The sequence below is a fragment of the Strix uralensis genome, chromosome Z (assembly GCF_047716275.1).
Source record: "Strix uralensis isolate ZFMK-TIS-50842 chromosome Z, bStrUra1, whole genome shotgun sequence".
In the NCBI taxonomy this organism is placed as follows: domain Eukaryota; kingdom Metazoa; phylum Chordata; class Aves; order Strigiformes; family Strigidae; genus Strix; species Strix uralensis.
The window spans coordinates 787985-859927 of record NC_134012.1 but is presented as its reverse complement, the minus strand read 5'-3'; the positions used below and the strand labels follow the sequence as shown (position 1 = coordinate 859927).

The following is a 71943-nucleotide window of genomic DNA, read 5'->3' as shown; positions in this document are numbered from 1 at the left end:
GCCACCTTCCACTAGCCCAGGTTGCCCAAAGCCCCGTTCAACCTGGCCTTGAACCCTTCCAGGGAGGGGGCAGCCACAGCTTCTCTGGGCAACCTGTGCCAGGGCCTCACCACCCTCACAGGGAATGATTTCTGCCTCAGATCTCATCTAAATCTCCCTTCTCTGTTTAAAACCATTCTCCCTCATCCTATCCCCACACCCCTGATCAAGAGTTCCCCCCCCCTTTCCTGTAGCCCCTTTCAGTCCTGGGAGGCTGCTCTAAGGTCTCCCCGGAGCCTTCTCTTCTCCAGCTGAACCCCCCAACTCTCTCAGCCTGTCCTCACAGGGGGGTGCTCCAGCCCCCCGACCATCTTCGTAGCCTCCTCTGGCCCCGCTCGAGCAGGTCCGTGTCCTTCTGCTGTTGGTGCCCCCAGAGCTGGACCCAGCACTGCAGGGGGGTCTCCCAGAGCGGAGCAGAGGGGGAGAATCCCCCCCTCGCCCTGCTGCCCACACTGCTCTGGGTGCAGCCCAGCACACGGGTGGCTTTCTGGGCTGCCAGCGCACGTTGCTGGCTCACAGGCAGTTTTCCACCCCCCAACCCCCCCAAGTCCTTCTCCTGGGGGCTGCTCTCTATCCACTCCTCGCCCAGCCTGGGTTTGTGCTGGGGATTGCCCCGACCCACGGGCAGGACCTTGCCCTTGGCCTTGTTGAACTCCATGAGGTTTGCACGTCCCCCCTCTCCAGCCTGTCCAGGTCCCTCTGGATGGCACATCCCTTCCCTCAGCGTGTCCCCGCACCACACAGCTCAGTGTCAGTGGGGAACTTGCTGAGGCTGCCTTGACCCCACTGTCCATGTCCCCAACAAAGATGTTAAACAGCTCCAGTCCCAGCACCGACCCCTAAGGACACCACTCGTCACTGCTCAACACTTGGACATGGAGCCATTGACCACAACTCTTTGGGTGCGACCACCCAGCCAGTTCCTGATCCCCTGAGGGGTCCATCCATCAAACCCACCTCTCTCAATTTAGAGACGAGGATGCCATGTGGGACAGTGTCAGATGCTTTGCACAAGTCCAGACAGATGACGTCAGTGGCTCTTCCCTTACCCACCAGCGCTGTAACCCCGTTGTAGGTCACCAAATCCATCAGGCACGATTTGCCATCAGTGAAACCATGTTCCTCAGCAAGGAATCTTGCAAGGAAACTAATACATTTCTGTGCAGTTTCATTTCCATCACTCGCAGTACACACACTGAAGCTGCATGTCTGGGAAAGACATCACTGGAGTCCAGAGCTTTTCAATTTGCATAAACAGTTTTAGTGTTCTAGAACCGTTACATTTCCAGTTCATTTCCACCTGTAGTGATTTAATCTGCCAGCAGTGGCAGTGCAGGATACTCATCTATCCCTGAGGCCAGGTCTGAATTAATTCTAATGTCTCACATGCCTGTTTATGTCCTTCTGCCATACAGATAACATGTGTTTCTTTTCCGGAAGCGTAAGGGTACAAGACAAAAATGATCTCTCTGAAAATGACACATACTGCACTAAAACATATTGTGACATTTCCGTTTCATAGGTTAGAGACAGGTTATGCTAACCTACCACCTTTTTTAATCCCCTCCTAAATCCTGTTGAGTCTACCTGGGACTGCGTTGGCAGCCCCAGCAGTAAGCATGTTCCCGCAAGCCGACCTGTTCATGCCTGAAGCAGATGTTGCTGCCTGGAAAACATTCTCAGCTTTGTTTCTTAAGGAACCAGATCACTCTGCTTGCAAAGAAATTTCCAAGAGATAATTCATGGGATAATGGGGGTAATTGATGACTGTTCTGGGACCATTAAACCCTTTTCATTTACTACACTACAGGCAAGATTTTATCTCCTCTTCAGATGTACAAAGCCGGTTCACTGACACACTGAGTCACTAATTGCCTTCAAAGTTTCATTAAAAACAGATGCCTTGCTAAAGAGCAAATATTAGTCACACTCTGATCAAGGTGCAGCTAGACGTTTTGAGCAGAAACTGATAGCACAGCTAATGATGTGAAAAACAGCTGCTAATGCCAGGACTGCATTCTCCTCTGTGCAGTTACAATTAATATTGATAAACATAAAGTGCCTCGTGGAAATGCATCCTCTTGGCTGGGTAATCAGAATACTGATGGGGAGGAAAGGAAGGAGGGGTCCAAACATGAACCTTTGCCACTGAGCTCATTCTCTTCTTTCCTGTTTCTAACATGCAGTGATGATTTGTGTGTGCATGCTATTTGAGATTTGCAAAATATTTTAGGCTGAGCAATATTCTACACAAACCAATAAAGAAATGTAGCAGGATGGAAGACCTGGCATAGTCAACGCTTCTGTTGTTACACTCTCATGTGTTTTGCTTTATCCAACTGAGTTTGTGCAATTAAGTACTTCAAGCAATACATTTCCAGTAGTCTAATTGCTTCCACTGGACACAGGCTTTCTAGAACGATTTTATGCAAGAATGCTTATGCCCTTAACCCCTTTGTCACAGCCTTATTTCAGACTAGTATGTTTTGGTGCAGCTAGTTAATTCATCTGGTAATCACAAATTATGTGATTACGGATGAGAAGAGCATCACATCAGACACCACAGAGGATGAGCAAGGTACCGGTCCTCCAGAGGTCGGGAGCAGGGCCCAGGAAACACAACCTGGGGTAGGTGAGGTCTAAGGATGCGTCTATCCTTGAAAAAAGACACAACTGCTGTTCCTGGATAATTTCTTCTTAATCTTCTGCCTTCTTCCCATTTTATTCAATCTGCTTTGCAATGGGTTTAAGTTAAACTGGAATAATCCAAAGTCAAGACCAGCTGATTGCTGATGGGTAGTGTGAAACATAACTCCTTCCCAGGATATCCGCTGCCCCGCAGTAACTGCCTGTGCTCTTCACCTCTGAGAAGCTTCAGGAAACTTTCCTCATTATATTCCATTTACTGAGTAATAAAAGGATGTGCACAGCTGGAGAAGGGAAGATACGTTGGAAAGTGTCGCTCCGTTTTTCCGAGAATGGCTTGTGGGCAGGCGTGTCTGAAGATAACTTACGGCCAGAATAATTCAGGAGTGATTCATGTATAGACACCATAGACAAGCTGCTAGAGAAAGACTATGCACGTGTGGGCCTCTTCTCTGTCTCCTCAATTATTTAATTTTAATTTTTTCGGGTAGTATAGAGAGTAAACTGTGGTTTCTAAAGTTGCTTGGTGAACCTCAGAGGCAGAACCTGTGAAGCATTACTGGTGTCCACTTACCAGAGTGTCCCTCTAACTGGGTGTGATCCGCCCAAAAGGTAATGTCATGTCAAGTGTTGTGCAATGTGTGGCCCTGCAGACAAGCTCTAATTTGGTTTCAAAAGACAAACTGCTTTAGTGTGAATACTAGGCCTGTGGAAACTCATAGATTTCTCAAAGGTTTTTCCTAACTCTTAGATGACATTCTAGAAATAGGACTCGGGAGAGCATATTCGGAGATGCTCTTAGAGGAAAACTCTCCAATGGGAGCTCTCTAGATTTCAAAGGAATTACTGGTAACCCACCAGCTTCTTCAGATCTCTTCTCCTTGACTTATCGTGTTGGAAATACTCTACACAAGGTCGTTGGTCAATGGCCCACGCTGAGCTTGTCTTCAGATTGCTTTCTATTCAGATACGGATTTCAGTGCAGCTGAGGAAGCCCCGGCCTCTCCACTTGTCCCTGCCAACACCAGCACAGAGTCACCTGTCTGATGGGACTTGCATCTTTCTAATTCGATATATAGATAACAGGGAAGGAAAACTGAGATGTCAGTAACACCGTTTCAACAAAAATTACCTTTATTTTTTCATAGACAAAAACCTTATGTTCGGCTGACCCATGAACATTTACGAACATACAAAGTTTGGGTAAATTACTTCCAATGCAAAAGTTTTTATTGAAAATATCGATTTATTTAAGCAATGCTTTGACTAGCATTGAGAAGGCAAACTAGACCACTGCTTTATTCTGCAGCCGTTACTTGAACAGAACCAAGGGAGGCTTCATCCTCAGAGACACAGGGGACACAGCACTACCTGTATCAGTCATTTTAGTGTCTTGACTTAGGAGGTGCAGCGGACAGGACCATTGCTTTGATCCATTACCAGCACTCCTGTGAGTGACAATGAGAGGAACAAGGCCTTTGTGAAGGTCTTGGCTCCTGCAGCAGCAGTGGCCACGGCCACCTACGTCCTTTGCGTGGTTTGGTGGCTCTCTGTTTCACACTCAGGGAACTGGATGGTACAAGAAACATCCCAGCTCATCCGAACCCTAAGCAGAACCAGAGTTCATCACCAGCCTTCCCATGGGCTCTGAGAAGTTATCGGTGGAGTGGGAGACCAAGCAGCTTCCGCATGGTCCAGATGGCAGAGGGCATCCCCCCATCAGCTTGACGCCCAGCACAAAGCTCTTCTGATTTCCACCTCTCCAGGGCTGCATCTGGCTCTCTGCTCTCTTTTCACATTCTTAACCCAAATTTCCCCTGTTTTGTCAATGTATAGGTAACACCTTTGAACTTCATGGTGCAATACACATCATCTTTATATCTTGGTGTCAGAACATGGGCAGCAGCAGGTAAGTTCTTTTGATCAATATTTATTAACTGACCACCTCTGTTGCTCCATGGACACTCACCAAAAAACCTGCCAGATGGTAAATACTATTTATCATCGTGAACATAAACCCCCCCATTTCCCCAAGAAGTCAATCTTCCTAAGAGTCTCTGAAAATACAAAGCTAACTCAATATCTACATCTACTGCCTCATGGCTCTCTACTTTGTTGCACTAAGTGGCTTGTACAAGAATGTGCACAGAAATGAAGTTTCATGGCTACAGGCATGATTTCTGTTGAATGATGTAGGTCTGGGGCAAAAGAATAACGTGTTCCTAGTCTTGGGCATTTCTACTGAAGCATACCTCAAAACCAGGACACAGCTGGATGAGAAATTTGTGCTCTGGGAGGAAACTGCTCTAAAATGACTATTTTGATGGAGAAATTTATCCAACTTTGTACTTAGATTTATCTTTAAAAATACGTGCATCTCTTTGTTTGGTGAGGTTTCTACATCACTGTTCCACACCTCTCCATGTCCAAATGCTGTAATTCAGTGCAAAATTCAGTACAATTTAGATCTGAAAATGTCAAGGCATTTCAAATTTGGAATTTGAAAATGCCGTAGTGCTTTCTGAGAGGCACAGCTGGTGGAGTCTCTGCTTCACCTCTTCTTGCACCTTGACCAGCCAGACGCCCACAGCTCCTCTGGGTGCTGTGGGAGAAATAATTAACCTGGGAATTAGTTTGGTAGGAAGAAATGATGGTGGTGCTGATACAAATGCTGCAACTCTTGAGAAGGAGGCAGAGGGAAAAGCAGTCTAATAGTGAATTGGTAGAAACGAAGAATCTCAGTGCGGTTGAGTATCCTATTAAATGGAAGTCAAAATTATTATTTCTTTATTATATTATACCTTTTCATTGAAGTCAAGAGGGATGTAAAAGTTAAAATACAGAATCTCCGTAGAGTGGTAATGTCAACTGCCATTCAGCAACTTTCAATACTCAGTCACCTATATCTGGAGTAAAGAGCAGATTGCAGTTTTTCTCAGAATTAACATTAGGTAGGTGCAGGAGATCAGCAAAAAGTACTTCAAGAAAACACGCTTATCTTTTAGGCCTGTGTGACAAAGAATTATCTGAAACCAGTAATTTTCTCCGTAAAAACAAAAATATTGCGTTGTATGTTCACTTCACTGCTCATATCTTGACAGAATCTCGGAGGCATTGTACTGAGCATATATTTAAGAATTTGAGACTTTTGATTTAACAGTTATTTAAAGATATCCTTCCTTCATCATGCTCAGTGATCACTGGAGCTAAATAGAGGCTGGCAACATTTCCACACAAGAAACGGAGTTAAAAGATTTATTATTTTGCTTTTTTTTTTTTTACAATTTCCCAGCTTTCAGCCTCTTAGTTCTAATTATTGTCATTGCTCACTGCTCTTCAAGACAGAAAATCTGAACATCCAAACGTACACAGGAAAAACAATCTCCACTTACTCCATATTTATGCCTTAAGCCCCACGTTGCTCAACTCAGCTTTAAAAAACATCTGAAGAGACTATTCTTGGAAGATGTCCTTGAAAGTCTCTTCCAGAAAAATGACCCTTCTCAGATTTTCTATGGTTTTTTCTTTACACCTTTAGATAAGAACAGTATGGGGAGAAGAGGGAGAAGGACAGGAAAACATCTGCAGAGCACATGAGTCTATTGCCAAAACATGCACATAATTTGCTAGCAAAAGAAAACCACAAAGAAAAAATCCATCTCATTTAATTATAAGCTATTTCCTAGTCTTGCTGGAGAGACCCTGAATGCCCACAAAAATAAAACTTATTACAATCTCTTTTTCTCATGTTGATTATTCAAGCTAGTGGATGGATACTGTAGCTCACAATACTTAATAAATCTTTTAACAATGCAATGAATCAAGCAGACCAAAAGAAAAGGTTTGACATTGAGTAGCACTATTTTAGTTGCTCTAGCAATGAGGATGCTGCTTTTCGTCAAGACCTCAGAGAACCACCCCAAGCTCCAGCTTTCCTGAAGGAAAATGTAGGAAATGAAGGAAAATTTCTCTGATTATAAAACAAAACCAACAAAAAAACCCTACCCCAAAGAATTTGTCAGAACTCCTTGATACAAGCACACCATCCGGGCATTCACTCAGAGGCATAATTTTTTCTGAATAATGAGATCTCAGTGGAGGCTCTGCTGAGAGACGGGGAGGGCTGCGCTGTCACTGTGTACCCTCCAGTTCTGGAAACACAAATGTCCCCATTTCCTGGTGTCTGGAAAAAAATATTGCACCAGTAAGGCAGCATGTCCAAATTACAAAGACCAGAAAAATCTTCTGGAAGAAGCCCTGCCGGTCCCGTGCCCTCACAGACGTGGCTTCCACGGAGATGGCATCGGGGCTGAACCTGCGTCCATCAGGAGGTCAAGGCTCAAGGGGACGAGTGACTTCGCGGTGGGGGTGTGTCCTGGTTTAACCAGGATAGGGTTAAGTTTCCCCAGCAGTGGGGGGGAGCTCTAGCCGGGTTATTCAGATACCATGCGGACGTCACATCCTGGCAGGTCACATTTTTCTGGCGCGGAGCGCGGTGCACTCGTGGTTTTGTACATCGTGCTTCCCACTGCTGTATTTGGTAGCTATTTTGCTCTGTTCATTGCTATCACTATTACTGTTATTGTTATTGTTGTTGTTGGTTGTGTTGCTATTGCACTGTTGTATTAAACCTTTCCTTATTTCAGTCTTGGGGCTTTGTATTTCACTCCCTTTGTGGGGGAGGGGTAGCGGCCGCATGGTCTCAGACCCCGGCAGGGGCTAAACCACCACAGGGTGAGGGAAAGGGAAGCTCTGTGGTCAGAGCAGAGACACGCACCACGTGCTCAGGACCCTCATCTTACTTGTTCAATTGATGATTCAGCTTTCCTGTCTATTCATCAAGATATTTCTTATTGCCTCCTGCATATCTGCAGTTGGGCTAGATGATTCCTGTAGGCCCCTTCCAACTGAAATATTTTATTCTGTTTTGTTCTGTTCTGTTCTTTTCTACTCTGTATTGCCGCATCGAGGTGAAATTGGTATTTCTCAAGATTTCGGGTACTTTGATGAGACACATCATTTGGAACATGTATGGGTCGGGATGACCAAGTTCTGCATGGCTACTATCTGTTGTTTATCGCTGGTTTGATTTATATTCCAATGAGAAGAGGCAGAGGAAGCTTCCTCCATCACAGGACCCTTTAAGAGAAAGGGCCACCACCGCAGCCTGGCTCCTTTCCCTGGGATGTAGTCAGCTTCCTTTTGTATCCTACAGCAGTAAAAAGCACGTGCTTTTACATTTTTTTTAATATGAAGAGGTGCAAGATGTTTCTTTGGGCTATTTGCACAATAAACAATTTAATAACACTTGAAGGACTTATTAGTGCACAAAGGGAGAGTGAAAGTGAGACCCACCCAGAAGCGACGTGTCTAATTTAACGTGTTTCTGCTCACTTCGTGCACGGGCGACAGGCACCGTGTCGACAAAACGCGGCGCATCACCAAGGAGCCAAAACCTTCCCTGCCACTTCGAAAGGCACACGCTGTGGGCTGCAAGGTCTGCGGATGCTTCTCAGAAAGCCCTGCCAGAAGCACATGGAGCTATTTTTGTAAACCCCAAAGGAATTTAACCAAGCTGGATTTAAATGTAGAGCGTGTACCTTGTTTCCCTGGGCTGTGCAGGGAGGCGCGAGTGACCGGCAGCGGCTGAGAGGTTTCTGGGTCTCTGCCTGCGCCGTTCTTGGAGCAGAGCTATGGCCGGGTGCGGGCAGAGCCCCGGGGTGTTCAGGGAGCCGACATCGTCCTCTGCACCGAGCTCCCAAGCTCTTGCCCTTGCTTTCTTCCAGTGGCGGGTTTGACCCACAACTCAAAGTTTTAATTACAACAAAGCATGCTGGCAGAGACCCCCCACATTTGAAGCAATGAACCTCCACAGGGGGAACTGGTCTCTCCTCGCCCCCCACCATCCCGCTTCCAGTGGCACTTCAGAAATGAAAAAATCTGGGAAGATCATAACCAGATCAAGCTGACTGGCAGCTGCATGGATAGGTTCCTCGGGCATAAGTAGTATTAAAAAAGCATTTTTTGGTGGGGTTAAGAGCGAGCCAGCACAAGCACCTGTCCGACAACCACGACCAGCAGAACTACATTTGCATGAGCGCAGCCTTTCAGGGGATGGCTTTGCCTGTTGGGAACAGCCCCATTAAACCCTGTAGATGCTCTTGCACATGAAAGGCCAGCAGAGCTACAGAGCATGTCACTGGCAGACAAGTAGCTGAAGACTCATTTGTAGAATTAAATATTTCCCCTCTTTGCTCCTCTGTGGAGCCTTTCATTATAAACAGTAATTATAGTAATGAACATTTGCAAGCCGAGAGAGAGAGTAATTCTTCATCCACTTGGGGAAACTGAGGCACTGAGGGTCAAACAGACTTTTTATTTTGTGGGACTAGATCATAAATAAGCTCAGCATGTGGTCACAATTAGGCCAGCGTGGTGTGCAAGCCACGGGGAAAGCAAGAAGCAGCAACTGGAGGTCACCTCCGTGCCTCATGGTTCAGCGCTGGCCTGGTCAAGAACGGCCCCGGGTTTGCAGAGGAAACCCTCTTCCCAAGGGCCTTTCAGGAAGAGCCTCAAAACCTTAGAGCTGGTCCTGCCTGACTCATCTCATACCTCGATGCAGGAACTCAGACCCAAAAACACACTATCTGAAGAGAAAGCGATACACGGACTATTTCACGTTTAGAGAGAGATGCTGGTGAACAAATGACATCACTTGTTAGAGGTACTTTACAAAAATTCAGTGGCGCCAATGGCTGCTGTAAGATGTTGGCATAAGCAAAATGCATTAATCTGGGATGTGGCTCACGTTCCTAAACTTGATCTAAAGCTTAAATGAACCCAGAGTTTTGAGGGTTTGGAAGCTCAGCCAAAACTTTTTTATTAATTCATATGATATTGTCTTTACTCCATCTACCTCCACGCTGGGAAGAACACTAAAGCTATCAAGAGAACTTCACCTGCTACAAGTCTAATGCAGCTGAGCCAAAGCCTGCCCAGCATCTCCATAAGGTCAGGTGTTTACACCACAGAAAGAAATCTGGGTAGGCACATGCGTTGATCATTATCAGTGCTATCTCCTCTCCTGTGGCAACAGCAGGTTATGACAGTACAGAACAGAACACGCAGAGCAACTCACGGGGAAGATGAAGGGTGTATACATTACCCTATAGATCCAGCTGAACCCTCCAGGTGAGGTGACACCTGGGAGGAGAAGAAACTGTCCCTTTTAGCACTACTCACTGCATCTCTGCGCAGCATGGTGCTCACCATTTCATCCCTTTACACGGCCAAGTACATTCCACGTACCCTGTGCTGGGCAGTGGTGAAAATCGTGGGTTGTCCTGCTGGAATAGTCCTTAAGTGCACAGTCTGGCTTCTATTTGTTTGGGAAAGTCTGGGCCTGTCGTCTTGATACAGGGAGGTGACCAAGTCTCTTGCATGACTGCTGAGGAATTAATGCTGATGAAGTTAATTAGTAAATATGATAACCTGTACTTTTTTTGTGCACGCTCTTTGATTTTACCTTTTTTGTATTTCTATACAGTTTGCTGGGCAAACCTATTGAAAAACTGGCAAATACCTTTGGAGTTATACACAACCGAGGGAAGAGCTTTGGGGTCATCCACTGCATAAATCAAACGGTGAATTACTATATGCAACCAAAAAGTGCTCTAATTGCCCGGAATTAGATATAAAGTTCCTGTTGTTAGAAATCAAAGTTAAGGAAGGAGAAACTGAGGCTGAAAGTTAAGCTTTTAACGAGCAGCAGTACTCATTAACTAACACACAAAAAGAAACCTTTGTTGCCTGGCACTTACAAGATGTCTCTAAACTAAATTTCGCCTTTGGTGACAGCCTATACATTCTGTATTGACCTACAAATGTTGACGAACATCAGCTGAGCATTAAAAGGCACTCTCGTTTTCTTACAGATGGTGAAAACTGAGGCACGGCAGTTTCCAGTTTGCTAAAGGCCATCAAAGAAATCTCTGTCTGAGGTGGGGAGGGGATCCACTCGTGTCTCCAGCTAAGGGCCCTGAACATCTGAGCTTTGCCTATGTCTGGTGGGCATGACCTGCACTGGGCCGTGACAGGACAAGACATCCTGCTTTGAGGAGTACCAAGATTTGGGGCTTTTTGGACATTCTGGGACCATAATGGTATCTGACCTTACACCCAAGGGTCCAGCACCATTTCTTCTCCCGTCATGCATCCAGTTTTATCCCCCACTCCATGGTGAGCTATGGCTGAACTGAAGTTCTGGGTTTGTTCAGTCTTTGCATTTAGGAGGCTGAATTTTGGAACTGCAGCGGCTCCTCTGCAGGTGAAGGGACCTTGCCCCTTGAAGCCCAGGCTCAGATCAACTGTAGCCTCGTGTTTCTGCACAACACATGTGTTTACACACAGATTTTCAACTGGTCTAGCAGCAAATTTTGGATCCCATGAATTGCTATACATATACATATATATATTTATACATATTAATATATTTTTTATCTATATATATTCCCCAGACCACCTGGGTGGGGGGAAGCAATGTAGTTACTCTGTAGTTTTGAAATGACTGAAAATTACTTTGGAAGGAGTTATTCAAAGCTGGGTTGACTTTCCAATCCTCTGCCTGGGGACATGAGAATATTTCTGTACTTTTTTTTTCTTTTTTTGACCGCCTCTGAGGAACTTCATTTTTAAACAGACCAATGAAGAGGATTCCTGCTGACAGCTCTTTTTTTTAAGTAGACTTAATTTCCTGCTCTTCTCTCCCTTTGCTGCCATGGGGGAGGGCTGATGGGGCTCTATAGGAGTCACCAGTAACAAAGAGAGACATGAATGCTAATTTTGCCCGTTCTCAGAGTTGGTCAAAGAAGGTGTTTTAAATAGGCTGGATGTCACTCTCATGCTGCTACTCAAAGCAGCTAATGGTTGGATTAGGTTTGCGAATATAAATTACAGGATTTCTAGCTTCCCTTCCTCACCATCCCTATCAAATTGCTTTAGGTGCGGACTCAATGCCAGATGGCTCCTCACATGTGTCAGATGTCCATGCAGAAAATTCATTTCAGGGTCACTTCTTTGTTTTGTTTCCCTGAAGACCCTATTGATTCCTGCTCCCCATGGAGAAGGATTTTATTGAGCTCTTGGGAAAGGGAATGCTGTTTAGATGAAGCTGCTGAAAGATCAAATCCCTGAAGAGCAATCAGCAAACTCGGCTAAACCAGACATGCAACATGCAAGAGGGGGGGGGGGGGGGGGATAAAAAAAAGTATTCCAATTTACATTCCTTTAAATTGGTTTAATGTTAATGAAACTCAGTCAGGACCTAAGAACTTGATCCTAATTTGCACTAAAGTTCTTTTGCCCTTGCCAGAAATGTTTAGAAGGGTCACGAGGTTTTATTGTGGTGTTAAGTTGAAGTTGATTTACTTAAACCAGGGTAAACTTCTGTGTGAATATTTACATGTTCTGGCTGAAATTGGCCATGGAAGTTTGGCATGTGCTTGTGAAAAGATAGTGATGATGTAAACTAAACTGTTTTAAGAGGTTTAAACTGCAAAAAGGGTGTTCACTCAGGGATTTCTATGCTTCAACTACATAATTCAAAATTAACAAGCTGTGTTTACAGGTCAAATGCCAGCACAGAGGAAAACCCGGCTATGAAAGTCGTCCCGTTGACCTCTCTGATGATGGGGCCACCCTCTAGAAGCAAACAGAAAAGGCACTTTCTGAAATCATCCGATGCAGCGACCCGCAAATGTTGGCCGTGTAACCCTGAGCGAAAAACATGGGCACGGACGTGGCACTTCTCCGTCCCACGCTGTGGTGGCTTCCGCATTTTGTCATCACAGCAGCATCTTCCCCTGCCTGCCAGAGAGTGTTCACACGCAAGGGCCTGCCAAGACACACGCCTGGCTGCAGGATCCTTAGATCAAGAACCCAGAACTGGGAAGCTGCCTGCAGCAGGCAGATTCAAATACAGCTGCAGAAGGTGAAAGGATCCTGGAGTCATCCCATGCAGTAAATCCTTTCTCTCTGCACGTCCTGCAGCAACTTCGGTGTTGTCTGGGGCGCGCTGCAGGTCGATGCACCCGCTCTGGTGTTAGAGCATGGGGTTAGAGTTGGGTGGCAGGCGGGAAACAATCCTTTGGGATTTGCTTTCGTACCAAATGGGATTTACACCTACTAAGTCCACTGAAATCAGAAGGGTCTCCAGACAATCAGCATTGCTGCTGGTTTTGAAAGGTGCAGTCCAATAAGTTATAATGCCTCCTGCTTTATTTTAAAACTTTTTTTTCTTCCTAAAAAAGGAGATGCAGACTAACTCATGAAAACAAATTGTATTTATATTTGCCGTGGGATATGGTTGTTACTAAAGAATGTGGCATGAAAGATTATTTCAGAAAAAACACACCTGTATCTATATATCTACATGCCTATATGCCTGTATACCTACATATCTATATATCTCTGTATCTATCTATCTATTAATTGATCAGCTGACCAACTGATCAATCTATCTAGCTATCTACCTAGAGTCGACATAGCGCTGAGGGATCTGGTATAGTTGGAAACTGTCAGTGCTGGGTTAATGGTTGGACTGGATGATCTTCAAGGTCTTTTCCAACCTAGATGATTCTGTGATTCTGTATCTATCTATCTATCTATCTATCTATCTATCTATCTATCTATCTATCTATCTATCCATCCATCCCTATACCTGTATCTATATAGCTATCTACATACAGATATATAGATATATTTAGATATACATATATGCATGTAAACAATAGAAAGAATTTACCAGTTTACTACTTGTATTAGTCTCGAATTAACTGCGTCAACAACTGCCTTGGCATTGCATTAAACCTCACTTTTGGTCTGAGAAGAATGAAGGGCAGCACTGAAATTTCTCCACCAATTACCTAGTTATCTGCTACCGCCTTTTAAAAACTAGAACTTTTGCTTAAAAAAGAAACTTTAAAAGAAGTTGTTGGTGGCATCATTTCTAACAGGTGAAATGATTTATCCCGATGAGCCGATGCAGTACGTGTGCCACATTAGGACTAATAGTGCCTCAAGGATGCGGAGGCCATGTCTACAGAAGGGATATTAAAAACCAAAATCCTGCTGTCAGCAACTTCAGGAGCCCTGATACAGGCAGGGTGCTGTGACACCTTTTTAAGCACTGTGTAATTAGGCTTGTCCTCAGCAGGATTCAATCAGCCCGACGCTTCCAGTCTGCCAGCTGTTGCTCTGCCTTCTAATGTTAACACTAAAAGAGCTGAACTGGTTCGAGCCCGGGGCGGCTGGCACGGGGATGAAGTCAGATCTCTCCCTGAGCTCCTCTCCCTCTCAAAGCGCCTTTGCTCTGACCAACAGACGCATGAAAATACCCTGCGAAATAATGGAAATTCATTCATTGTAATTAGGAACTATTACACATACATGCAGAGCTTTGTGGATATTTGTGCAGTGGCTGCGTCCTCCTCGCAGGCAGCACACCGCCTAATGCCTCTTCTGGGACCAGGGGTTTGTGCTGTGAAAGCAGGCGAGCAGTAACGCCGACTGCGCTGCAGACCTATAAAACCGATTGCGAAGCAAAAATCCTGCAGAAAAGTAACCAGAGAGCACACGGTTAATGCAATTAATCACAGCTGCTTGTCATACAGGCTTTTTAGTTATGAAAGTGCAGTCCTTAAAAACAGCAGTGTCAAGGCCATTAACTTTTAAATTTCTCTTTATTTTCTTTCTCTTTCTCCCTTAAACCCTTTTATACAATTTTAGCCGAAGACTGAGGTATATGTGATGAGGCGCTGGGCACCAGTGAAGTCACCATATATTTGGATTTCTATCTGTAGGTGGAAGGGGGTGTTCTCCTTGCACAGCAGCTCCTAAAAGGGATGCCGTCTGGATTTGAACCAAATGGGGCATGGCGTGCTCTCAGCGCAGCGTGTGAAGCTGGATAGAGTCCAGCTTCTTGAGGGTTTGGGTTTGGTTTTCTGCGTAGCTACTTTCAGGAAAGCTGCTGGCACGCTCTGGAACTGAAGCAATCAAGTTAGGTAAATTAAAGTGGAGTGGGAAACCTGAAATAAAAGATCCAGCGCGCGGCGCAGATGTCACAGCTCAGCAGCCTCATTTTGCCAGCACCCAGTCACCCCTGAACCCAACGCCGAAATCTTCTGAGAGCCTGAGCAAGCCGGGCGTCGGGAATCCCACGTGGTGGGAGGGATGCGGGGTGATGCCAGGTGGGACGCAGGTGGGGAGGTCCCTTGGCTGAGCCACGCCGGCCGGGCTGGCGTCACCCAGGATGTTGCGTGTAATGTCGCAGGGCACAACCTGGCCAATTCTGCGAGCTCCTCACGGAGACCTCCAACCTCCTCCTCCTCCTCCTCTTCCTCGCTGCCCATGGCTGCTCCTGCTCCTCTGCCCCGTCATCGCAGCCTTTATGGGAAGGCTGCCTGCATCCCCACTCCCCTCCTCACACGGCTGCCAGCCCAGGGAGGAGGAGGAGGAGGAGAGGAGCGGGAGTATGAGGAGATAAGGAGAAGGGTCCTGCCTGCCCCAGCCTCCAGGCTGCTGCCAGGGAGAGCGGCGGCAGATCCCTCCCAGCACTTTCTCTTTTCCTGGTAGAAGTTATTGCTCTGCTTCTGAAGACTCACCGAGATCAGACAGTCTTAAGAAGTAAGGATTTGCGTGTCTCTTATGCCACAGTCTGTAAAGTGGCTGTAAAAAAAAACCCTCAAATATTCACGGACGACAAAACCATCACGGTGCTCTGCATGTTTTTCCCCTCTCCTCAGGAAACGAGTCATGCATTGCCTCGCCATCTATAGCGGAGGAGCACTTCAGTGAAGGACTTTTCTCCTGAATCAGTCCAGATAAGGGGAAGATGAGGCCATCTGAAAGCTCCTTAAGAGCAGAGCGGAGTGCTGGCTGCTCTCTGAACATGTCCTCCAGTGGCTGAGCATACAGCTCTCCTCTGCCCACTGCCACCCCTCCATACAAATGTCCTCAAAATGGAGATTTTTTTTACTGCCCACAGCAAACCAGCCTTTGTCCCTGCGGAATGCAGTTAGTTCAGATCAAATGAAGGCAGGACAGGGGCCCCAGACGGTTCCCTGAAAAAAATCAAGGAGAAAGCTAGAAGGTCTGTGGCCAGCTCTAGCTGTGTCTAGTTGTTTTCCCACTCACCTTTAAAAGTATCCACAGTGAGGATAAACGAAAAAACACTGCCACCAAAGCTTGCACAGCTCTGTCTGGAAGAAGTGGCATTCTGGAAAGCTTTTGGACAACAAGATGACTTCTTGGAAAAAGGCACACACAAAAGCAGGCACAATTCCAATGAAAGAGCCCGAATACAGTGAAGGAGGCTTTCTGCTGGTACTCAGTTAGAAGAGGATAGCTCCAAAGAAAAAGGCGTGGGCTTCACACTGCACTGGTGTTCTTGTGAACAGTTTGCTCTTGGGCTGGTGACAGGGAGGATGGTCTCAGGCATCAGGCACAAGCATCAGAGTCAGCAGACAGGATTCATCCCATAAAACACCCATCTAACCTTGCTCGGGATGAACCAGACCTCAGTTCTGCAGTCGTAAAATGAGGAAAACACTTCCCAAATGGGTTAATGACTCCATGAGATGCAGTGACGGTGGGCACACTGCTCTGAAATAGCAGGAAGTCGGACTCCAGTGGTATACAACTGAATTCAGAGCCAAAAGAGTTATTGCTGGTTCTAAGGGGGAGGTAGGAACTGAGATTAAACATGGAAATGAACTGATGGAGATGATAGGCTGGGCTGCCAAAAAGTGCCCAAATCACCAAATCACTTTTGAAATATAACCTGAAGGTCCTGGAAATGTTCACCTCAGGCTCTGGCATGTTGGAGGTTTCCTTGTCCACAAAACTCTCAGAAACCTCCTCTCAGTCACCGTAAGAGCCCAGGCAGCCCTCTTGGCCTGGACCCTGGCCATGGCCTTTACCAAACCCATACAAATCTATGTCAGTTCTGCACCCTGATTACTAATTTTACTCATGTACTCTGAGTACCTGTCGAGCCAGGGCTTCTGTTGGGCAGTTCTGTGTTAGGAAGAAGCATCTGCTCATAGGTGGCCGTAGACAACTGCTCATGCAGCAGGATGGATCTACCAAAGCAGATGCCTCACACAAACCTACCTGTGTTAAAACCCTGTATTAAAAACCCAGTGGAAAGGCTCAGCTCAAATTATTTTTTCTTACTGGATAAGTGTTTTGCTGTAAGGTATCCCTAAACACAGAATACATTGCATAGTCCATGAAGCTGCTCCATTTAAAGAAAAAGAGGGGTTTCATAAGTACCAGAAATAACAAGGCCACTTTCTCTGCAGATTTGCATCTCTTGTGTGATTGACTTTGATGTCAAAAGGAAGCAAGAGCTCCGTGTGAAATTGTCCTGCCATTAGAGAATTTTAGAGAGTGTCTTTTTTGCATGAATTCTCCAGTATATTAGAAAATACCACCTGATGTTACATCTTCTGCAGTAACAGCAGCTCTGAAAGGCTTTTCAGCTTTGCTGTCTCTTTCATGCACCCTGTAGGAACTTTTTGGCATCTACACTTCTGTAACTGAAGCTGCCGAAGGGACCTGAACGTTGTGTTGGGGCCCTGACACGTATGACCACGCTGTGTCCGTGCATAAGCTTTTGCTCCTGTTGGACAGTTCAGCACCTGCAGCTTTCAGCATCAGCCTTTTCTGCTTTCAGATACAAGCAAGGTCATCATCTCCCCAGAAAGATTTCATATATCTGTCTATGTCCTGACCTATGGGGTGACTTTCCAGTAGACAGGCTTAGAGCTTCTGTGTGTTGTGTGCGGGGGAATGGGAGAACAAAAGGCAAGCTGCAGGTTACCTTCTCGAGTTCTGTCTTGCCAGGGTTAGGTTTTTCTTTCCTGGGGTTTCTGACTTGATTTGGATCAATGCTGGATTAATGCACTCATCCAACTCAAAGCCAGAGGAGACTGAGAATATCTAGTCTAACTTCCAGGCCGATCCATTTCACCCAGTTACTCCTCTGCTGAGGGAGATAATTACATTTCTACTGAGTTACCTGTGTTCCAAAAATGTGAACCCATCCTTACCTGAGGACTTCAGGGGCATACCCCACTTTCTGGATGCTTTACTTCAGTGATTCTTCGCACCACTATTTATCCACAGATGACATACAGACTCATGTCATGTGTCTGCTCACGACATTAGCGAATCCTTCAGGATGTCTGTTTTCCTCCCCCATCAGCACTTTTTGGTTGTAATCAAGTCACTTCTTAATCTTCTCTTCGACAGACCACTGCACTGAGCAGTACTCAGGCACACTACTCAGCTGCTTGGGCAACAAAATTATCTCTTCCTCTGAAGCTTTGGCCAAAGTCTGGGCGAGCTATGGACACACGCTCGGGATTCAGGCAGGGACCCTCACGTGCCTGAGGCTGCCCAAAGAGGTTGTCCCCTCTCAGCTGCTGCACCACCACGCTTTGTTGGTCTCTGCCAGAGTTAACTTTGTTAGTGTCAGTGGTTTAACTGGTGTCTCTGCTTCAACCTGCCACGGCATAGGGAAGGTGCAGCCGGGGGAGCATCTCCAGAATCCTCTGGAAGTTGCTGTGGCTGCTGACGAGCTCTCACCCTGCAGCAGCTCAGCCATTTCCCACCTCATCCATCACCTACTTCCACCTCTCCACAGAAAATGGTGACTTCTGTGTCTGCGTGCAAACCCGGCAGCTGCTGAATTGGACATATGTCACCTATAGGAGAAAAAACACTACTGTTTTTTATCATTCCTTGGTCTATAACTCTAACAGTGTCCCTTTACATCACTGTGCTGCAGTGCCTCCACCATGACCCCAAACCCTCCTCTGTCACTGCGGGCAGCACTCCCCAGCACTGTCTGTGCCCCGGGGGTATGGCTGACTCAGGATTTCATATTTCGTGTTCTCTCGCTGTCCAGAAAACTTTTAGTTATTGATCATTGCTGAGCTTCTGATCTGCACTTCCAAGAAAACTTCAGAGTCACTATTAGAGCTTTATCCTGTCCAGCAAATGGTATGGATTCATCCCAGCAAAGTGGTTTTAAAGACAACAGGATTATGGGATCTAGCTTCACTGTATTTATAGGGACAGTTTAAATTTTAACTGATAAGCTTTGAGATGCAACCTGTACTTTGTGGATACATGGCCAAACTTGCGTTTGCCTCCCTTACTCATTTCACTTGCCTTTGTGTCTAGACCTCATCTCATCCAGTCAACAAGTGACAGCAAACATTCAGCTGTCACTTAATTAGGAGTAATAAAACCATCTCTTACCCAAAGCTGCCAGTACTCCACCGACCAGACTAAGCCTCTCTGCGAGCCATGAAGATGTGGGATGGCCAGAAACAGTCTTCCTGCATTATTTCCCTTGGCGTTGCCACTGCTTTTGTAGGACCGAGGCCAAAGCAAGCAGTACCTGTGCAGGGATGTCAGCACATCGCCGGGGAAAGAAACCTCATCCTGGGGCCAGACCAGGGGATGGGCAGCCTGGTTGGCCATCCTCCTGCCAGGACGGGCTCCCTGCCAGACTGCGGCCAACCCTGCCAGCCTTTGTTTCCTATCTTTGTAAAAAACCCTTCTTTGAAGACCTAAATCTAGCAAGCATTTATTTGGACTGCAGTTACTAACGATGGCCGTTGGGCAACGGTGTGTCTTATGGCAACGCATTCATCTTGCGTGTGTTGCGGCGGTCCCCGGGCACGGGGCGGGTGCAGGGTCAGGTGAAGGCTGCAAAGGCCGTTGCTGATGAGAGAGGACAAGCCACAGCGGGGGCTCTGCCTCTGCCTGGCGTGGGGGTAACGTCTGCTCAGAAACACCCTGAGACCCGTAGGGCCAACGCCAGGAAGAGCTGTAGCACGTGGGCAGAAGTAGGGTTGGTGGAGGGTCACTCACTGTCTAGGATGTCCCTTCAAGAAGTGTTTTTTAAAAAAAGGATGTATTTTATCGCAAATTAATTATTATCACAAATACAAGTCTTTCTGTAGCACATCACTGGCTTTTCTGGGATCTCTTCTTTAATTTCTTCTCGCTGCAGCTTCCCTTTCAAGCACTGCCATTCTCCATAACCAGCTTTTCAATTCCTGCTAGCTGAGGAGAAAAGGAGATTTCCAACTTGCATCTTTTGTCTACAACACCTGGAAGTTTACCAGGATTTTCTGAGAGGTAGAACCTCTGTCCAAAGCTCCATTCCTCTTCCTGTCCTAAGAAGGTCTTGCATGGGGTCATCTACCACCTCCTAAGACCCAGAGAGTTTCACCTGCCGTTCGATTTACCTGGCACTATCTCTAACCAAGCTGCCTGTTAAAATTAACTTCCTGCTGTTTATTGTTGTTTCAGATGTTGCCAGAGAAAGAAATAGGCTCTTCAGGGAATAAATGAGGGGAACTGGAGAGAAAATTCAGCCCAGGGTAACCCCTCCAGCACCCTCGATTGCATTGAAGCCAAGCAAGACAGCTTTAATTGTTTAATGATTGACTCTAATAATGTCAGAGCTGTTTTCGTAACATGTACCTTTTTTAATCTATATTTCCAACCCCAAATGAATTTTCAAAGCAACAAATTGACTTCAGACACTTGTCTAAATAAATCTTGTGGCAGCTGTAAACTGGCTTTGCTGCCTCCTCTGAGATTTAGAAACAAAATCCCAGTGCTTCCCCTGCCCTGTGCCTTCTGCCAGCTGCAGAGCACAAAACCTGCATCTGTATCACAGAAGAACAATGCAGACTACTTTTAATGAAATTATTTGTCTTTTTTTTCTGTGCTGAAGTCAGGACCGGGGCTAGAAGCACGGATACAACATGAAGACACCCTCTGGTAGAGCTTCTCCCCAGCTAGAAGTAGGAGGCAGTGGTGGGGTGTGTGAACAGAGGAAAACCTCTCAAAGAGAAGAAACGTTTCATTTTCCATTGAAGTCAGATAAGCCCTGGTCACGCAGAAGTCTCTTCAGGATATTCTAGAAGTAACTGCTGGAAGTCTGGCAGCAGTCCACCACAAAGACCACTCCTGCAGCTGATTGCTCTTTCCTGGCACTAACGCCAAATCAGTTTTAGTGCTAAAAGTCGTAACTGCAACTACAGTTTTTGCTGTACTACACGCCTTTTGGCGAGCTTAGACACCCCCGGAGAGGTGAAATCTTTCAGGAGGGAGGACGAACGCTGTCTCGACAGCGGAGCATCTCCCCAGACATCCCGAAGGAAGAAGCGCAATTTTAAACAAGTTTTGCAGCACGAAACGGGACAAATGCGGAGGTACTCTAGGAGCACGGTGCCCTCTAGAGCATTTGGGCTGAAATAGGTGTTTAGTTCAGACCAAGACTTTCTGTCTGGCACACACCCCTCGGTGTCCGCCTTCACACCGAGCGTGTGACTGAAGGTGAAGAAGGAATTGACCTGTTGGAAATGGATGTGGGGCTTCTGCGCATCAATCGCATCGCGCTGCCACACCAGTTCGTTTTGCTGCACGTTGGCACGGGGTGTTGTACCAGCGGAGCCGACGGTCTCTGCTAAAACAGCCCTCAAGCGTGAGTATTTCCACTCTCAGCTTGGCTCAGTGGAGTTGAAGCAGGGATTGCATCCGGCCCGTGACAACCTGACAGGAGCAGCGAGGTGGCCTGGCTTGTCAGCTCCCTGCACGGTCACCCAACTCGCCCACCACCTTTTGGGGCTGAGAAAGTGGCTATGAAGAATTTCCTCCTCCACAGAGGATTTTGTACATCGTTCTGCCGTGTCAGTTGATCTCTCATTAACAGCTCCTGGAAAGGGTCCAGCTGGCTCTTCAACGAGGGCTGTATTTAGTGCTTGGTCTGTAGCCACCCACATCTCTAGGACGTGGCAAAACAAGCGCTTTGCTTTCAGAGAGCACGTGAGCTTCGGGGTGTGAGCTTTGCTCCAGGGTCTTCCCCAGACTCTGCGGTCTCAAAGGCCCTTGTACCCAGGGAGCTGCAGCCAGACGCTGCCAGCGAGATCTGTTCTACACTTGCCATTAATCCATTTTTTCATTTAAAACTTTTAGCTTCTGCATCCTTGTCAGTCCTGTAGAGGGATGGGTTCTTTTTTTTTTTTCTTTTTCCCCTCTAAATAGTTTAGCATGGAAGTGTTTAAAGATCCTGTAAAAGAACAATAAACATTTTAGCTTGACAGTGCTTCAACAATAAGTACTCACCTTGAGATGTTCTCTGTCCTGGGGGTTAAGTTACATATTTTTTCCAGCACAGGATTTCCTCACTGTGGCCATAATGTCCCCAAGTCAGCATTACTCACAACTAGCTTTGTCTTTCTGTCCTGAATATCAACTCAGCTATTTACATCTCCTTTCATCAAAAGATTTCTTACTTCTCCAGACTTCTCTCGTCATGCTTACCACACCTCCTGGTGCAAACACAGCACGTCAGTGTCCTCCCTTTGCAAGTGTGTCCCCTCATCTCGAGGCGCCCTGACAACATGAGCATCCTCCTCTGGCTCTGCAGCCACCGGCAGCAGTGACTGTCCCCGGGAGTCAATGCTCCGGCCCAGGGCCCGTCTGCGCTGCCCGTTGGTGAGAGGTGGACAGGCCGTGCCAGGGCTGGCACCACTTCCCGAGACGTGCAGCAGGAGATGAGCATTAAGCAGCCCATGATACGCTGCATTTCTCAGACAGCCCGTTATTGGCTTCTTCCCCCGGAGTTACTGATGCACACAGAGCTGGTGGAGACTATTTCACACTCTCCAGCGACTTCGTCCTAGTTGTCTCTGAGGCAAATGCTACGGATTATACGTTACAAGACTCTGATGTACATGGTGGGCTGTATTTTGTAGCTGACATACGGGCACTGCACATCTGCTGAAGATCTTAGAGAGCTGAACATGCCTCTTGAAGGATCAGGGCGGCATCTCAGCTTAAAGATGACAAATTCTTGCACATTAGCTATTTTAATTAAAAGAAGTAATCCTGTTTCATGACAGAGCAGAAAGAATTAACAGACAAACCCCCAGGACATGGAGGTAGGTCTATCAGTAACTCCAACATGGACACTTAAGATCGATTCGATGGCACGTGCACAGCATTTATCAGCGCTAAGAAGGAATAGTAAAAAGATCAGAAAAAGTGCGTCCACTTCTCGGACTGCCTGATTCAGCTCCAGATACCAAAGAGGCTTGATGGCCAGTATCCCTGGCCAGTGGCCACTGTCGGTGGCCAGCATCCACGAGGTGGAGCTCTGAACGTTACGATGAGCCGTGTAAGGACACTTCACCTTCCACGCTGCACTCGGTTTTTTCCTCTTCCCTCACACGGAACTGTAGAGTGTGGGTGTGTAATCCATTTTCTTATTAAATGAGTGCTTATTTCAAAAGTAAGCTCGAGGGTTTTCTTCTCCATCTGTTTCCCTGACTTCACCTAATACCAGTTTGCGTTCTTGTTCAATCACAAGACCGCTTAGAGAGGAAATACAAAACCAAGTGTCCTATTAGAAAATGAGGCATAATTGTGAACAAAAAGCTTTAGGTCAGCTTCACTTCCCTCTCAACGCTGAAAGCTCCAGAAGGCGGAGATTATTAATAAATTTAGATGGCAGATAATGACAGATAATGGTAATTGGCTTAGGCAGAATCATGTTCAAGAATTTCAAGTGTTTTGCTGAAAATTTTTAAGTCGTTTCACCTATCCAATTTCTGTAATTGTGACAGGAATGTAAATAGCTTTCCCGAAGCCCTGGTGCAAGCAGGTCATGGCAACTTTAAAGGAAACAAAATGAGTAATTAGAGTAATCTTACCCACCATTACAAAGTACAGTTTGTTCAAGCGATTTTTTTCTTGTTTTTCTCATAAAGTCGAGAGTAGCAACGCTAACGTCATCCGAGGGAAGTCAGAAAGTTGTCTTTCTTGCTGCAGATCACTGAAAAGTTCCAGTGTTTCCACGAAAAATGCTATGTGCGCTCCCCATCCCTGTTCAACCTTTGAGGCTCAGCCCCGTGAGCACGAGGCAGATGCGTTCAGTCTGTTTTACCAGCCCCTGCCAGGCTCACAGGTGGGCTTTGAGCCCAGCACCACAGCCCTCTGGCACCGCTTCAGAGAGGGGATGCACACTGAGCCTGGAGTCCACTCGGTTTTGGGTCAGAAGGCACCAAATCCAGTGGGCTCTACTCAAAATGTTGGCATTTTAGTAGCGTTATATTGCTCGGCCAAACAACACTGAGCCAAGATCCTTGACTTCTAGCATGCTGCTTTCCTAGTATCTATAACTAATATCAAATAAAATAAGAGACAGTTTGATTAGAGCTCATGAAAAATGTGGGTAGCCACCAGCCTGCTCAGCCCCATCACCCCTCCTGCAAAAAAGACGTGCTTTAACACACCTGTGCTAAAAACAAGCGAATTGAAGGAAGCCCCTTGCAGTCTGCTGCGCTGTGGGTGCAGGGATGCTCTGTGCCAGCCCAGCACCCGTGTGCTGGCAGGGACCTGCTCACCCCAGGGATGCGGCAAGAGCATGACCCTGCTTCTTGCAACCACCCCACGCACTGAGGGTACCGCCCCACCAGCCATGCCTGTTTGGGTAGAGATGACGATTTTCCTATCGCTTTTGGATGAGCGACTCCTTCAGTTGGAACAGACGCTGTGTTTCCGTCACCCGGCTTTGACCTCCTGTTATGGGAGCAGTGACTCACAGCAGTGCGGTAACACGTGAGGCCGTGGCATTACCAGCAGGGTAACGTCCCCATCAGGGTTCATCAATTAGGGTGCTAATTTGCTTCCATTTTCAACTGCTGGAAAACATGAAAATTTATTTCATCCTGTGCTGGAGGGCAGGCTTCTCCCTCTGGACAAGACCTGCTGCCTCTCGTGCTCCAGCTCCTTGTGCGACCTAATGACCTCTGCTCCTCAGCTGGTGTTTCAGCTCTCACCCCAAGTCCTGCTGCGGGGCCCAGACCACCTTCCTGGCCACTATTTCTCCCTGACTCCCATCATCACTCACAGCAGACCTTTGACATCTCTTGTGCCCAAACCCAGGTGCTTTGCTTTCAGGGTTGTTTTCTGGCCAGGGAATAACAACTCACACCTCAGCGGCTCCTGCAGAAGCTCTTCGGCTGAGCCGGTGTTCAGGGACCCGACCCACTCACCGCTGGAGCCTGGATTTTGGTGCACTGAGGTCCTGCCAGACGCTGGCTGGATGTTCAGGCATCTCTGCAGCACACGCTCACCCGTACAGGTGCAGGGCAAGGGGGAGCATTTTGAGAAGCAAAGGGCTGGAGACTTGTGCCTCCGACCTCCTGTCTCAGAACATAACTATGAAACTAAGGAAAGGGCTGAAAAAGCCTCCACTGAAACCCCAAATAAAATCATTTAGATGGGAGATTGGAGAAGGAAGGCAAAAAACTAAAAGCGTAGGCATAAGAGGTACCCATGTCTCTCACACCTGTACTTTTGTTCTACATCTTACAAGATACATCTCTCAAGATTGAGACAGATGAAAGATTTTCTAAGTAAGGAGTTACACTACATCCAGGTTTAGACTGGCTATCGGGAAGTATTTCTTTGCAGAAGGGGTTGTTGGGCGTTGGAATGGGCTGCCCAGGGCAGGGGGGGAGTCCCCATCTCTGGAGGGGTTGAAGAGTCGGGTTGACCCAGCGCTGAGGGATCTGGTGGAGTTGGGAATGGTCAGGGTGAGGTTCATGGTTGGACTGGAAGAGCTTCAAGGGCTTTTCCAACTCAGATGATTCTGGGATTCTGTGATACATGTTTACACTTGAAAAAATGTTCCTTGAATGTCAGTAGCGATCAGTGACATTTGAGCAACGGTACTGAAAAGCTGCCTCTGGCTGCTGTGACCGCAGCCAATGGCACCTTCCCCTCCAGAACCTGTGACGTTGCTTTGGCCAGGCTGGCAGGCAGGGCATGTTTTATCAAGGAAAATAGCTCCTTTCCCAAATTGCACCAGGGAGATTGAGGTTGGGGTTAAATGCCCCTAAGACCCATTGGCTGGAACAGAGGTTTAATCCCCACGAGCACAGTCAAAGTGCGCTCGGACTACACAGGGGTCACACTCCCTAAGGGGGGAGGGACAGAATAAAGAGTTTTTTTCCGCATCCCAGGCACACACCTCCACTTTGTACCTTGGTCTGGACCAAGTAGATCCCTCCACAAGCTGATTCGCCTGCAAAAAGGCAATATTTGGAGCTCCACCCCCAACCAGACAAGGCTCTCTGAGGGGAGAGGTCGGCGGATTGAGTGGGGACATCTTCCTTTCTCACAGCTGAAGCCTTGCTGCCTCGGCGGAGTCACTTGGGTTTTTTTAGTTCAAGTTTCAATGTCTCAGCCCCAGGGTTGAGAGGAGGAGGAGGGCAGTGCCAATTCGACCCCTCACTGCCGAAGAGCTGAGCTGCCAAAGAGACAGACAGCCTTCTCTGTCCCCAGAAAGCACCAGGCTGTGCCCCTGGCTCTGGCTCTCAGCAGCGGATCGCGGAGCTGCGGTTTCGGGCCGGATTTGTCCCACTCGTCACATGCAACAGCAGCAGTCGGTGCAGCTCTTCCCAACCCCAAACTGGTGCTCAGGTGACATGAAAAGCACAGCGGAAACAGCAGCAGTTCTTGGCTTGGAGCATGAATACGGAGCAGGGGGTTGTCAGCTCTTTGGGGAGCGTTTTCTTCTTGCCCTGAGTTCACTCGGGTTTTGCGAGGAGGATTCATGCTCTGGTCTGGGAACTTGGCAGTGCCAAGTCCTGGCGTGTCTGACCAGTGTCGGGCACCTCCCTCTAGACCAGGATTAACTGGCTTTGCTCCCCGGCGGCAGGATTTAAGGCTAAACCTTCTCTACAATTTTCTGCTAGGTATTACGACTCCGAGACGTCCGACCTTTCTGCCCTCATTCTCCTCCTGTCTCTGATTTAACTCTGTGGTTTTTGCCTCAGGAGCCGGCCCTCAGAGAGTAAGCTGCAAATTCATAGGATCCAGCCCTAATTTGTCCAATTCATAACCATCTTGTTATCACAAGGATTTCTCCTCCTACCAGCTAACTAAGAACAAAAGAAATCATTACTTTTCCTACAAAACTCAGAGCAGCACAGCCCTCTGGAAGAAGATACTATTTTTCGGCGTGGTTTTTTTTGAAGGATGTATTCAGCGTGATAGTCAGGATATGTCATTGCTGAGCTCCAGCATAAAGGTGAGCTGCCACAAACAGAACTATTAACTTTCAAATTCTCAATAACTGGGTCTTGCTGTGGAAACTAAATCTCATGTATTTTGTATGCAAGAGTGGCTATCAATTTTCTGTTTGTTTTGTTCCTTGTTGTTTGAGGTTGTGCTTAATAGTAGCATTTTTTTACTTCACTCCATGTATAGAAAACTTACATAAACTTCTAATTCTCCTTATTTATAAACCTGTTTTTGATATACCGAGATGAAGTTTTGAGAAGATAATCTATTAATTGTTGAAGAGAGAAAAAAAGTGAGTACTGTCTTCATAGCTGCCATACTAGTCAGTAAAACGGAAGTTTTGATCCAATAAAAGTATGTTAACACAGGTAAGGACAAAACTTTCTGCATTCTGCTCAGAGGATGAGCACACTTTATGTGTAACGTATACACAGAGCAGTTCCTTCATACTCCATTATCCAGCCAAAAGTTTCCTCTCTAATGCAAATACGGTTTAATTTTAACTGCAGCCTGATTAGTTTAAACATTTCAAGGGTTGGCACAAACATGGCCAGATAGTTGCAGATAAATATAGACTTACGGTATGGATTCAAATGTAATCCACTTTCACACTTTCTTACACAGTAAGGCTGAAGAGAGTTTTATACCAATTTTACTATTACATGGGGGGAGGTCCCTTAGTAATGGGGCACCAGAGCCCAAGGAAGAGGGAAAAATATTTCCACTGGCAGGTAACTTGTTGGCCTTAGAGAAATATGGAAGGATGGAATAAATCATGGTATTTACGCGCCAAGGAAGTCATGAGGAACTCTTCATGCAGCTAATGGCAAGGCAGCAGTCGTCCTCACTGCAAGGTCACGCTTTAATTAGAAGCAAAACGTATGGTCTCAAAGAGCCAAAGGAAAACGTGCAATGCTACAGAGCAATTCTTTCCAAAGGTCACAAGGCGATATGAAAATTAAAAAATAATTTTGCAGTTCTTCACAGTGATATTGTTTTTTCCTCCATTGAACTGATGGCAAATTGGAGACTACTATTGAACTTGCATGCTGTCATTATTACATCAATGGATAAGATGATTTGGTAAATAAAAAGAGCAAGAGGTTTTCAAGCTATTAGGACTTTATCATTGACTATTTCAAGCTTTTATCAAGTAGTGGTAATCAACCTTTATTTGCTTAATAAATTCTTTTCCCAAAGTGTTGATTTTATCAAAATTACCTTCTCAGTAAAGGGTGTAATTTTCTGGTGGTAAAATGAAGGATGTTCTCAATACTGGTAATTGTCCAATTATTTTGTACAATTTTTATGTTTTAGCGAGCTCAGTGAGTTTCAAAGCAGCCTGAACGCTCTGCATGGTTTGTAAGCGTGTTAAATAGGAAAGCACCTGGCAGCGTTTTAATTATACACGGTCTTCCTGCTAACTAGGAAAATGAGACCTGAGCGCATTTTTTTCTTGGTGAGTGTGAAAAAGACATCACATTTTCACACACCCGAATGCAAAACAAACATTATTCAATTCACTTTCCACTCCAGAAGACGCGTTATTTCTTGGTGCCTACCAGAGCACAAAACGAAACAGGGTGAAAAAGTCTCCACGGGGTTCCATGGGGTTGGCCACCACCAAAACCACGGCGAGACTGGGCGCAGAGTTAAAAGGGGATGCGTGGCACCCGCTCCGTACTGCACACGTGTGTATCCACAAATAAATGCTCTGCTGGTGGACACAGTCCCCCTGGGAAGGCTGGTGTTCCCCTGGGTGGGAGGAAGACTCGCCCCGCGCTTACAGCACGGTTGTTCCCATCAGATCAGCCGCCGGGGAGTGGAGCAGCAAAAGGAGGAGAAGGGAAAGGGCTGGTTACAGTGAGCTGCCATGCACGAGGCAACAAACACAACCAGTAGCACCAGCGAGAACTCCACAGAACCTGCGCTGTGAGCACTGGGATGTTCACAGGCTTGGACAAAACCTTCCTGCGTTTACCGGCTCACCCACAGCCACGTTTCTACCCCTTCTCCATTCCTGCCCCAGATTTTTTTTCACTGTTAGAACAGCAAGAAACACGTGAGGGTTTGCAGCTGAACACAATGAAAAATAAACAGCCGCCCAAAAACCACTTTGTCCTCTACTCCTGTGCTTCTGTGAAAATATTACATCTGCAGTATGTGGTGCTTAAGAAACAAGACTCTGCACCAGATAATCACACCTGATGATCTTTGTCACTGGAAAGACTAGCCAAATCTTAGCACAGAGGGGAAACACAGATTAAACACCGTGATTTGTGCCACCAGTAATTTAGAGGGCCAAAAACCCCTGAGAAGGGAGAAACAAGTATTGCCTGACAATATTATTGATTTTCTTATTTTGAAAGAATCACCATATAAGCACTAGAGGGCAAGGTTGAAGGAGAGAAAAAAACCCACCAGATTTGGACTGCAGTAAAACGCTTGACACACTAACAAAATTTCCTTCTGATAAATTAATGTAAATCAGGCTTAGAAGGAACACTCTCATTTTAAAGTTGGCTGAAAGACAGTAAACAAAATAATAAGTGACAATATGGCAAAGTGGGGAGGGTTTGTTTAATGCGATGGCAAAGGGATAGGTGTCAGGGCTCGTTCTATTTAACATCCTCATTAATGATCCAGAAGAAGAAACAAGCAGCGTGTAATGAGATTTGATACTTGGGAGGATTAGTTAGCGCTGGTGAGACCTGCAAATTAATGCAAAGCAACAGCAGCAGAATCATGGGCAGAGAACAACAAAAGGCACGAGGCACGTGGGTGGAAAACAAATTTAATAAAGAGAAACCTGAGGAAATTGCAGCCAGAGGAAACATCACTTCAGTAAGAGGAAACCCAGGAAGCAGTGTCAGGGGAAGCAATTTCCATCAAAGGACAGGTTACCACGCGCCGCCAGGGAGCTCAGCTCCATTTTGGAGAGTCCAACCGCTCCGTCCTGCACATCTCTGCTGCTGCCAGGCTTCGGGAAAGAGCAAGAAAGGTGGTGGCGAAGGACGCGGCTGGCTCGATCTCCGGGAAAAGCTTGGAAGTGCTGCAGCTTCGCTGTTGTAGCACAGCTTGGCAGAGCCACGGCGTGGAAAGGACGGGGAGGGGCACGGCCATCGCCTGCATCTGAGGAGAGGTAGGAAGAAAAAATGCAGCTCAGAGCACTGAAACCACAGCTTTGCCTGTCAAACAAAGAAGATGCAACTTTTTCCAAATTATTCGGGCCATAGTGTATACAGAAATTCCCACATCTGAGAACATAAGAGCAATCTGACTGAATTCCAACAGGGAAAAACCTATAAAATCCTATATAAATAGCAAGAAGGCAATGACACAGCGTTAATACCTGCTTGAAAAAAATCAGCCTTACATAAACCAGGCTCCTTATTCATTTGGGCTCAGAAAGGCAGAGTGACAGCATGGAAAGAGTATTTCTAAGCAGTTATAGGTGGTTACAGACTCTGGTGACACAGTTCAAGTGATGCAAGAGGCCTAGTTAACGCCTGGCGGTGCCGTGGAGACAGACTGCAGCCCCCCGCCACGGCAAAGAGCAGCTTTCCATCAGCTCGTGCTTGATGCATCCCCTGGAAAACCTGGATCCTCCAGGAAACCTAAAAAGGGAGCAGCCCCCTGTGACACAGGCGCCCTTCTTCAGCTTCTCTGCCACCATCTTTTGCAGGGCCAGGCCTTATTTATCCACGGACGGTGGCATCCCTCCACTCAGTCTCGTGCATTGCACGTGAGTTTTCACAGGCGCAGGCAGCAGCAAGGCTCTGACAAGCAACAAAAGGAAGGGCATCTGGGATCCAAAACCTCGTGGGCAACATCAAAAGCAATTTGCTGTTGAGGATTTGAGCCAAAGCAATAACTAGGTGTTGTTTTCCCATTTGATTTGCCCTACTCCCTTGTTAAAAAGCTTTTTAAAATTCCTGGATAAATTCAGTAACTTCTTCCTGACAGTGCTGTCAGATAATTCAGGTGTATCACAAATTTATTTCCAGTACACCCACCGCTACTTACCCTGCTTGGAATTTCAGCAGGGCCATAGCAGTACAGCACATGGAGCATCTCTCCATGTGTCCATGCAGCTGCAACAAGAATTTTCAAATTCTTTAAAAAGAAGGCAGAAAGCCCACAGGGGTTTTAAAATTATTTATAAACAGGGCAGAAAGCCCACAGGGTATTTTTTTATCTCAACGGAGCCACGTAGAATGGAAATTGAAGCCCGTAAGAAGAAATCTATTCAAGTTCACAGGAAAAATTAGGTACAGTAAAGAGTTAATTCCTCCACATAATAGGGGCAAGGAGGAATCCTCTGGTGCTGTTGGCAATTTGTACTGTCAGATATACCTGTCTGACAGCCACCTGTTCCGAGGCTCGTCACCAGGACCAACTGGGAAGCTTGGGAGTGGTACCGGAGCGGAGCCCGACCCTCCCCTGGGCTGGCTGGGGCTGAGCCCTGTCAGCAGGCAGAGCTGTGGTGACAGAAGCCGGTGAAGCTCAGCAGACCCGGCGGCTGCTCACCCATGCCTCCACTCTTGGGCCCCAAATCCCCTGCTCTTGCTTCCCAGAGGGAGTGGGAGGCTTGATGCCTGCCTGGGGCAATGCACCTGCTCCCCACAGCCATGACAAGAGGTGAGATTTTGCCTGGTCAGCCACAGTCCCAGGGAGGCTCCTGGGTCTTCTCCACCTTTGCCACGTTGTCCAGGACTCTGTGCAAGCCAGGTCCTCGTGGTCACCCAGCTGTGCGCAAAACCACTGCTCCGGTGGGCTCTGGGGAAGTGAACACCACGCTGCCATCTCTTTCTTCCCCAGTTCACCCTCTCTGTGGGACACGCTGCAGTCCCTTTGTCCGCAGTAGGTTCTGCACAGCGTTGGCTAGAAGTGCTTCCCTCTAGGGAACCTTCAGCAGCTCCACGTGTCCTTTTTCAGATGATCTCTGGATGGCAAGAAGGAGTTTGAGCTGACCTGCCCATCCAAACCTGCTGACCCTGCTGAAGGGCTGAGGCTTGGACAACCGGCCCAAGAGCTGACCTATGAATCCTGTATATTTTATAACTGATAACCACTGTGCTAACAGGTATTATACTAAGTTATAGGAAACCACCTACTCTGATGTAAAAGGTGAAAGTGTTGAAGCCTGAGCAACAGGCCCTGAGTCAAAGCTGCTAACTCAGTATGTAATAATTTGTGAAATATGTATGGGAGATGTAGCTTAAACATGAATCTTATCTTTATCTTTCTTTGTGTGTGGGCAAGATAACAGGGTGATGGAGACAGTTGTCTGGCCTTGGGACCTGACATGTGACCTTGCTCATAAATCAGTTAGATAAGCAGGGAAAATCCCTGAGCTTCTCCCTTGAGCCCTGGCCAGGCTCTGGGGGAATGTAATGTGAGAGTGAAACCAGATATATCCGCTCAAATCAAAGGTGCCAGCTATTCTGGCTTGCTGATTTTTGGGTATATAAGGCTGGACCCACTCACAGTGACTTTGGATGCCTCAGCTACCGGTGGACGCACCACGTAGCATTTCCCTCTTGCTGGGACAGGCTCAACAAATCCTCGCTGTAACCGGGGCTGCCCAGCGACTGCGGGTCTGGATGATGGTAACGTATGAAAATGGGGATGTATCTTTCTTAGCCACTATTCTCTCTCTCAGGTAGTAATGATTTGATGCATTACCCTGTATTTTCCTATTTAAGTGCACTATTCTGCCTTTTCTTACTGCATGTTTTCTGTATTACTCTGTTACATCATTTAGTTATCCCCAGTAAAATACACCTGCTCTTTTCACTCTGGTGTCCGAGTTTAATTGGTATCTGTAATCAGCAAAACACCTGCGAGGCCCACCCTGCCCTAGCAGAGGAGCAACAAAGGCACTTGAGCGTCCCTCTGTGTCTGGAGGTCGGTGGGATCTGGGTTTCTCTGCCCGCCCTGAGCAGGAAGCGGAGCTGTGCGGAGGAGGGCGCTGAGCCCCTGCCAGGGAGCAGGAGCTCTGGCAGGCGGCAGCTCCCTGCCAAGCTTGCAGCCTTTCTGCTCGCAGCAAGGAGCGAGTCACTCTTGCCAAGAAAATCCCCGAGGTGGATGGTGATTTCTTCAGAAAACAAAAACGTTTTCTTTGCACGTGAAGGATCTCGACAAGAGCGCTGGACGCGAGTGCCGTAATCACAGGCATGGTCTTTGCCGCTCCAAATTGTAAAGAGCAGCTGTCGGGTAACCGGACGGAGCCGAGGAGTTGTGATTAATGCGATTGCCGCCAGACTGTCTGGATCTATACGCACAGAGAAGTCTCTGCCAAAGCCTCCCACCGTCTGGCACCCCTATCCTGCCTTCACCCTTCATCTTGCTGCATTCTGCCCCGAATCAATCCGCTCGGAGGAGGGACTGTCCTACACACCCTCCCTGCTAGCTGCCTCACATAGCACAGCTTCCTCTTGGTCAGGCTGTGTTTATCTTGATGAAGTCAGAGTATTATTACACAGAGGAAAGCACTGCTGCAGATTCATCTTACCTAAACCCAAAAATCTCACAAATAACATTTTAATCTGGCTGAGGGGCTTCCAATCAACCCACTTGTCAGCAGTAGTACTTAGGGCACGCCAAGAATAACGCCGAAACGGAAGGTTTTTGAACAGCAGTCACACAGATGGCACAGCAAGCTACCAAACATGAGGTGTGTCTGAAGATGACTCAGCCTTCCCTTCTTTCAGGGTAAACAAAAGGTGATCTTGCCTCTCCTGTGTTACTTTTCCGCTTAGCTGAAGGGCTAGTGCTCATCTTTCTCCTGGCCATCTGCAGGCTGGAAAAAAATTAAAACCTAGGACAGCTGGTGGAACAAGGGAGCTGCGGCACTGCTCTGCAGTTGCTGTCTACAAATGAGCGTGAAACATTGTCACTGATGGAAAACTAATGTTACCCAAGAGAGGAGTTAGTGATGCTTATCTTTACAGGGTTTGTTTTGTTTTATATAGAAAGAGATGCATGCTTGTGTGTGTATGTTAACAGTAATTCTAGAGGAGAGTGACCATTACCTCGGCCTGGGTAGTTCTGATTCACATCTCACAGCTCTTGGCTAATTTACAGCTTTCTAGTCCTGAGGATGCCCTTAGTTCAGGTTGGTTACAACCCGGAGTCTGCTTTGGCCCCTGCGAGGGAACCCATAAATTCCCACACGTGATGGGGGTTGCCAAGCTTGCACACCACGTGTAGATCCTACTGATGGCCATGAGAATTAAATGCATGAGATACTGTGTTTTGTCATCAATTTCACTGCACCAGAACCGCGCTGGAATCCCAAACACAATGATTCTATTTAAATGTAAAAAAGACAATAAACGTTTGGACTGCTAGAACATCTCGGTGAAAACATCTACCAGGAAAACAAGAGCTTTTCTGGTGCAATTTGTTCTGTTTGGAGAATCAGTATGAACAACTCTGGCAGCATCACTGTTTCACTGGTGACAACTGCACCTGAACAAGTCACACCAGAAAGCTCTGCCCAGCGCAGATGAAATCTTAGCGGGTTGTGGGCAGGGTGGTGATCGGCAGAGAGAAATGACCTTTTATTTGGGCGTTTGAGCAGGAGACTTTAGGCTAGGCAGGGCTGGGCTGGACCCAGGTGAAATATCAGCCTGCTCCTGTCAACACTGCGAGAATTAGTCTGGGTTGCACAGGTTATTCAAGCTTTCACAGGTTAGGGAGAAAGAGGCATTTTTGCTAAGTTTGTGTACGCCGTGTGATCAGATCCGCGCAGGCAGCCTCTAACGGAAAATCACCTTCAGGCGTTCACTGAGAGTTGAGGGTAAGGAGGATGCCTCCCTGGAGCAAAAAGATCATTCTTTTTTTTAAATGCATAAAGCCTTTTTTAAATGCATAAAACCTACGAGGCTGTTAACTCTTTTTCAGTTCTTTTAACGGACTGGGTGACAGCAGTGCTGCCTGATGAAGAGCATGAGCAGATCAGCTCCGTTTGTGACTCGGGAAAGGACGAGCTGTTCGGGCCCGGCAAGGAGACAGGGCCAGCTAGACATCAGCCTTTTTAATGTGCAAGGTGCAATGCAGTAAATTAAATCTCTTCCCCTTCCACTGTTACTTCCACCCACACACAGAAACTGATTGTATGACTCTGCACACTGCAGATGCAGGCAAACAGAGGACGCTCGCCAGCTTTGTGCTAACAGAAGATGATTGCACCCAGTGCATAATCCCCGAGCCACACGCCGCAATCCACGCAGGGATATGCTGTTCCAGAGGGACGCAATATGGGCTGGGGTTTAAAAAAATCCTAAGGAATTTAGGTCCTCAGGTGCCACTGAAAGGTGAAGGAAGCTGGGCCCCTACTTCCTTGTATCCTTGGTGCTGATTCTGGGTCTTGTAGAAAATGTAGCAGGCATAATCTAAACATTCTGATTCTAGCTCATAATTCGGTTTATGGTGTCCGAGGAAGGGGCATCCAGGCCTGACTGGAAGATCTTATCCCTCAGGGATATAGGTCTTATAGTGACAGATTTAGGTTAATGGCTGGGCCAGATGATCTTCAAGGTCTTCTCCAACCGAGATGATTCTGGGATTCCTTCTGTTTCCTCTTAAAGTTTCAGCAATGACCCACTCTTCCACCAGCCCGACTTTTAAGAACGATGTGTCGTGGTCACGCTTCAGACAGGCGTGCGCAGGGCTTTGAACAGCACAAGCTGAGCTGGCACAGCTTTGCTGAGAAAACTAAACACTGGGCGACTCTGAAGGTAAGCACATACTGATGAATGTTCCTCAAAACGGGTAATGGCTTGGACTCTCAGTGTAAAATTAGAGGGGCGAGGTCAGGGAACTGAGCTGATTAACACAAACGGCAGAGCTGATGAACCTGGAACTGCTGGGCTTTGGATTTTATAATTGGAATTCTGGTAGGAAAGGGAGACATGAGAGATCAAGAAAGCAATGGATTTGTTACAAAACAAACCATATCTGACTCATCAGCATGAGCAGCAGAAAGATCTTTAAAATTTGTCCTTTGAAGCCAGGGTAATGCGACTGAAAATTGCTTGAATAAAGAGAGTGGAAGAGCACAAAATTCACTCTTTCTTGTCTGGGTCTGTTTCCAATCTGTCATCTCTTTCTTTTCTCTTCCTTTCCACTGCTATGGCATAACACTCGACTAAAGTTATTTTCAGCTAGTTTAATTTCTCAGGTACATGGGAACATTTGGAGTGAGCCTGTAAGGACAGTGGAGTTAGTCAGAATTTTTGTCAAAGCAAGTGAGCGCTTCTGCCTTCAGACTGTTCTTCACTTCCAGTGCATTTGTACAGCACCGCAATATGAAACTGAATTAATTTTGAAAGAACTGAGCAGAACTTTAAGATCCAACTACCCCCGAGCAGTAATCCTTCCAGACTGAGCCAAGCTCTCCATCAGGTACTCAATCACATACGTAGGCTTAAACAGGACAGGACAGTGACTTAAGCAAGTGGATAATTATTAACAAAAATTAGGGAAGATTGGTGGTAACGGTGAATTTAGTGAGATTCCTGCAAAATGAGGCTCTCCCTCTGCATTTAGCACTCTTACCAAATGCATCCTCGCAGTAGGGAGCTCTTACTTCCACAGCTTTTGCCATCTGGGTAAACAGAGAGGTTAAGGCAAGAACTGTAAACCTGATCTGGCACTCAAACCCATAGAATTAATTTAAATAATTGCCCAAGTGTCTTAGCTAAGGCACTGAGCACTCACCTGATTCACAGGTTGCTGAGGACACCCTGTACCACTGAAGACTGTTCTGGCATCTCCACAGAGCTTTAGGAATTGGACTGCCAGCATCTGACTGGGAGTATTTTTATCTGGTTTATCCAGGATCATGCTGCAAGCTCTGATCAAGGAACCTGCCCAGAGAAGCTGTGGCTGCCCCCTCCCTGGAAGGGTTCAAGGCCAGGTTGGACGGGGCTTTGGGCAACCTGGGCTAGTGGAAGGTGTCCCTGCCCAGGGCAGGGGGGTTGGAACTAGGTGATCTCTAAGGTCCCTTCCAACCCAAACCATTCTATGATAAAAATCTATAAGACTGAGCACAAGTTTAATGGTTTTACACCACCTGCAGCGTGTGCTGAAATGCCTTGTTAAACTGAAGGATGCCCGTTGTTTTCTGAGCTGATTTCCCTCAAGCCCGCAGGAGGGTAACACGTGGCCTTCATAAAGAAAAACCTTGGGCTGAAATGGAAGATCCTTGTAAATTTTCTGTAGCGACCACTGGCCTGGGGAGAGCCCCAGTGTCTGAACAGATGTTTAACAGCTTCAGCCCAGCTTTTCAAGAGCACTGAGCTGCTGTGTGCTGAGCACGGCTCAGCGCCGGACCGGGGGCAAGAAGGGGAAGCGATGAGGACACTGCTCGCACCGTCCCACTTGAGACGGGTACATTCAGCGCCTGGATCAGGCCTGTGATTCACAGCTGAGCTGCTACGGACCCCCGAGACCGTGTCCTCCATAGTGTGGTTCTGAACAACCTCTGAATCCTATAGGTGCTCAACAGAAGATTATTTCTGTTAATTTTAAGGGAAATCTAAAGAAATATTCAAAGTACTATGAATATCCTTCCCTAAAAAATTTCAAATTTGGTGCACAAAGCCGTGAAAGAATTTTGACTGCAGTGTTTCACAAGACCCAAAATCCAGCATTTACAGTGCCTGATACAGTACTCTCCTGTTTTCTTACAAAGCCAGCATTAACTGTCTAAACTGTTCAAAGCTCCCTACAGAGTTATGGCTATTTTTTCCATAATAAGAGTAGGCTTATTTTTCCATTAGTGCAACCGCAGAAATACAGAATTCTTTGGCAAAATGTACCCCAGCTGTTAAAAAGATTATCAGGTGAACAAATGTCCCTTCCTCCTTTGCCCCCCTCCAAGCCAACCTGCAGTATCAACACTACCATGATGCAAAATCTGAGCTGAAATTTAGCTCTGAACTCTGTTCTAGCAAATTAGTGCGTCGGCTTCTGTCTTCTTGCTGTTCCTGCTAAGAGTTGCTTTGTTCTGCCGTCAGAGAGTGCACACAGAGTCGCGTAAGCATGTACATACAATTCTTTTTTCGTGTGAAGGTATAAGCAATGAGTTGCACTGGCTTCAGCCAGCCCGGCAGAAGTCACTGGTTAAGCAGTGGTTTGAATATCTACAGGTATTCTCAGAAAATTTTCATTCAGGTGTGGTGCACCGCTCTAAAGTGGGGTAACTGAAATACAGTGAAAAAGAGGAGAAACCCGTAGCTGCAATTTTTTCTAAACCCTCAGTTTTTAGGACGCCGCTCACAAACCGTGGATTAGCACGGGGGTGCCTGAGCTCCTCACTGGACGGCGGCACCCGACATTGCCTGGACATCCCGCCTGTTTGTGAAGCTCCGCTTCACACCGCCGCTGTCCTTAAGCGCAGGACTAATTCTCGAGGTCTGATGGAGCTGGCATATGGCTTCTTCTTTGCCTAACCTTTACGGGTCTGTTTCACGGGAGCGCTCCGTGCATCAGCAAAGCTGCACGTCCTCAGCTCTAAGTGCATTTCCTTATCAGAATATATGGCCCTGCATTATGCCACAGGTTTATGATTCGAAACACCGACTGATAACGCCGCCATGGTCAAACAAGATGGTGCATGTAACAGCAACCAATTCGTTTGTTTTAGGGAAAGAATATGACATCAGAAACAAAGAAAGAGATATATGCTCAGCTACATTTGATTGGAGGTAGTCAAACAGCTGAAATGATACAACCATTAAGATATATTTTCCTGATAACTACCCATATTCACATATTACCTATTTATTTTTCCCTGATATCTTAGTGGAACTTGGACCATATTTGACTTCTTTTTTTCCACTGGGCATTTGCTGTGTGCTGGAAGCAAATTTCCTCATTCTTTCTGGTTACATTATCCTCACAAATCGCAATAAGAGAAGTGATACTTTTATTAGTACTTGTGTGATTAAACAGAAAAATGTTTACAGAAGTGATCTCTATTAGTGCCTAGTAGGGTTGGAGTTTCAGCCTTTTCAGTCTGCAGTCAAAAATATTAGCGAGCCGAGCAGCTGATTCAGAGCAAAATACACATTTCTAGATTTGTCCCTTTCCAAAATGCTGTTGTGAATGTCATGGTTCCTAGGAGCTCTGGAAATGGGCTTCTGGAAAGATTTGATCCAACAGAAAGGTTTTAGGCTGCACAGATATTCTGTATCTGCATAAACTGAAAAGTGGTGTTGCATAATAATGACCAGTTCTTTTCCTGTAATTGTTAAACTATAATTCTTTTCAGAGCTGAACTAATTCGGGAGCCAACTTTCCCTGGGTTTGTAATGTTTGGAAAATTGCAGTGGTGGGGGTTTTGCTGTCGCAGGGGCGGGACGGGGCTGCTCCTGCTCATGCACGTGGAGTTAAGTGCAGCTGCCGCCTCCACACCTCAGGTACCTGAGAGCTCCTCAGCGACACGAGACCTTTCCTCTCCCCGTGAAGGTGCTCTTTTCACAAACAGACTACATCCGCTCTGAATTTCTGCTACTAAGATAAACCGAAAGCCAGTGTTGTGTTTGTAAAGTCCCCTTTTCTCTCTTAAAATAGCTTTCTTTTGACTGAAAGTGCTTATGATTGTTTTTGGACTGAAGTGACTTTGGGAGAGGTAAGAAAGAGGACACTCCTTTTGAAAATTAAATTTACACGTTTGGAGCTACAAGATGTGACTGATCAGGCACTCTGCTTGGATAACTCAAAACAGCTTTAAAGCTAGAAAGTTCAAATGCAGCCTGACATTTAAAAAAACAAGCCGACGTGAGAGAAAATCCATTGTTTAGTGTGGAAGCTAGTTAATATCGCCTGAATGTAGGCTCAGATTTCTTTTTTTACGCTACTTGAGAAATCTATCTTCTATGCACATTTCCTAAAAGTATTTCCGCTACGGCTATGTAGCTTGTGGAAAGCACAGAAAATGTTTTGATTATCCTTACAGCATTTGACAAAGCAGGTTTCGTGAACAGCGGCAGTTAGTTGAGACTTGAGAAGCAAACTAAACCCGAGTATGACCCGTAAATCCACAAGAAGTTTAAAGCATTTGCTCAAACGTGATGTCTTTTCAGCCTAGCAGTGGGACAAGGGGGATCCACGGACATGGGACATCAGCATAGGGTAGAGCAGCCTGGGGAACACCAAGCGAACAACTACCCCTAAAATCTGTTGTCCACAACGATTTCCAGTGTATAAAGGTGTATGAGGGCTGGAAATGTGGGTAGTGACAGGGGGAGACACCGACAAATATTTTAACTTCTGCTGCTTTGATGCAAGGAAGTGAAGACCTGCACCGGTTAATCCAACCCCCAATTTCATCGCAGCGCTTCTGACACACGCGTCTGGGTGTGAAATAGGCAGGATTTGGTCTGAATTACAGGCAGTGCTGCTGTCACTGACGTCCGCAGCAAACCCCACTTCGGCTGCAGTGGTGAAAAGTGCGTGCTGCGGTGTTCCCAGTGAAGAAATCCTCTGCAAGCCTTCATTTTCAATAAATGACACATTTTCTCCACCCAACCCCTGCTGATTTCCTCAAGCCATTATTTTTAATTCTAAACTATATTTCCAGGTCCTTTTAAGTCAACAGCTTGACTTTATCTTACTGATTTCTTTACAAATGTTAAGACCACACACTGAGCTCTGCTAACACACTGTATTATGCTACTAGTAGACAAATTTTAACATCACATCACATACATGTTGCAGTTGCTGTTGGAACATGCCTTTTAAAAAATACCTTTATTGGATGAAATTGTCTCTTTCCCAAGAAAAATCTGGTTCTTTAATATAATTTATTATGCCTTTTAAAATTCTGTCTGTTCAATAAAATCTTTGCTATATTATAAATACCTGTAACGAAAATATAATTTAAAATTCTGAGAGAAAACATTTTTTTTTCCTTTTACATTTTTCACAAAACCCACACAGGCACCAAGGAAAGACTAACAATAAAAATAATTTACTCCTGTACAATCTACTCTGGGTTGGAAACATTCAAAAGAGAGATCTTAAACTTGTCCTCTGATGAAACTTTGGCTACAACATGGGAACTGATCTTAAAACAAAGGAGGGTCCTATGTTTTCCACCCATTAAACCTGAAAACTTCTTTCAAGGGCTGACTGAGTGTTGCTAGTACTTTCCTCGCTGTAACATACCTGAATGAGGACTGGCTAAAATCGCTGTTATCTGAGGGAACCAGCCTCTGAGCTTGATTGCGCAGGACTAAAAGTGGTCCTACCTCTCCAGATGGGAATATTTATCGTGGAGATTAACTCCCAGTTCTGAAAATTAAAGATTAGTGGAAATAAGTTAGTGCTCTCACTCTGCGATAGCAGCAATTAGAAATTTTTACGTTTTGCTTGTTTAGTAGTCATGTATTGCCAGAAACCCTGGGTGGTGACGGGACAGCACAAGAAAGCTTTCTGATTTGGACCACTTGCAGGGATTTTTTAAATCACTTCTCATTCTAAGCAAATTTCTTAGTAGAGAGGGAGCGATTCCGTGTAAGAGACATTCAATGGCGGAGTTGTTATCTTTGTAGTATGGACTAGAAACACAGAAGAATTCTTCAAATCAACTACGCTCAATCTATCTAAAGCTGGCAAAAAAGCAGACTAAGCCCAAGATAGGCATGAAACCATCACAAAGAATGAATAAGCAGAGATTTTTAAATCTTAAGTTTGGTAAGACAATTTTCAAAGTTGTCTTTAGAGCAGTCCCTTTTTCCACAGAAGACGTAAGTACTGTTACAGTAAACAGATTTACCTTTAAATTACAGAATTTAGTGTGAAGTTCAAAAATTCTCTCTCTGAACTGATGAATTATGAGCAAAATGTTAAATACTTGTCTTACAGCCACTCGCATCATTTTAAGGGATAAACAGTGAAGGAGAATCAAACATTTCTACAGTGTCTGGAAAACACATTTCAACAGTAGATGAGAGAGAAAGAAAAGTAAAAATCAGTCAGCACTTGTTTGGATTATCTTTAGCACTGCAGTGAGGTAACTATCCCCTGGGAATCTTCATTCCCTTGTTCTAGATCCCCTTTAATTTCTGAGTAAACACTGCAGTTGTTTTGTTTTTTTAAATTACAAAATAATATGTCAATCTTGACTCTGACTTTAAAGAGGTATGTGTGGAAAACCATTTGTCTGGTACACTGCTAATGTTAGAGAGCCGCCCGCCCTAGCTGCTTTCTGACAGCCACCTGTTTCCTCCTCTTCCACCTCCTCCTTCCTTCTATTCCTCTCCCTCCTCCACATTCCATGCACTTTTCCCCTCCATTTCTGAGTCCCCGCTCAGGGTATTTGTTTAATCTCACACCTCTCCCCATCCATTTTGCCTTAACTTCCCAGATATTTGGGAAATGCTCCAATCTACCACAGACACTCCAAGATCCAGTCTTTAAGCGGCCTTTGCTGGTAGAGTCATCCTTTCCATTCCACTTTGGTCACAGTTCAAGGAAAGGACAATGTGATCCCAGCTTTGTTGTCCTGACTGCTGTGGACCTAGGCATCTCAGAAGGCATTTATATTACTCAACTTTAGAAATTTAACTGAGGCTCTATAGGTAATTCAGACCCGGTATTAAGACAGAGGCTCCAAAGCTCTACCTATAGGAGCCTCTGTCTTCATTAACTCTCTGTAGCCCAGAAAGACTAGGCTTATAATTCAGGCACTTCACTTAGGTAAAGTTAGGGGGTGAGAATGCCACCCCATGGTGTGGGATGCCTCATCTGGGGCTCTTTTATGTTGACGTACATCTGTCCGTCATCTAAATCATGAGTAACTTCATCAGTGTTCACTGAGGCTCCAACCCAACCCCGGCCCCCTCTCAGCTGCTCCTCTGTGGGAGAACGGGAGGGTAAGGGAGCGTTGTTGTCTGGAGAGGGAACAAACAGCCTGTGATGGAAGCAGTACTGGCTGCAAGTGTTAAATCTGGAATAAATGCCAAACATAAGAAAGACTGCAGCATTTGTTACAAAGCTGGGGATGAGAGTATCTCCCCATAGCTTTGGCAGTTTGGTTCAAAACCACTTGGTAATTGAGGTTTTGAGTCCTACTGCATGCTAAGTGAATAGGGGGGAAGAATAAGTAACGTGAAAATTGTTTAAAATAGAGCATTAGGGTTTTCAGGGGAATACTATTGCATTTCATGCCTGAGGGGGCAAATCTACTCTGATGGTAATGAAGAAAGGCTTTGAAAAAAGCTATTACTAAAAAGCATCAGTTTACTGCCTTATCCTCCCACACCTGTTTTTTCCCTTCCTTGATATTTGTATTAAATATGAAGCAATCAAAGCAGCAATCACACAACTAGAGCGTACAACAGACTTCTGAAAAAAAAAAAAACCCTACAGGTGGGGTGGGGAGAATGAATATTTCCAACTCAGTGCCATACCCTATAAGCTTAGTTTCCTTCATTTATAATATCAACCAAGGCTTGCAGCAGTCTGTCATCTCTATGCTTGTATGGTTTCGCATTGTAAAAAAGATCAACGTAGTCACTGTACAGACTTTCTTCTGAGTCTCTCAACTGGGAGGGCTTGTTTAATTTTTCGAGGGCTTGATAGAAGTGTTCATATGGAATATTTAACTTCTCACTCGCAGTCTTCTTTGGCAGTCGCTTCTGAGCCATCTGTCTGCTAAAAGCACTTTGCAGCAAATGTAGCATAGCCTCTGATGGGATTTTATCTTCTGCTTTGTCACTGCTGCTGCTGGTATCTTCTGTGACTTTGGGTTTTTCACGCAGGTTCTCCTGTGTGGTATGGTCCTGGAATACAGAATAACACAAAAAAGGTCAGGTGCCAATGAAAATCGGAATGGATTAAGATTTGGTCTGATTAGTGATTTCTCTGCATGTGGGTATTTTTTCATTCAGGAGCCACTTAGCCTCTAGAAAAGAACTAGACCATTATACACAAAGAACTAGACCATTATACACCAAAACGGAGTATAAAAAGGACCATATGTATAAATATCAAATCCTCCCGCAACGTAGGAAGTTATAAATTCTGATTCTACAGTGGCAGGATAAAACATGTCATTTTATAGCAGGATTCGTCCCTCTCCTAAAAGCTATTTCTAGCTGTACTGTGGGAGACAGCTCCTCAGCAGTCTAGCCGAAGGACGTCTGTGCAGCAGCGACATCGGCTCTTACTGACTGTGCCACATGCCCTTGTTGAAGGGACTGATTTCATGTAACCTTCTCTGCAGAGGCTCTCACCTGAGAAAGGCTGTGGAGTGTGGCTAACGGGTAGCCGTGACATTTATCCTGAAACCTTGGAAGATTAGTGCCAGATACAGATGCAGAGAGGAGCCGGTGAGAGGCAGCGTCTCCTTTCAGCAGGGTCTCGTGTGCTGACGCACTCGTGTGTGGCTGCGCAGTTTCCTCATTTGCACTTTCAAACTGAACACACATTTTGTCTTCATCTGGTTTTTACTACGTCCACCAATCTTCTCCTACAGCACCTCCTGAATCCACTTTTACTTCCTTCTAATTCATGTTCTTGCCCCTGGCTGCCACACCTTGGACACTTATTTAAAGACCATAATCACGTCTCCCTCAATACTCTCCTTCATGCCCTGGCTGAGGGATGTTAATCTCGCTATACTTCATGCATGTCCTAGTTACTGAACAGGGAGACAAATTGATGTGATGAATAAAGTATTCCGAACATGTTGACATGATCAAGCATTGTGAAAATGTCCAGTACTACAATCCTGTGCATCCAGAAACCCACTGTCACTCCCAGAAGCCTGCAGTATGTTTACTCTACCTGAAAGGTAAAGAAGGGGTGACAAAGGAGCTTGCAGCAGCAGATCCACTGAGCCAAACCTTCTGAATCAGTGAGTCCCTCACTTTTGTCATGTCTTTTGTTACCAACTTCCTTCCAAACTCCCTGAAAGTACTCCAGCAGGCAAAGACCCTTTTGGATGTGACATGTGTCCTCACTAGAATTACGTAAATGCAGTAAGTCTGTGAGAGGTGTACTCCTCCCCTCCTCGCACCACTCAACTGCAGTAGCTGTTTAAAATAGAGTAGCTGTTGAGTTCACCACTTGAGTAGCAATATTCTCCTACTGTCCTAAAACCTTTAGATGCTGGCATATGTAAACAGAGACTAATAAAAATATCAGTGGCTGACATGGACAAAATTACAATACACAACTCAAAAGTGGTCAGGGGCTGGATGAAATGAACACAGAATGAATGTGTCTTCTTACTAGGAAAAAATATAGTTTTCTTATAAACTGAAAAAATACGTAAGGACAAAAATTAATGCAACACTACCTCTGCAAAGTCTGTCATCTTCTCCACTCCTCTTCTGTCGTTTTGCACAGCATTGTAGGATGTGTACACACGTGGCTGCTTCATATGTTCGGGCTGGGTAGCAGTGCCATGCAAAATCAATTTCCAGTTTACAATCCTTCCTTCATTTTGTATTCTTCTGGACTAAAGGACAAGCATGGCATTAGCATAGGTTCTCAGGATGTAAAAAAGAGGAAACAGGACACTTGATCGTAAATTAACACAAGTGGCTGAAATAAATGATAAGCTTTCAATATCTAATTTTAGACAATGATTTATAAGTACCAAAAGACAGACGTATTAGACAGGATATATCAGAAAGTGGGATTTAATGAATGAATCATGTAAGCATCAGTGGAATTTTGTCATGACACAGAATGCTAAAAATAACGGAAGTGGTATTTTTATCTTATTAGTGTTTGTTCACTAAGCCATTCCTTGGCAATTTCCTCAGAAAAGTTACCACTGGAATAGTAATTTGGAATAATATTATGTAATGGTGTACAACAGCAATCTGAAACACAGCATGTGGAAGTGAGCGACAAATGCTTTGTCCATGAGTTTTGGCAGCATTACTTTAATAGTAGAAAGTGGAAGAAGTCCAGAGAACACTGAAACTTTGCTTTACAAAAGCTTCTTTCAGAATTTTTGCTCAGTGACTGAGTGGCTGAAGATAGCTGCTGAGGTTCTTCTTTGCTAAGAGAAGCCTACGCCAAAGTTCACATACACAGCCTGCATGACAACTAAACTATGAGCAACTCTGTGTGGGAATCTGATTTCAGTTAGGGTCATTAATATGAAAACTTACTTCAGGAATCACAAAATTTGTCCTCTTGAGGACAAAAAGCTTGGTTTATTATAAGTTTCAGGAACCTCTCACTTGAAAATGAAAAACGAGAGATAATTACAAACAAAATCCTCTCCTTAACTTCATTCAAAAAAATGCATTATGCTCATTACAAAGAGCAGGATATCTGTAGCCACGGGGTTATCTATAAGCCTGCAGTATTAACACTACACCGTTGATAATAATATTTACTTCTACTGCCTTGTCCATCTGCTTAGTACTTGGCATTACCCTCCTGTTTACAATCGGAGGCCAATAGGGGTTGGAGGCTCAGTGTCTGGTAGGAAGCATTCAGATTCGGGCAGGATCTGACCCATAATGACAAACTTATTAACAGACAACTTCAATGAAATTCTCCAGAGATGAGTGTGCTTGATCACTCTCTCTTTGAAGAGAATGATTTTTCAGTTGCCTATCAAGCAGCTTTATTCTGGCATCTTGCTGATGTAATCCATATCCCCAGGTGGTTTTAGTAAACTTATTTATTTCATATCTGTAGATTTCTTGGCTTTAATCCTTAAACATTGTTCAGCAGTAATTACTCTACAAAAGAATTTAGGGAAAGGTATACATCAGAATAGCTCTCTGAGGTCACCAGAAATCCATTAATTCAAAAGGTTTTGAGTTAATGAAAATTATATACACGTACCAAGAGAAGAATAGATCTATACTGTGTTTTTTTCTGCAGAAGAAACTAATTTACAGTTAATTATATGTAAATTTGATTACGTATTTCACTCCATGAATCACAGAAAACTGTGTTAAGTGATTTCTTTTGGTGACATATAATGTGTGAAAAACACAGGCATGACATTTTTTTGACAGCTACATCAATGAAGTGAGGATGGTCCTTTGCATTTACATAAAGAACAAGAAAATCTGACCCTATCTTTTTTCTTTAATCTCTAATCCAGATGGGTATTTAGTTGAAATAAACTCTTGTTGTAGCTTGCTTAACAACAAGAGTCACTATTCAACCTGCTTGGTGGAGGTTAGTGATCATTTTATCTGTGTCAGCTGCCCAACATAGCTAGTTAACGTACAGACATACTTACCACATCAGTAATTCTTAAAACCCAGGTGCCTGTTGGGTTCTCTCCCCATGTGTGAACAGACATGAAGTCCCAGTTCTTAAAGCCATTGGGAGATTTATCTCTCTCTCTCTCAGCCAGTAAGACAGTGCTGGTCCCTGTGTTAGTGCAAGAGCAACAGTCGTGACTGTTCATACACACCCGCTCCCACTTTCCACACTCAGCTTTGCACACTATCTAGCATGGGGGTAACCTGGGAAATACATTTTTTAACGGTGGCTTGTGGCATGGGAAACACGCTGCTGCTGATCAATCATTCCTTTAATTATTTTCATGGCAGTTTTTAAGAACATAAAAAGTATCACATTAGGTCACGCTCAAAAAGTACATCTTAGTGTTCAGTTTCTAACACAAAATTAGCGGATGCACATCAAGGAGCACAAGAAACAGAGGTCAGGCACACCTAGTCTTTTCCACTGATGACCGGTTCAGGAAACTTCTGAGATGGAAGTTTTGAAGGCAAACCAGCTCACGCACCATTGTGAAACCAAAGCCCTATCCTGAATTCCTCACTATATGTTGATTTTTTTGGAGAGTGGATGTCAACTGCTACAGCCTGGAACTCCAACAGGGTGAAAAGCATTTGTATTGTTATTATTATTATTACAAAAATGCTGCAGTTCGCAAAGTATTCCTGCAGCAGAAGAGATTACTGCTCAGTGGGAATTTGTTGTGCTTGTTTGCACGTAAGGAGAGAGCAAGGGAGCTGTATTTACATAATAAGGAGAAGAGAGCCCCAGGGAGCCTGATCACAAGCTATAAATATATTTCCAGGTAATACCGTAAATATAGAAAAGGAATGACATACATTGGGTACTGCTGTTTTGCAGAAAAGTGGAAAAAACAGCAAGAACCAAGGGAAAAAACACCTTAACCATGAAGGCAACACGATACTATCATGGAGGCGGCAGCACTTGGCTATTGCTGCCTCAGTTATACCCACAGAACTACATACAAAGATGAAGAACATATCACTGTCTTCAGTCTTTCAAAAAAGGGTGTTTTTCTAAGATGAAGCCATGCTTCCTACATATTAGCAGCAGAACAGTGTCTCGGGAGGGAGACTAAGGGAGACTAAAAGTAGACTGAGAGCTACCGTGGCTGTCACCTCCATGATGTACCAAGAGACAGCCCATATATTTACTCCCATGCTAAAACTTATCTAAGACAGAATTAAATTTGAAAATACCACTAAGAGTCAAGGGTAAAACACCTCACAGCAACATTGTTCCCATAAAACAAAAGGTAAACTCAGAAAAGGAAGAGTTAGGCTTAAAAGGAATCCCAGACAAGGTAGGGTTTGGAAATACACTGCATGTACAGTATCTTAACCCTGCTCTCTAGTGAGGTCCTGCAGTGATGGTATGAACGAGGCTCTAGTGGTTTATTATCTGTGAACTCCTAGATTAGCTTTTAATATCAGTAAATTAGATCAGCCTGATGTTTAAATTCATACCTGAAAGCTTGTCTTTTTTTTCTAAGAATGCCAGTTGACCTAACAGATCTTACTCTCCACAAGATTGTTTATAGTCATTCTCCTTTGGTTTTTTTCTCCTTATGGTGTTATTTCAGGGCATTGTCAAGTTAGCTTGCCATATTCTAGCACATTTCATATGGTTGTTCTAAGGTGCCTAACAGGGACACTGTGTTTTTAAACACACCAGTGGGGAGACAGTTACATGAAATCTGGGGACTCAGATTTCCTCAGTTATCCATTAGTTTGTTAAATCACAGTAAGGCTGATAAGCACTGTTGAACTATAATTTGTTGTCTGCCAGGAACTCACAGTTTTTATAGGTCCTGTTGCCAGAATGAAAGCGTATTAGAAAAAATGGTGCCTCCATTTTCTGAAGAATGATTTTCAAACCTCTTGTCACAAAAATAACCCAGAACAGCTGAAGGCTGAAAAGGGGTTTCAGAGAACCAGTTCTCTAGTTCCCAGGATGCTCTGTCCTCACACGCACCTGTTGGAGGTCACTAGATTTATCTAATGATATATTTAGCTCTTTTTAAAACGCTGAAGAACACAGAGGCGGTTTTTAATGGAACAAATGTTACATAGTACAGGAACACAAACAAAGCCTGTCTTTGCCTCCTGTACCTGATGGAGATGCCAGAGTGACATGAAGATCACCTCTACGGGAATACTCAATCGTTGCCTCAAGCTGCACGTGCTCCAGAGATGCAATGGAGTTTTCTTGACCCTCGCAGGCTTTTGTGGGAATTTCAATGATGACTTCCTCATTTGCTCTTAATAATCTGGCAAAAGTACAGGAGTTCTTTGATTACTCACAGCAACTTCTGATTCCGGATCATGATGTGCAGTGCAAATCACAGAATCACAGAATCATTCAGGTTGGAAAAGCCCCTCGGGATCATCGAGCCCAACCCTCAGCCCAACTCTACAAAGTTCTCCCCTACCCCACATCCCCCAACAGCTCATCCAAACGACCCTTAAACACATCCAGGGATGGGGACTCCACCCCCTCCCTGGGCAGCCTATTCCACTCTCTGACCACTCTTTCTGGGAAACATTTTTTCCTCCTGTCCAGTCTGAACCTCCCCTGTTGCAGTTTAAAGCCGTTCCCTCTTGTTCTGTCACTAATCACCTGTGAGAAGAGACCAGCACCAACCTCTCTACAATGTCCTTTCAGGGAGCTGTAGAGTGATGAGGTCTCCCCTCACCTTCTCCTCCTCACACTGAACAGTCCCAGCTCCTTCCATCTCTCCTCACAGGATTTATTCTCCAGGCCCTTCCCCAGCCTCGTTGCCCTCCTCTGCACTCGCTCCAGCCCCTCGAGATCTCTCTCATGTTGAGGTGCCCAAATGACACATTTAACACTCATTTCAGAATGATGAGAAAGGAAGAAGTACAGACAAATTCTACATCCATTTTTTTTTTTTTCGAGCGCTCCAGTAAAAACCAGGGGAAGTTCTCGAAGCACAGATAATGCTGCAGTGGACCAAGTGATAAGACAGACTTGTGGAAGCAAGCAAGTTTGATAAATCAAGGGTTTCTGTCAATGCTTTGTTGTCCCACAGAGACCACAAAAACCCACTCTGCAGGCAGCTGCATCACACGACTGTATCAGACTTAGTCACCTCATTCAAATATCCAGAAGGACTGTTATCATGGAGTTAAATTATTGCAGCAGGCACAGCCATTTTAACCCTTTCTAGTCAATGCCATCTCACGAATAAACCCTAACATCTTCTGTATGTTCTCTGTACAGCGAGCTACTGTGCACAGTGCTCTGCACGATTTCCATCAGTTCTAATGAGAATGGGGTATCTCAATCTCCACATAAATAATTCTAAACTCAGAATTGTGGGATCTTTGTTTTTATAATGTAACACAGAGGACTGCAATAAAAATACATAAACGCCAAGTATTACACACATCAGTACTGGGTCAACACTCTGTGGAAAGGAGAGAGCTCATAAAAGCAAATTGATAGTAAAATAGCATAAATAATGTGGCTACCAAGCAGTGGCACTCCAAAACACTGTAAAATGTTTCTACAGACAGATTTTTGGTGCACTCACGCCGTGTAACTTCAATCTTTGAAACAGCTGTATTTTTTCTAGACACAAATCCAGAAGTGAACAAGTGGAGACAAAACGGTTTAGCTACCCTTACTGATTAACCAGCTTAGTGACTAGTTATGACTTACCTGTATGATGAGCTCAGTTTAGGCTCACTGTGCTGGGAGCACTTGTGAATGTGGCTGGCAAGTCTTTTCAGCGAGCCTTTGAGACACTTCTGTTTCATAAGAGAAGTGCTACGGATGTGACTAAAGCTCAATATATCACCTTGATTTCAACATATGCTATGTCTGTTACAGGAAAAGAATTGCTAAGATCAGTTACAGATGGTTTTTTAAAAAAATCCCTGGGAGACTTTGGTATCTTTTTATTCACATTCTGATATCAGTCTAAACATTCATATCTTATCTGGTTGGGTTCAGTCTCACAGTATCATCTATCCATACCCTGGCTGCACAAGCAGACATAATAATCTTTGTTAAGGCTTCATGCTAGTAATTTCCATCAGTCTTACACTGAAAAAAGCAAGCAAACAAATGCTCCTTGTCTGCCTCTGAGCAACAGAGTCAGGCAAAACCAAATGAATCAAAAGAAATCTCTTAGTCTGCTTCAGAGCAATCTGTGCTGAATACTATCCTTCAGGCTTTACTAAGACAGGCATAAGCTTCTTACTGCTAATGCAAATTCTTACCTTGGTTCAAAGCTTTTGTCTTTGACAATACACTCTCTCTTTTCTGGTACCCCTTTCCATCTCTTGGGATCAGCTAAATCTACCAGCGCGTTGGCATTGAGGAGCCCAAACCCAAATCGGCTGTTGACCATCAGTCCCGCTCCGTTCTTTTTCCATCCTGGATTTCCAGCCAGTGGATCATATTCTGAGGTCCACACTACCAAGTGTTGCATATCCCTCCAGGTTAGATTTGGGCTGTTGGGAAAATGTTCCTGGTTAATTGTTTCAGGGCTATCTATTATTTTTCTCTCAATTATTAGCCTGCAACAGAACACGCTCTGGATGTATATGGCGTCCCATTATTTTAAAATAGACAGCATGTTGCATGCTTATCCCCACAATACTCCTCCAGGTAGACAAGATTTCCGTGTAAATGAAGAATGGGTATCTAGCAAGATTAGAGTCCAGTTCTTCAAAATAATTCAGGTGTTTGAAGTTAACTAGAAAAACTACTATTTCCCACCAGTCTTTAAGGGACCTGGACTTTGCAAATTCACTGGGTATTTGATTCTAACTCTCCCCTTTAAAATATGGCCCTAAGTATCTTGGCTTATGCCATCAAATGAGTAAGCAATAGAAAATGGAACTGAACCTACACTACTCCAGTACTAAGCCTACACCTGAAGTGTTTTTGGTGAAAAAGCCATTGTTCTGTTCCATCCTGCCCTTTCTGACCCTCCCTAAGCCATACGTTCTGACTGCCAGCCCTAGAGGATCCTGCTCCCTGCCTGCTCTGACAGTCAGGCTTGGGTACCTTCCACTTTATCTCTCATCACTGGCAGAAAAGGTTCTGTAAATTGACTAAAGAATTAATTTAAATTCCTGCAACCTATTCAAATTATGTTCTCCTGATACATGTGCAGACTCACTGCTTTTAAGTGCAATTGACCAGAGCTCAGTAAACAACTGTTGCCAATGCACAAAATGGACTAAAATTCCTCGGTCATCACGTTTTACTTATGTTGGTTCTGCTTTGCTAGGACAGCGTTGAAGCGAGTAGCTGCTTATCTGTGTCATCAGGCCAAGCAAGTCTGACTGACAAAAAGTGGAGCTCCAGCCTGAGACGATGCCGCTGCAGAGAGACAACATTTTGGGGGAAGATGGTGGGGTGGCTGAGAGAGAGGAGTTTCAAAGGTAATTGTGTGACATCTTACTTTGCTTCCAGGGCTAGGGCAAAAATTCCTGCTGCCAGTGGTGCAGATGCAGAGGTCCCAGTGTGAGTCTCTGTACATTCATTGTGAAGATCAGCACTTGTCTGACAGAGAAACACAAAAAAAAGAGAGATTGCATGAATAAACAGTTGTAAATACAGTCACAGCCACACTCACAAACATAACCATGTATCTTGGTGCGTATTACTACACTGCTCACCAGCAGAAAAAGTGATGGATGCTTAAATCCGTTCATATTTCAATCCACTCTTTTCACTTCAACTATAATTTTTGTATCAAAACACTTTGTGTTGGAACAAAATACTCCCACACTGAATAACTTATTTTATTCTAAGGTTTCACAATAAGTGTTTCAGGCTTACTGGTGAATCATAAAAACAGATCATTGTGTTGGGCCTAGAACATTTAAAATTACTGCTTGCTAGAAAATTACTCATAGGATTAGTATTGGTGTTCTGCTCCCTCTTCAGCAGAAGAACTATAATTTGCAATGAAACATGTGCTTTATTTGGAAATTAAATACCGAATTCATCTGCCCGTGTATCTACATCTTGGCTATGAAGAGAAGCCACTTAGGAAGGACAGATCTCCTGGCTAACTTGGAATGACAGTGTTTTAATCCCATCAGTAAAGTTTACTGCAAAATTAGCATCCTCCAGGGCCGAACAGAAATTACAGGTACTTCGCCACTATTATATCACAGCAATTTTCTTCAGTACAAGTTATTTCTTGCACAGTTAATGGAGGTACACAGACTGATACGCCTGGTTGCTGAGTACATGTCACAGGTTTGGAAGCACTATTGTTGCTGTCGTAAGTGGGAACTCAGGGCTGACAATCTTACAAAAGCTAATGGCAAGGTATTCTGGAGGTGCTGACTCATACGGTACATGAACTTCACAGGTTCTTTTTCCTTTCACTCTAAACCTCTCTTCACCTGCCCTTTCTGAAGAATGGGACCATATCCAGCTTCATGCAGAGACCTCTGTTGTACACAAGCAGCAGACAAATTCAGCATGCTGATTTAATCGCACTGACACCACGATTTTGTTTAGCCATTGCTTTACAGGAGAAGATGTTCCAGGAATACAATCACTTATTGGATTACAAATCCCTCAGTGGTTCAAGGCAAAAGCACTAAGCAGGTAACACAGAACGTAAAGCAGGCACTTGAAACCAAGCATTTAAGAGCTCTCACTTGTTATTTGCATATATCACACATTTCTATGTTTGTTCTGAAACTGGTAAAAACAACCTACAATTCTTTGGTCAGTATAATCCCCACTGCTGTATGCTGTGGCCAGAGTTGAAGAGCACTTCTCTGCATACCAGGGAGAAAGGCCTTGCTGAGAAGCACTGCTAATGGAGATAGTGTAGATACTATCAGTGTAACCGTCACAGTCACAGTTGTCACCCTGACGGCCTCCATTCCCAGAAGCCCACACGAAAATGGAGCCTTTCCCATTCCGGCCCTAGAGAAAAATGGAAATGAGTGGTTATCGAAGAGATTTCAGTCTCTGTAATGTATTCTTAACAACTCTTTCCACGCAAAAAGCCTAATATAGCAAACATTTTCAGGTGGAAAAGGACAATTTTCCATAAGCACTGTAGAAGACAGAGACAGAAGAAAATAGCTGCTTGAGGTACCCTACTTCACACCCTACAGTACCCCTCTTAGTTTAACTGGTCTAGGTTTAGTGTTTCAGCTACAGCGACTTTCCTCAGAATAGGTTTTTAAGTTAAAAACAGAGTCTGTGCTCAACAGGTAAGTTTTCCCACATGCTGATCACAGAATCCCAGAATCATCTGGGTTGGAAAAGCCCTTGAAGATCCTCCAGCCCAACCATGAACCTCACCCTGACCATTCCCAACTCCACCAGATCCCTCAGCACTGGGTCAACCCGACTCTTCAACCCCTCCAGGGATGGGGACTCCCCCCCTGCCCTGGGCAGCCCATTCCAACGCCCAACAACCCCTTCTGCAAAGAAATCCTTCCTAAGAGCCAGTCTGACCCTGCCCTGGCGCAGCTTGAGGCCATTCCCTCTTGGCCTGGCGCTGGTTCCTTGGCTCAAGAGACTCCTCCCCCCTCTCTGCACCCTCCTTTCAGGTAGTTGTAGAGGGCCATGAGATCTCCCCTCAGCCTCCTCTTCTCCAGACTAATGTTTTGGTCCTGAACATTTCTGGGAAAAAGGTCCATTTTCTTAAAGAAATTACAAGTTTATCAGGGGTTATTTCACTTGTCTTTCCTGTCATCACAGAGCTACAGGCAAGCAGTATGAATGATGTACATGATACGACTCTTCCAACAGTTTATATTTTGTAAGGAAACCTTTCGCAGCTGGCGTTCACTTGGCGAAACAGAGTAAACCAGCAAGCGCATCTGACTGAGAACCCCCCCCTTCTCTTAGAGACCCGCGGGCCAGCACCACCAGTCTCTGCTCTGGTCTCCAACATGCAATGAGGGAGCAGCAGCTAGCGGCTGATGCTGGCAGCATGTGAACTATCACAGCTATCACAGAGCAAACATGTATCACCCTACCCAGTCTTAAGCTGTGCTAGGCCTTCAGAGGAAAAAAAATTCATTTAGTGTGAAGAGCAAAAGTTCATTGTTAATAGATGTACATTCACTGGAAACAGCAGCTGAAATACAGATTTTTATCATCCCACTCAGATGAGATTTGAAGTCATGTGTGCAAGTGCTGAGACATTTGCAGCACTTAAAACATTAAAAATAAAGAAAAGTAAGCTGCACTATGCAATACGACTTAAAATGGGAAGAAAAGAACAAGCCACGTCAATTACAGAAAATGAGACAGTACCTTCCTTGAGAATAAAGGCTGCAGTCCAGAAAAGCACTGGTATGTGTAAACAGGTGCTTTGATCTCATTTAAGAGTGGTACTAACACCTCTTAGATGCTTAAGGCTAAGCATTCGCCTAAGCGCTTTACCAGGCCAGGGACTGAAGCCTCTGACAGCCCCAACTCTGTCTGACTTTAAGCAGGGTGGAGACAATCCAGATCCTTGCAAAGGGAAGCCTGACAAATGAATGGGTAAATTTGCTCGAGAAATAAAACAAGTTGTAAAGAAAGATACGTTCTTCACCAAAGAGCCTGCTTTTTCAGAGTGAGACCACTGAAAATCTGTTTCCTAATTATTGCCTTTAATTCTCCCTCTTCTCTTGCTGCCTACCTACGGACTTAGATCTCTGTTTATCACCAGCTCACTTCTCTCAGTCTCCCCTCTTCCCTCAGAGTATGTTTGTCAGCTGTCAGACTCCTCTTCTTCCCTCCTTCTGTCTCCTAATGTTAACTGCCCTTATTCCAAAATACTTTCTCTTTGCTTCTGTCCTTCAAGCTTTCCTCCATTTCTCTCCTCTCCCATCTCTGATCCAGTCTTCCTCTCTCTGTTAGCACCTGTCCATCTCCAAATCTCTTTTCACCTCACTGGCAAGAGCGAGAGTAGTTTATTAATACATCCCCGGTAGCTCTCAGTCTGCACCCTCCTTGTCATCCAACCAGATCTAAAGAAAAGAACCGTAAAAGCATTGTTTCCAACACCCTTCATCATGCATTTTTACTATCCTCATTTTAATTGGATCGCAATATGCACCAATTTATAAACTAATGCAATTAACACAATACAAGCCCATCCACAGGGTGCTAAAATGCATCGTTATTTCACACAGCAAAATATTCACAAAGCAGAAATTTTGTATTAAATTTTACAGGCTTTCAGTGCAGAAATCCAATTACTGTTCAGCGCAAAACAAGCAGCAGAGAAGGGTGGGGGTAGGGCGAGACAAAGGCAGCAAAAGTAAGGATGGGAAAAGAAAGCTTATCTGTGGAGAATAGCGGCTTAAAACCAGCTTAGAAAGCTCTAATGGTGCTTTTTTAAAAGTCCTCTTCTGGCTGGTAATTTCTCTGACCTGTACTGTTAAAATCTCTCCCCTCCTTTTCAAATGTTTGAGCAAAGAGAGCGCAAACGGTTTTCATTTCTTCCCTGATATCAACCATTTAAAAATTCTGTTCTCTGACACATTTTATTGTATCTTTCTCTTAAGTACTGTACCTGTTTTATCCCATACTCAAAAGCCTTCTGTGCCAGTCTCCCAGGTCCCTCCACGGTTTTACCATCATCATTAGGGCCCCAGCTTGCACTGTAAATATCCACATGTTCTGGATTGAAACCGATTGAACTGGCTTCAATAGCATCAGTGACTATTCCATCCAGCATTCGTATACCTTAACAGGAAAAAAAAAAAAAGGCAGCACACTGGATTTACTTTCTGCTCCCTCCTCTTTGTCTTTGTTAACTGTTTCTAAAGCTTCCCACAAAATTAATCCTTAACTACTGCAACCACAGCCTGCTGCTGTTCACATAAGTAATACCGAGGACAGTTCGTGTCATTGTGAAACAGGACACTTACCATTTATTTGCAGAGCTCAGTGCTTGCTACAAACGTTAAAAAAAAAAACCCTCCTAAAATCTTGGTTGCCTTTTATTTACTTCTTTCTCTCCTTCTACAGACAGCCAGGGTGATGTTTTGCCTACTGTTCCTGCTTTTTCTTGTTGCATTGAGCTCTTTCTTGACTCTTCTTCCTGTTAAATCTGTAACAAAGACTTCTCAAACTGCTCGTACGTCACTAAAATTGAATAGGTTTTACCAGCATTACTTCCATCTTTGAGAGTTTTAGTTCAAAGATGTAGTCCTGTATGTTCTGGCTAAGACACTCTGTACTCACAGTCATTAAGGTTTTGCTGTCTTTGTGACGCTGCTATTTCACCAGCTCTTCAACCTTCACCACAAAAAATTCTCACTGTTATTTTACTGCTGCGTTTTTTCTACTGTGAGCAATCCAGAGATGCTAGAGATACCTAGCCATTAACATTTTATTAGGAACTGCATGAGATAATCTTCTTCAGAGCAAGCCTGATCTCAGTGGTACTTAAAATTCAGCAGCAGACAGCGGTTCATCTGTACTGGATCTCTCGCTCTGCAAACCCCCAGCTCTGCAGCAGGACTGCTACCAGTGTCCAGTGCTGGAGGAGGACAGAAATAGCAGAAGTCTGGCAAAATTCCCACTATGGCATGGCTCTCCCAGCAACAGCAGCAATATAAGAGCCACAGCAGTCAGGATTCAGCCTGTGTTTTCAAGCAATAAAAATCTCTGGGTTCTCTTGAACTTGGCAAGTTAGTACTACAGCAGCTGCACCATTACTGGCAGTTGGTGAATTATGAGGACTCATTTTCTAGTATTTTCCACAAAACGGGGATCTTTCCAAAGCACAGCTGAAAAAATGTGGTCGTTCTACTATAAAAAAAAACAAAGAAAAAAAATCTCCCAATCTTGCCCTTGCAGCTCAGTGTCTTGTTCTTTTTTTATACTATCAAGCAGGGAAAAAAAGACTGTAAGCATAATTCATTTCCCAAATGGCTGGCCTCTAAGACTCGTAATACCACCGAGATAAAGCTGGGCTTTATTATTTCCTATTAATTAGTGGCAAAAGCAGACAAAGGAGTTAATCTGCTCAACCACTGCTACTCCATGACCACTCACAGAGCCGAGAAAAGAATCAAGGTGTATTCTGTGCCTCAGGTACCAAAGACAGCACTTACCCTGGATAGGCTTAAACTCGTTAACATTTTGAATACTCATTTTTCGGTTGGCTCAGAGTTGTCAGATTCTCTCATACCAGCGCGCTGTGAGCAAAGATCTGCCTGCGTGGAAATGACTGCAAGCGCCGGGCACGAGCTTGCAACACATAATGAGATACTGGGAATGCAGAGAGTAGTGCACAGATATTTCCCACAGAAGAAGACAAAGCCAACTCTGCAGATAAATAATGTACTAAGGAAGAAAACAGGAACACTGACAACACGCTGATGAAAACAGTTCAAGACAAAAAACGCTGTCTTGACTCCGCGATCGCCAAAAATCCTGCTTGTTTTAAGTCAACTCAGGGATTTGATGACTGCAGTGATATTTCCCTGAGCAGCCTCCAATTATGTCCTCTTGCATAAACTCCTTCCTATTCCTGCACATGCTTGCTTCCATCATCAGTCCCACAAAATCAAAAGCCGGCAAAGCCCGAGGGAATTTCAGGCACATACAGGTATCTGCCTGGCAGGAGGCTATTTTTAGCAACATGTTACTGTGCAGGAACTCTCAGCCCAGTCCTTTGTAAAATGGAGCTTCTTAATCATTTGATTTCCATGGTAGCACCAGAGAAATATTGTAGCACAGTGCTACGCGTGAAAATATATACAGCCTGCTTCAGTCTGAAGGTGATCAATACACACACATTTCTTAGCTCTATACAGAACAAGAGGAGAATGTTAAAGGACACTGGAAGGTGTCACTTTGAAAACTGGCATTAAGAAGTATGTTTTTTTTCGCACAGTGCACAGAGAAGCCCATGGGATTCACAGCCGCAAAGTACCGAAGAGACTAATCCAGGTCTCAGAACAGGGCCAGGCACTGATGTGAGTAGTGAGAGCACTCAGCATTATTAAAGTCAGTATTTTCACAGAAAACAAAAAATTCTGAACGGAAGGTTTTATTTTACCCCTCAAGACAAAGTTAAACCAACCTCTGATGCTGAAGATTAGAGAACAAGGTATGCCAAATGTCAGGGTTTCTTTCCCTAAAGCAGCTATTGCTGACTGTCGGAGAAAAGGCATTGGCTGTGGACCACTGGATTTATCCAGAATGGCAACTGCTACAAGCAGACAGCCACTTAAAGAAGTCATCCTGAAATAACGTCAAACAGAAGTGTGTAATGTGTCATTTCACGGATTTAAAAAAAAAAAAAAGAAGAGAAAAAACCTGTGAAGAAATGGATCCTGTATAGCTTGGAATACCAGAAAAGCCCTCCAATGTTTAGCCACTCCAAATTTATCTGAATCTTTGGAAGCTTCTATCTTCTGTTGCTCTTTGAACATATTTTTGTTATGTCCCTGTCTTAATCAGGGTGGTCATATATAACAGCTTATGATTTCTTTCAACTTTTCCATTCTTTCTGCTCCCCCGCCCAGACATAAGCAGCTTTCTGGGTAATACAGATTGCCGGACTGCTTTTCCTCCTGTTATTTTCCTTTTCTAGACAAATCACCCCACATAGATCTGTAGTTTTCATTTGCAAACGAACACAGAGCATATGCAAATAACTGTGGAAGAATCTTCTCTGTAGATGCCAGTGCCTTAAAATATGGGCACAGCGGGAGTTCAGACATCTTTGCAGCTTCATCCATTTTGCCCTGCTTTGAAAATTTGGCGTCTTCGTCTTATGAGTGAGATATTTTATTTAAACAGAGCACGACAGCATAATGCATCGTGGCAAAGGCAGACTGCAAAGCTGACATCTATGACAGCTCAGCAGAGGAAATGGGAGCCTACAAACATAAAGACTGAAATGGTGGGAATGGCAGTTATGGGTGTCAATTGCCACTCATCATCCCTTTGTTTAAAAGGAAAAAAGGGAGTAATGGAAAAACTAGGACTGTACAAGTATCTTCTGCTGAGCTAAATAACCATTTGCAACTGATACTTTGATCATGACTATTTCCTAAACCTCTAATGGATTAAACTTTTAGTCACCACTTCCAAAAACATGGCAGTATTGATTGACGGGCATGCAGGACTCCACTTATTTTCAAAATTAACTTACGATGATAATAGAGAAGCTGTTGAAATGAAAACAGCAGCAGTTTGAGTATCTTGACTGACGTGACCTTTTGAACGTGATTGAGTAGATGGGAACAATATGCTGCGAGGAAGGGTGGGTATAAATTTGTATATTCTTACTTTCACTCTACTCAATCCCTCTCCTCCCCCATGCCACCTCTCTCCAGTATAACCAATTATAAGAAGTGAGTCCATCATTCCTTAAAAGATACAGTCTTATCTCATGGTACAATATAGGCTGATGCCGCTATTACTATTATTATTGTTGTTGTTATTATTATTATCATCATCACCACCACCTATATTGCTGCTGCTACTGTTACATATTCTACCTACATTCAACAGATAACCAAATTCCAGAGAGTATGCTGACATTCAAGAAATGCTGTCATACAGATGTAACACTCTGCACTACGGCCAGACAGGATTTTGTAGCCTAATGGTGCAAGATGGATGTTTTCTGAGAAGAGCCAGTCATTCGTATTTCAGATTAACAGTGGTTGAAAACACTCAGCGCTTCGCAGCATCTCTCTGGTTTCCATTCCTATCAGACATCTAATTATTTTCATTTTCTTACCTCCAACTTTGGAATTGTAGGCTACTCCAACTCCACATTTTCTGTTGTTGGCTTGCATGGCAATTTCTCCTGCACACCGTGTCCCATGCCTGAATAAACATAGCCAGAATAAACAACATCTCACGACATCTTTGTGTAACGTACACAAAGACTCATCACCGACGACCTTGATTTTGGTGGGTCTTCCTTTAAATGAATGCAATGCAGCTATGGAAGAGCTTCCGAGCCGTATCTACATGATACTAAAACACTTGTTTCTCTTGGGCTTCGAGCAACATAAATTTACCTGCTTAATGATCAGAGGATCATCGTGATGAGATGATAAATGCTTTACCTCAGTCACACTGAAGTCTGCAGACCCATCAGACACCAGTATCTCAGTAGAGTGCAAAAGTAGCACCAAATTATGGGGCTAAGAAGCCACTGAACTTCTTCAGACAGAAATATCATAGAAGCCTTCTTTAATCACACGTTTAGATACTCTTTTTTTTAATGACTGCATTTATTTAGGATTTCAGAAAGTGAGCCTTTAAAGCATCCTCACCATTGCTAAATTTTTCTCATAACCTACTATTTTCTATGCAATTCTTTTTTGCCATAAGTGATTCTTATTCCACAACACAGAAAACCTTCATGTAAGGGTAACTGTAAAAGAGTTGTATATTTAATACTACAAATTGTTATTCAATGAAGTGTTTGAATGCTTCTGGGCTGAGTTCCATCTACTTATTAATAAAGATTAGAGGTCATACAGGTAGATTTAAGAGATAATGTCATTGGAACAAGAGGATAATGGCTTCTTGCTCTTAAATAACGCTGTAACAAAGGAGAAACGTCATTTTTCAAATGTCTTATTTGTAGAATATTTATCCTTTGACTGATTGTTTTTTCCCCCATCCACTGATTTATGTTGTGGATGCTACTGCATTGTCTGATAAACAACAGGGAACGAGCGCACCAGTTTCTCACCGTACCTTTATTGAGTGGGAGCATCCTAATTAGTTTAAGAAATTGATTTCTTCTGTGTACCAGCTTTTAAAGAGGTCCATTCTCTTCTCTTTCTGACGGACAAAATCTCTCCCTGAACTACCAGGGAACTGGCTGCCTGTCTTGTGCTCAAGCTTTCTGAAACTTCCTGGGTTATTACCTTGAGGACACTTGGGACAAACCTGGTCTAAATAAAGCTTCCATACGCCTCAGAAGGGACAGAAAGATTGTCACGGGAGTGAACACATCCTCCTCCAGTGTCTGACGGTCTGTCATACCCCTAGGAAAGGAGGTCAGAAGCATGACTTCACCTGTGACGGCTTGCACTGAGGTAGAAGCTATTCTGCTGGTGCAGAAGTTACTCCCAGAACTAGAAAAGAGTGTCCTTAGCTACAACAGCTGACCTGAGGGGTTGAGTGTCTCGGTAGGTTCCTCTGAGACGCAGTCTCTTCCAGACCCCATCAAGGAGACACATTCTTTTAAAATTCCCAGTTCAAAGCAGAGAACTGAAGTCAAAATCTGCTTAGGGAGGTATCGCTCTAGGAACACGCACAGTGACATGAGCAGATTGTTCCCTTCAGCTCACAGAAACGTATCAGTACCTTACATATACAAAGAAATTCAGGACAGCACATTTCAATTGTGAAGGTCTTCATCTGGGAATTTAATTTCCTTATTTGGTGTTTGTGCCAATGTTACGTGCAAATGTTTGTGCAGACTGAAAGACAAGAGGTTCCTTCCGAACAACAATAAACACTTTTTTGCTGCGAGGGTGAGCGAGTACTGGCACAAGTTGCCCCCAGAGGTTGTGGAGTCTCCCTCCTTCGAAATATTCAAAAGCTGTCTGGATCTGTCCTTGGGCTCTTGGTGTCCCCGCGTGGGCAGGGGCTGGGACCAGATGACCTCCAGAGATCCCTTCCAACCTCAATCACTCTGCGATGCTGTTGGACAAATTCCTCCTTTCATTACATCATTGTCATAGGGGACATACAGAGATACTTGTGCATTTGCATGTTCTAACACACAAATTAATAACTCACTGTTTTGTTCTCTTCATGCAACTGGAGGCTACTCACTTGTTTTCATTTGTTGGGTCGTATCTAGGAAAGGGATCATGGTCGTTGTCATTGAAATCGTAACTTGCCTTTGGATCCTACATTTAAAAAAAAAAAACAATTAATTTGGACAACTAGAAAATGTGGTTTAAAACGTGTAACAGAATGGGTTCTAGAATCTATTTATTTCTTTGGCGTGCCTCATGTTGACAGCAATCAAGTTGGTAGAGTTTGATGGGCATTAACAATTCCATAAATTTTTCACGGAGCTTTAATAATTCAGCATTAAACCACTGTATACAAACATGCCTGGGAAGTAAATCCACTGAGGGGGAAAAAACCAAAACAACAAAAAAACCACCCTGCTATCATTGCTAAGTAACATTCAGCTTCCTGTGACACAGACTGGGTTCCAAATTATGCCTGAGGCAAATATTTCAGTCTCTGTACTGCAGGAGCTGACTTACAGAACCGACAGCCAGCTGGAGAAGGGTGTCTGTACATCAAATTTACAGTCAATGCACTTATCCCGTAGCGTTCTAATGCCCAAACTCACATAGTTAGCGTAGATGTCAGTGTGATTCCACTCCAAGCCATCGTCTAGTACGGTGATGACAACCCCCTTGCCTGTAATCCCTTTTTGCCATACAGGAATAACGTGGAGATCTAGTTTGGGCAGGGTTGGAGTTATTCTTGTATCTTGCTGGGGGACAGAAAGGATTGAAATACGTCAACATCTTTATCCATTTATACTACACAGGTCCGAAGATGTATTTTAAAGGCATGCTAAACCATCCCAGCCTGAACTTGTATATTTCGCTCAAATTTTGCAAAGATAAAACAAAAGTCAGTTCCTTCAAATACTTGTAGCACTGAAAGATTTACCCCATTACTTGAAGACCACCTTTGAACAAAGAGCATCTTGGATTTATTGGAGGGAGGCAGCAGAAACAGGGGAATGGTAGGGAGGCACTGATGAACCTTGGAACGTCAAGTTAATGATCAGACCTGCTCGTGTTTGTTCTTCTCACTTGATGAGAAGCCAAGACACTACCCCACAATGCAGTCAGCTGTGTTTTCTCCAAATGTGTTTTCTCCTTTGACGTTCAAGCCGGAGCATAATAATTAATGGATAAAACAATTAAGGTAGTCGTTTGGTTAGGAACAACTGTGCTGAATCACAACTTTCTGTTTACTACCCTCATTACTGTTCCTGTGGTAAATCAACTGGAAGCATGAATCATCTATAGCCTTCTCTTCCACAACAAGTTCTTTAAAGAGTAGCTCCTAAATGGGTCATTTTTCCTCTCTAATATTAAGAGTGCAGTACACACATCTAATTTAGAAAACTTGCTTTCAAGCCCCTTAAAAACACAGATGTAAAGAAAAGCGTTTTCCTTCTGTTTCTCTCTGCATAATTACACTAGTTGATCGCAGGTTTTTCATTTCTTTCTTTCCAAAGGAATGTTCATAAAATTGGAGTCTTATAGAGAGAAATTTGTTATGGGAATGACCTTTCCTTCATTTTATCCTTTCTTTTCTGACTGCTGCCTTTCAGGGTTTCAAGTTTTGTTCTCTAGAATCCATCAAACAATCATTTTTTCTGGTGACGTGTGAAGGCACACTGAATAGAGCTAAAAACTGTTCCCATCAAATTGTAATCATAAGGTAGTAATAAGTTATTCACCACAAGGCAAGGAGCATGTTTTGGAAGAAAATATTTAACACATTTATGCATTTCACCAGAAAAAATTCAACATGCACTGCAAAAAAGGGTAAGCATCGCATTTCTGTTTTTCATGTGGGAAAACTAGAGGGAAAAGAAAACCATAGGGAGGTGGAAAAAGGAACGAGATCTCCCGGAGAGAAGGGCATTGCTTTTTTCACAAAACCGCTTTTCTAAACTCTGTGTGTGTTTGTGTATTTGTCCAATACAGACATCTCAGTAATTTCCAGCTTCCTCTTGGAAACAGGCAAAGAAGCAAACAGATATTCAGCTTCAATGAAAAGTTAAATTCTTAAAGATAACCATTTCTTATGTTGAAAAGAAGTCTGCAGGAATCTTAATGGAAATATTTTATGCTCTGGGGCTTATAATTTATTTTTCTTAGCTCAAACAAAGGAAAGAGAGGGCAAAGCATTATACAAACAGCCTAGAGTTTGGTCTGTTTTCTCTAAGCTGAACTGAAGAAGAGAAAGGTATTTCCAGCCACCTGGGCCACACTTGTGCTTGACCTTTCTTCTTGATCTGTTACACCCACCTTTAATCCCAGCCCTGTTCTGCGTGGAAGCAATGAAGCCTAGCTGGAGGGTGCAGCTAGATGCACAGTGCAAACACAGACTCAAGAGAGAAACCACATAAAACATAAATGATCAACTGTATTTCTGAGTGGTCACGTGCAGACAGAAGCTACAGAGCTCAGGAAACTTCTTTTCCTCGATGTTTTGAACATGTGAGCTGCGGACACCATTTTCTATTTACATCCCTGTCCAAGAGGCTGAAGGAGCTTTTGTTTTCGTCTGGCAGACGCTCTCTGCACCACCGATTTTAATAAAGAAATACACATCACAGACATGATAAGGGACTTCTTAGATGCCAATAGCAAATTTTTTAAAATCATCACAGAATCACAGAATCATTCACGTTGGAAGGGACCCTTGGGATCACCGCGTCATAAAGGTAGATTTTAACTGTTACAGTTTCTAGTATCAACCCCCATCCTAAGCAGCAGCCTGAAATGGCTTTTAGAATCTTTGTTCAAACAACACTGCAAAGAAAACTGAAGGTTACCTGGACATCCTCTGTGCAGAGAACTCCCATTTTTAGAGCAAATGCTAGTGAGAGGGACTCTTCATTTACTCGCTTCACTGCATCGCTCTGATCCTAGTAAAATAATGCAGCTGATAGCACAACTGAAATCCACCATCCCCAGTTCCACAACAAAACAAATTCTTACCAGATACCACTGCTGATTCCACATAGGGTCATTGAAAAGATTTTCTGCCGAGTCTCTCACAGTGGCACGCTTAGTTCGTTTCTTTTCATATTGCTGCTCTGCCCATGACACCTACAATTATTTGTATAAATATGACAAGTAAGCCTCTATAGGTTAGGACTTTCTCAGCCTAGAGGGCAAGGGTTTTCCTCACACAGCAATATTTTGATGCCTAAAGCAAAATAAGCAATGTTTGCTGCAGAGAGGAGGATTATTTCTGCTAAAGTACAGTGTACTTTGGGCAAGAGGACTTGATGAAATCATGATACTATAGAATCAAGTCACAGAAAATCATTAAGTACCAGTTAACAGTAGAACTCCTGTGAGTGCCACACAACACGGGCTTTTATATCGAATGTGCAGTATGGTTAGAGGTTATCTAAGCAGCAGTGGTTACTGAAACAAACAAAACCACAGCCTGCTTCTTTCTCCTACCTACATTTTAATCCCCATCTATGGGGAGTTGAAAGGAGAAAGATTATCCCTGGCTTTAGTCTAGCCATCATGATGATGCTGTTACTCATAGCCCAGCTGGACCTTCAAGTCTCTCTCCCAGTGGTGTTTTGAAGTGCGATCAACTAGTAAGCTATGAATATTAGACTAACTTCATCACTGGCATAATTCCACTTCGGGCAGCTCAAAGCCAAAATGCTTCAACGTGTTTTGCTAAAGCATCGATAGAGTGAGTCGCACAGCATTTGTGCAGAGCAATCTCTGAGTCACTGGGCTGCATTTTAAAGTGTATCCCACTTGGTCACCTTGAATGCATTACTAACCCTCCCCCCCCAAAAAAAATAAATAATCCTGGTTCTGATCTCTCGGTGCTGTGTGCTCCTTCTGGAAAGGGGAATAAAATGTTATTCGTCGGTAGTACCGAGACAGTCACTCTGATGAAGCTGGTGCTTTTCATCCCCGTCTCCAAACAAGCAGACCCAGCTCAGGTTCAGTAGATCGCCAAGATCCTGCTATAAGCCACTGGTGGAAGACACCTTGGATCTAGCCTTGTGCTTTAAAGGTTTGAATATTTTGTTATTTTTCTCTGCTGTGAGCTTTATGGTCCTTACATCTATCACCATATATGAAGCCGTAAGCACGACTCACAAATTATAATGTTTAAAAAAGTACTGATTTGATTAAAATACAATTTCCTAGTGAGAGACTAATGGAAATCCACTATAAGAACATAAACCCTTAAAAATGGTAGCTACACCAGCAGTCTTTACTGAAAGCTCTCTATTACTCTTCCCTTGGCTATAGATTTCTCACTAAAACCCCTACAAACCATAGTTCGGCATGGGAGATGTGCTAGTGTAAGTATTTTAAACCGCCCTGCAGAGACCCAGGGCCGCACATACTTGTGCACAGGTCACAGCAATTACCTTTCTCTCTCTCCCCTGCCCACAGCAAAGCCTGGCCTCTGCATCACCCAACAGTAATTAACAACTGACTGCTTCCATGCTTGCTGTTTTCGATGTGGACAACTGCTCTGAGGAAATGAGCTGAAACTACCAAGCACATATGTCAGACAAACAAGCCAAATGTTTGTCACTCCGCCGCTGGGTGAGGTTCCAACCATCCGTCTGCAGAACAAGCCGAAGGCCCTGTGCCAAATCTCCGGTCGCTGATAAATAAAGCAGCGAAAATAACCTTGATTTGGGTCTCTTGCAAGAAAATAGGTTTGGAAACTAGCGCAAATACTGGAAGTTAGGGAACCAGATAATCATATCCCTTCAATACATTCACAGCCTTTATCTGTTTTACAACAAACACTGGGACATCTATAGGAAGCAGAGAAATACTCAGATGAGAGCCAAGTTTTACGCCAGCTTTCACACTTAACATACCATGAAAGTCATGAAGGCGTTACACAAACAAAAGCAGGATTCCCTTCTCTCTCCCTTTTTGAAGAATGAATTTAAATCTTGTTAAATAGGCTGTTGCCAGACAAGAGTAGCTCTTTGGAGCCAAGGTCCACGTGTAACTACACAGCGTTATGTGATTGCTTTGTGTTTATACACTTACATAATGACATAATTACATCTCATTCACTCACATGGTTCATTTGCATACTGAATGGTAAATAAAAGGGAAATGAGAGTAGATTTAGCAAATCACCTGCAGCACTTTGAAGCTCTGGGTTTGGATCTAAGTCTGCAATCACATTTGGCAGTAACGCATGTAGCACAACTGCTCCCATTCTGCTTATGACATTGGAATTCCGTGTCCTAAACACGGCCACGCTTCCCTGTGTAAGGGGTGCATTCGCTGTGGTAAGTCCAGAACAGGGAGGAACTGCAGCCAAAACTCTGTTCCTGAACATGGTGCTATGATGGCATTGAACACCTGATCACGGGTGTGGGCACAAATCAGAACACTCATTTCCACTCGCACTGTGGCTTTGAATATCCCAGTTTAGAATGACTTCACCTGGAAGACTTTAACCGTTAAACCCATGTTCACAAGGAGATAGATGAGAGCGTACGGTTTGGAAACAGGCAAAACACATACCCCGTCCCACCCCCTCCTTTAATTCTCCTAGCTACATATAGAATATTTCCTCCCAGATGACATTTGCATCTAAAACCTCCAGATAACCAATTGCTCCTTCCCAAGTGATTCACCCTTACACGATAAATTGCTGGTTTTTACAACAAGGTTAATTCATGCTTTGGTCTGCTCTCATTTTTACAATGATTGCTGCAATAACACTGATTTGAAATTCAGATTTCGTTGTTCTGAAATCCACCAGAAATTGGTTTTAAGAGGGGCTGATAGCATTCTGGTCTGTTCCTTAAATTCGCCACCCACCCCGGTTTTTCAGTATGTTTTACAAACAGACATTCTTCTCTCTCAAATAAAGTGAAATAAATGGGCAGTCTGCCTCGCAGGTGGATAGTGCCTTAGATCCCTGGCTCTCCCAGTGTGCCTGACCTTGGACTGTGCTGGGATCCCAGTGTAGAAAAACACTGCAAGTGTAGAAAAAAACTGCAAGTCTGGAAAAAACCTGCAAGTCTAGAACGTGTGATGGTTTCTTTGAGAAGGGGTTTCAGAGCTTGTCATAGAAGAAGCGAATCCAGCAACACCTCGGCTCTTTTCCCCTACTTTTTTTTTTTTTTTAAATATTCAGTCACTTTAAATCAAACCTAATTCCCACGGTAATTGCACAGACGTGGCCTGATTAAGCTTAATGCATCTATGGATTTTTACTCTGAATCAAGCCCTGTGGATCCTTGTTCACATTGTCATCAGCAACACATCGACATCTGAAATTCCAAGCCTCTGCAATGCTGCATATCTTAAATCTTAATTTGGAAAGCCCTTGCAAAAAATATGGTAGGAGAGGGTCAGATTCTGCCTGTTAATGACAGAATAATAAAGTATTATTCAGCACGAGTATGGATGGCTGCATATATTAGACTTCTAAAGCGAGGAGAGCCTGCCTGTGACCTCATTTCAAAGCTAGCAATAAAGGAGACAGAACAAACAGAGAGCACGAAAAAGAATAAATGTAACACTCACCCGCTCATCGTCAGAAAGTCTTTTAGTGATATGAATGGCACTTCTTCGAGACCGTCTTGGATGGCTTTTATGTCTGAATAGGTAGTGATTTTTGAGTGATCCGATCTGTAAGACAGAGGCGTACTTTAACTATCAAGAGAGATTTCTCCACCGCAAACAAATATCAACAATCACAACCTGACCGAATTCATTCTGCTTGAAGACAAAAGAGCAAGAAACTAGCCTTTAGATTCCTTCATCTAAACTAAAAAACACTCTTCAAGTAACAAGCGCTTACCACAGCCTGAGCGCTGCTAGAAGAAACTGGGGGGGGGGGGGGGGGGGGGGGGGCATCATTTTATTTAAGATAGTGAAGTAGTAACACAGTACTGTAGTGCTGGGGGTAGTGACCAGTTCCCTCACGGACACACCTTGACCCGGCCACCTTTAGAAGCCGGGTTTTACCTCCAGTCCCGTTTTATCTCTCTTCCCGGGGTTCAGCCGAACAGGGGTAAGAAGCTCCTCGCACCTTCCGAAACCTCACCGCCGGGTTTTGCTGCGCAGGCACCTACTGAACCGGCATTTCCAGGGAGACGCGGGTGCGCCCCGCTGGGCTGCCAACACCCCTGTTCCCTAAGGAGGGGCTGTCTGAGATCGGTGGGGCCGAACCCCGCCAAAGCCAAACCCGCAGAGCTGCGACCGCGCCGAGGGCTGAGATCCGGAGGACGCGGCCGGGCCCGGGGCGCGGGGCCGGGAAGGGGCTTTGGGGGAGTCCCGGCGCTGCCGGCTTGGCGCAGGACCCTCGGCCGGGGGGACCGGGCTGTCACCTCAGGGCGGTTACTCATCCCTGACAACGCTGGCGTCACGGCATCCCGAAAAAAGAGCCCCGAGAGGCTGCGGGAGAGGAGCCCCGCGGCGGCGATGGAGCCTCGGGGGGGGGTGCGGGATGGCGCGGGGGGGGGCGGCGCGGGGGCGGCGCCGGGACGGAGCCGGGGCTGGCTGAGCCCTCCTCCTGCCCGGACTGCTCGGGGACAGCGGGGTGCACTGCCAGACCCTGAGGGACAGCGGGGTGCCCTGCCAGACCCTGCCCGAGCCCCTCAGGGAGGGTGGCGGTGCCCTTCCTCAGGGAGAGCCGGGGCACCCAGCTCGGTCCCCTCAGGGAGAGCGGGAATATCTGCCAGACCCTGCCCGCTCCCCTCAGCGGGAGCCGAACCGCCCTGCCTGGCTCTGCCCGCTCCCCTCAGGGAGACCCAGGCGCCGTGCCGGGACCCCTCAGGGGAGAACCGGGACCCCTCAGGGGAGAACCGGGACCCCTCAGGGGAGAACCAGGACCCCTCAGGGGAGAGCCGGGACCCCTCAGGGGAGAGCCGGGACCCCTCAGGGAGAACCGGGACCCCTGCCCGACCCTGCCGGGACCCCTCAGGCAGAGCGGCAGCGCCGCGCCGGGTCCCCGCCCGCTGCCCTCAGGGAAGGACCGAGCCGCCCTGCCCGCCCCCGCCCGCTGCCCTCAGGACCCGCCCGGTCCCGTCCGGCCGCCGCGGTCGCGGGGTCCCCGCCGAGGTGCGGAGCGGGGGGGGGCGGTTGCTGCGGGGCGGGGGGGAGACGGCGCTTCCCAACTCCCCCGGAGCCCCGCGAGCGGGCAGAAGTTTCGGGGGCAGCGCGGAGGAAGGGAACGGAGGGAGGAGAGAGGGAGCCGATCCGGAACCGCCCGGCCGTACCTGCCCCACCAGGTCGTAGTCCAGCTCCCGGGCGATGGCTCTGGCGGCGTCGGGGCCCGCCGGGATTTCTGCCGCCCACTCGTTGAGGAACTGGCGCCCGGCGCTGCCGCCGCGGGCCGGGCAGCAGCAGCAGCAGCAGACGGCGAGCAGAGCCAGGGCCGAGCCCCGGCCGGCCCAGCCGCCACCGTCCATGACCGCGGGGCGCGGGGGGAGCGGCCGGGCGGGCTGCGGCGGGGCGCCGCGTTGCCAAGGCGAGCGCCGGCCCCGGGAGCGGGGAAGCGGGAGGCGGCGGGTCCCTTCGGCTGCCGGCGCGGAGCGGCTGCCCGGGGCTGCGCGGTGCCCAGACCCTCCGGAGCCGGAATGGAAATGAGTGTTTACACGTCAAAACGACGACAGACAGCCTGACGTCAAAGTGTACCTGGCCCCCGAGCCGGAGGGGGGGTGAGGGGGGGTGATTCCCCCCGGGGGAGCGGGCGGGAGGGAGGAGGGAGGGAGGAGGGGGCGGGTCCCGGGGCGGCCGCTCCCCGCGGCGACACCTCAGCGGATTTATCACCGCCCCCAACCCGTCCCGTCCCGTCCCATCCCATCCTCATTCCATCCCACCCTCATCGCACCCCCATCCCATCCCCATCCCACCCCATCCCCATCCCATCCCAGCCCTATCCCACCCCATCCCCATCCCATCCCACCCCCATCCCATCCCATCCCACCCCATCCCCATCCCATCCCATCCCATCCCATCCCATCCCATCCCACCCCATCCCCATCCCATCCCATCCCATCCCATCCCATCCCATCCCACCCCATCCCATCCCATCCCATCCCATCCCATCCAT

The 71943-nt window shown here is 45.2% G+C and overlaps 1 protein-coding gene across 2 annotated transcripts; it reads right to left on the bottom strand.

Moving 5' to 3' along the window:
* Nucleotides 1–40532: 40532 nt before the first annotated feature.
* PCSK1 (proprotein convertase subtilisin/kexin type 1) lies at nucleotides 40533–71438 on the bottom strand. Of its 2 annotated transcripts, XM_074856534.1 has the most exons (15): nucleotides 71108–71438; nucleotides 69411–69515; nucleotides 65853–65963; nucleotides 63452–63598; nucleotides 62917–62993; nucleotides 60854–60942; nucleotides 56660–56832; nucleotides 53851–54063; nucleotides 52574–52674; nucleotides 51381–51614; nucleotides 49245–49402; nucleotides 47108–47241; nucleotides 45188–45349; nucleotides 43296–43667; nucleotides 40533–41175 (listed from the first exon to the last, which is right to left on the bottom strand). In XM_074856534.1, the coding sequence occupies exons 1-14, from the start codon at nucleotides 71297–71299 to the stop codon at nucleotides 43305–43307; spliced, it is 2259 nt and encodes a 752-aa protein (XP_074712635.1). In that variant the 5' UTR covers nucleotides 71300–71438; the 3' UTR covers nucleotides 40533–41175; nucleotides 43296–43304. The 2 variants fall into 2 exon arrangements, with proteins under 2 accessions (XP_074712635.1, XP_074712634.1); XM_074856533.1 differs by having other exon boundaries at nucleotides 40533–43667.
* Nucleotides 71439–71943: the final 505 nt, after the last annotated feature.

What these genes read in the sequence shown, in the direction of transcription:
- PCSK1 (XM_074856533.1), bottom strand. Translation starts at nt 71,299, where the DNA reads ATGGACGGTGGCGGCTGGGCCGGCCGGGGCTCGGCCCTGGCTCTGCTC. An exon ending in GACTTTCTGACGATGAGCGG is followed by an intron (nt 65,964 to 69,410) that starts GTGAGTGTTACA and finishes AAATAATTGTAG; the next exon opens with GTGTCATGGGCAGAGCAGCA. An exon ending in CTACAATTCCAAAGTTGGAG is followed by an intron (nt 56,833 to 60,853) that starts GTAAGAAAATGA and finishes TTTCCTGTTAAG; the next exon opens with GTATACGAATGCTGGATGGA.